General features: G+C 51.9%; 1 protein-coding gene across 5 annotated transcripts; it reads right to left on the bottom strand.

The window, feature by feature from the left end:
* Positions 1–16,849: 16,849 nt before the first annotated feature.
* Cxxc5 (CXXC finger protein 5) lies at positions 16,850–49,314 on the bottom strand. 5 transcript variants are annotated; one of them, XM_021150508.3, is made up of 3 exons: positions 49,106–49,314; positions 19,076–20,136; positions 16,850–17,889 (listed from the first exon to the last, which is right to left on the bottom strand). In XM_021150508.3, the coding sequence occupies exons 2-3, from the start codon at positions 19,979–19,981 to the stop codon at positions 17,845–17,847; spliced, it is 951 nt and encodes a 316-aa protein (XP_021006167.1). In that variant the 5' UTR covers positions 19,982–20,136; positions 49,106–49,314; the 3' UTR covers positions 16,850–17,844. The 5 variants fall into 5 exon arrangements, with proteins under 5 accessions (XP_021006167.1, XP_021006165.1, XP_021006164.1 ...); XM_021150506.2 differs by having other exon boundaries at positions 48,854–49,113; XM_021150505.2 differs by lacking the exon at positions 49,106–49,314 and adding an exon at positions 48,696–48,810.
* Positions 49,315–70,797: the final 21,483 nt, after the last annotated feature.

Raw genomic sequence — 70,797 nt, 5'->3', positions numbered from 1 at the left:
TTTCAGTTGTAAATGTATCAAGCGTGTATGGGGCAGGCTGTTCTCAGGATCAAACAGCTAAGTCTGGCCTGGGACTATGTAGCTTAAGCTGGCCTTGAATTCCTGATCACTCTACCCCTACCTCAAGTGCTAGGATTACAGGAACTCAGGACTCTGACTTGCTTCACTTATTCTTATGATGTGGGGGTTTTCACTGTTGCCCAGGCTGACTTTAAAAGACTGTGCTCAAGGGATCCTCTGCTTCAAGGAATCTTTTAGTAGCTTGGGTGGTAGACCTGCAACAAGAGGCCCAGCTAGAACATCTTCAAACAAGACCAGTAGTGCCAGCTCACAGGAGGCTGAGGGAGGAAGATCACGAGTTCAAGCCCAGCTTAAACTACATAGGAAGATCTTTTCTTAAAATATAGTAAAGGACAGGACACTAGAGGCAGGCACTAGTTTCAAAGATCTTACAGTTACAAAGAAGGTGGTTGAACAGGTAAAGATGCTTGCCCTGCCAAGCCTGACACCTTCAGTTTGATTCCCATGACTCAAAAGTGGAATGAAAGAACCAACTCCCCAAAGTGGTCCCCTGACCTCCACATGGACTAGAATGTGAGCCAAGACTGCCCAATGCCTACACCATACACCAAGCTTCCGACGACAGACCAGTGTCAATTGTGTTAGCTGTGGCACAGAGCACAGCCCACACCATTTAGGAATCTGGACTATGGGACTATGATGTAGAAGGCCCTCCAAAAGGGGACATTTATTTATTTATCTTGAGGACAGTGTCTTACTCTATTGGCCATTCTGCTCTGGAACGTGTACATGATCTTCTTAATTCTTCTGGGTGCTGGGACAGAAAGCAAAGTCAGCAACGTCGGCGTAGACATGGAGTGTCAGGCTTGTGTGAGACGTTCCAGGTGACTCTCTGAGAGTGTAGCCCAGAGAGAAGGAAGGAACAGAGGGCAGTGAGCTTCCTGGAGAAGGTCTGACAAGCTGCCCTCCCACACCCATGTCGGGCTGGTCAGGGTAGAATGAGAGAAAAGCAGTCCACTTCCAGGTAGAGATACATGGATAAAGTCTTAGAGGGAGAACTGGGCAAGGCCTGTACTATCTTGGCAGATTCTCAGACTGCAAATGCAGATCTCCAACACACATAGCTCGAACAAAATGCCAACCAACTGGGTTACTCCAAGACTCGATAATATTTCTTAAGGTACTGCAGATGCAATCCCTAAAGCCTTATGCAAGTGTGCTACCCACTGATCTACACCAGCCCAAGGTCAGCTTTCTTTGCTGGCTTGTTGGACAGCGCTCTTCCGAGGTGCTGATGGTGAATCCTGATGTGTTCTTCGTGCCCGCGATGGTAGAACGAGTTGGGCAGAGTCAAATGCATGAGTGTTTCAAGGACATCCTTGGCTGTATATCAAGTTTGAGGCCAGCCTGGGGTGTATGAAATCCTGTCTGGAAAAAAATAAAATAAAATAAATCAAGGCAGTGGTCCCCAAAATCCCCAACTGCTAGATCAGAGGAGTCCCTCAATTAAAGCCTTGGGATTCAGCCTGATTGGCTAGACCCAAGTCACATGTCTATTTCAGAACCAATCAATGTGGCCCAGGATCAGAGGTAGGAAGAACCCCCTTGAGCCCAAGGCAGCTGGAGTGAGGAAAGTCCCTTTTCTGGGACTTCCCTTCCAAAGTTCCAAAGTAGATTATAATTTCACATGAGATGAGCTGTGTTCTCCTCCCCCGAGAGTGATGGCATATGGAAGTGAGAGCTAGATATGGGCATGCCAGCAATCTCAGTACATATGGGTGTGTATGTAAGCCTATGTGTATATGCATGTATGCATGGGTGCATGTGTGTATGATATGTGCATGTATGATTACATACATATATGTGGAGGTACTCAGTACCTATCAGTGACAGCCTACCTCAGTCTCATGGCCAGACCCTGGACCTTGCAAGACTCTTGCACCAGCAAGCTAAGGACCACATACTACCTCTCAGAGCTCAGCTGTTAGACAACATCCAGAGCCTAGCTCTATATGGCGATGCTGTAGGAAGGCTCCCAAGTTACAAGGTGTGGTGAGGAGCCCTTGGATGTCTCCATGGGCCCACCTGATGCTGTCATCCACTTTCAGTCTTAGTTGAACTCTTTTCTCTCCATTTGGGCAATTTACAGCATTACCAGCCCTGACTGGAGCCCAAGAAGGCCAGTCTTCCAAGAGGAAGACCATGGCTAAGTGTACCCCACCTTTTAGCCAGGATTTAGGTATGGGTGTCAATTTTAGGAAGCAAAGCAATTGGGGCCAGCTCCAGGATATGGGACCAGCTGGCAGGCCCACCTAGAGCTAATGATGTTGAATTGGGCTCGCCAGGACAGCAGAGACCTTTCTGTGATTCTGCAGCTCCTTAGCATTTGGATCAAGTACCTAATAATAAGCCGGGCGTGGTGGCGCACGCCTTTAATCCCAGCACTCGGGAGGCAGAGGCAGGCGGATTTCTGAGTTCGAGGCCAGCCTGGTCTACAAAGTGAGTGCCAGGACAGTCAGGGCTACACAGAGAAAAACCAAAAAAAAAAAAAAAAAGTACCTAATAATAATTAAAAAAAAAAAAAAAAGACAGATATTTAAATTCTGCATTAGCTGGGTGGACTTAAGGTTTGCTTTCTCCAGTCTCAGCATTCTCATCTGTGAAATAGGGATAATGCAAGGAAGGCCAGCCAGACTTCAAAAAGTAGTGCCACAGAGATGAGATAGTGCACAGCAGGTGCTGGCTGTGCTCCTGAAGCAGCAGTTCCTTCGTAAAGAGGCAGTTGGTGTTAGGATCTTTCAAGCTCTCAGCCTGCAGTTCTAGGTGGCCCTTTATGGACCTCAGTTTCTCCATTTGTCCTTCCAGCTTTCACACTCACGAAGTGGGTGACTAAGATGATCTCACTGAAGGGAGGACCCCTCCCACATGGGTCAGTCCATGGGGGGGCAGGCGACAGTGCCCAACCAACATTTTCACCAGGCTGGGCAGGCAGCGCCAGGCAGGCGGGAGCTGGTCAGGTTTTTAATTGAACGCGATGCAAATGAAATGTAAATACCATGCAAATAAGCTCTTGCCAGGAGGTGCTGGGCTGAGAGCAGAGGGAGCAGGGAGGGGACTGCCAAGCAGGGATTCCTTCTTTGCGGGTGGGGTCTCTTTCCTTTGACCGTCCACCCTCCCACCTCCAGTGGTGAACACCCAGCCTGGTCATTTCAGAAGGCAACAGAAATAATTTGTCCCCCTACAGCTCTCTCCAGACTCACTCCCTAACCCTGCTTCTCTTGGTGATTGTAGGGCGCTCTAGGGAGAAGCAAAGGGCCTCGTGTGTAGGATAGGGCTGACACAGTCACACACAGTCATATGGAAAGACACACCAATAAAACAGAGACAAGTATGCGGAAACATTCCCTCCTCAGACCCTGCAACCCCGAGGCCCACTTGGACACCGACAGTCATACATAAATATACTCAAGTGCACATTTAGTCACATACACAGTGACAAACCCCGTCACAGAGGCAAGTATGTACGCACACATTGCTATGTCATGAGGACTGCAAACGGAAGTCCCTGTGCTGGCTGCAGGGAGCTGGGTGTGGGGGTGTAGGAGAGACACCCTGTGTGGTCAGAGCCTGGTGGCCTGAGGAAGGCCAGACAGCCAGTAGGGGGATTTTCAGGGTGGCCTGGGCTCTTTGCCCAGCCCCCATCCCAATACATGACCAAACCCCAGAACTCACAGTCCTGAGATCCCAGGTGCTAGATGTGGAGTCTCTCTATGGCCCCACAGCCCCTACTTCTGAGATAGCCATGTTTTAGGGAATGCTGGCCCAGGATGACAGAGTTACCTTCCCAAGGGCTAAGGGATGTGGTGTAGGGGAAGTGGGGTTTAGGGGTGGGGATTAGCAGTATGGCAAACGCTATTCACCCTTCACATCTGAGGGTGGTCCCATCCCCCTTTCCGAGGTGACTCACGCCCCACATTTAACTCTCATTAGCGCTTCTGAGCCCAGCTGGAGGGACAACCGCCAACTTCCCCCAGCAGACAGGGAGCTCTGGGTGGGCCGCCCTCGCAGCCTCAGTTTCCCCCTAGGGGCCTGGCCCAGGGACAAGAACTGCGTGGGAAGCAGTGCTCACAGTCCCTTTGGCCTTGGCAAGGGCTGTCCTCCAACCCAAGGAATGAGGCACTGGGTGTGGCCTCTTCCAGGAACCACCCTCCCCAGACCCTTCCGGATGCGTGCATTTCAGCTTCTTAACAGCCCTAGCCTAGAGCTTGGCCCAGAGGACAGGACGGGAAGAAGAGGAGGTGACGGCAGCGGCAGTCTCAGGGGGCGAAGTTACTGGGGATCTCGCCGCCAGTGCTTCTCCGACACCCCGCTGTGTGCAGGCCGAGAAAGGGTGGACTGAGACTGGCCAAGAATCCATGGGAGTCCCGGCCTCCGTGGCTCCCAGTGTGCCTGGCACCGTGCGAGAGCCCCGGCCACCTCGGGAGGCCCAGTTGCGCTCGCCTCGTCGCCGCCCTCCCCCTCCACGGTTCTGTGGGAAGGAGGCAGCTGGGGCGGGGGTGGCCGCGGGAGCGTCTTGCCCGTGTGATCGTGCCGAGCGGGGAACTCGGGGCCATGTGGGAAAGACATTAGTGCCGGCCGCCCTGCCAGCCAGGAATGCGCCCCCCGCTCCGCAGTCGCCGCCTGCCTGGCCCAGAAACGGTGACTCACACGCTCCGCGTTCCCACCCCCTCGGCGCGCACCCTGAACAGCCCACCAAGGGCCTGGCCAGTGCGTTCAGCCTCCCTGCTTCGGCTGCTTGCGGGCCCACAACCTCCCTCGCCCAGCTTCCACTGGGCCAGGGTCGAGGAATCGGGAAATCAGGAGCCACAAAGTTCCTCCAGGGCGTCCTGAGACGCACACACCTCCCCCCTCCACACAAGCTTGCCTGTTCTGGGCTTGCTCGGAATAGCCACCCCTCTGGGACTTATTACCCAGGGCTGCCTCTCTCACTGCGGAAACATTCACCTCGGGATCCCCATATTCAGCACAAGGCCAAGAACACAGGGAAGATTAATAATAACCAGGAGGCAGTGCAACATCTTGAGGCAGGAAACAGGACCTTTGTGTGGGAGGACTATCCCAGGACCACCTACCTCAGCCTCATAAAGCATGATGACTTGTGGACCCTTACTCCCTTGTTCTAGCCTAGCTTTGATCAACCCGAAGTAACCATTCCCTGTAGCTCTAACTGAAGCCTATCATAGAAGGCTTTGGTCCTCAGCTAGGAGTCAGCTGCTACTACAAGCAATCAAGGCTATTTAACAAACTATGTGGCCCTACTCCGGGCTAGCTCAAGACAAGTATGTATGTATGTATGTATGTATGTATGTATGTATGTATGTATGCATGCATAGAGAGAGAGAGAGAAAGAGAGAGAGAGAGAGAGAGAGAGAGAGAGAGAGAGAGAGAGAGAGAGAAATTCAGTGACTCTTGTAACCCAGACTAGCAGAGACTATCCTTGAATTACTTGATCTTTTTGCCTCCACCTTCGGAGTGCAGGGATTGCAGGGTAAGCTTGTATTCAATGCCCAGGACTCAATGCAGGGTTTCCCAGTCACTGCTAACCGGCACTCTCCCAACTGAGCCGCATCTCAGCAGGGCCATATAGTTTGTTTTCTTTTTCAGACGGGCTGGCTTGGAATTCCATGGCCCTCCCCAGTGTTCTGAGGACCACGTTGTTCTCTTCTCTTTCACAGATGAAGAAACACTGGAACTCTAGGAAGAGACAGACCCTTGGGTCTATGTTCAGGTCTGTGATCACCCATGCCTTCTCTCTGTAGACTGGATACAGGAGCATCCTGTTTCCCCACCTGCTGGACCTGTGAGACCAAACTGGGTTCTAGTAGACAGACAGCCCTTTGCCTCTGCTGTCCCCCTCAGAAGTCCTCTGCTAGCTGCCACCCAAGGCCACCTCTCGTAACTTTTAATAAGAGGTAATAGCACCGAGCAGCAGGCATCAGCTCCATTTTTAATTATCTAATTTACATGTAATCTTCCCCACCAATGTGATGCAGTTTATTAATGTTTCACCTAAGAGCACCCTTTCACGGTCTAAAAATGCATTCACGAAACTACTGGGCATTGGTTCCCTGGGAAGAATGATCTAGTTCAGAGCGGATTCCAGCTGGGGTCTCGGGCCACAGCATCCAACAACCAACAGTTCTTAACCCTAGAATAACTGATGAACAAATACCCCAGAATTCTTTCATAACAAGTCTCTTGCCCGCCAGCTGCCTCCAGAAATCTAAATTGCGCTGCCCTGTTTATGGGGCTTGAATCTTTGTACCTACTTCTTTTTCTTTCCTCCCCTCTTCCTCCTCCCCCCCCCTTCCTTTTTCTTTCCTCCCCATCTCCTTCCTCCTTCCCTCTCCCTCCTCCTCTTCCTCTTTTATTTATTTATTATTTTATTTTATTTTATTTGGTTTTTCGAGACAGGGTTTCTCTGTGTAGCCCTGGCTGTCCCGGAACTCACTCTGTAGACCAGGCTGGCCTCGAACTCAGAAATCCACCTGTCTCTGCCTCCCAAGTGCTGGGATTAAAGGCGTGAACCACCACTGCCCAGCCTCTTCTAATTTTTTAAGTCAGGGTTTTTACTATGTAGACCAGACTCACAGAGATCCCCCTGCCTCTGCTTCCTGCTTCCTGATGGTGAGGACTCCAGTAATCCTTCTTCCCAGTTCAGTATGCTAGGAAGGATGCTCTGACTGAGGGCACAGCCACTTATGGAGCATGGGAGCTTCCAAGGGCCTTAGAGATGATGGCCAAGGCCTTGACCTGCCACCCCTGAGCCTCTGCATTTCTATGCAGCTTCTCTATTTCATAAAAAGGGAAACTGAGGCTCAGAGAAGCCAAAAGACTGCTCCACGATCACACAGCCAATTGGGGTCAGAGGTGGAAACAGAATGGAGACTTTGGAAAGCTCAGACAGCTCTTTGTGGTTAAGTTCAGACAGCTCCGTGGAAGGTCCAGACTGGGTCTGGGTGAGTGCAAGTTGTGTGTGTGTGTGTGTGTGTGCGTGCGCGTGTATGTTGCTGGGAGTGAGGGGCGGGTGGATGCGGTGTCTAGGGAGCTGCAGCCGCCGCCTTCTTGGTATTTTTAGCCTTGAGAATGAGCTGAGCTCAGGGCTATGAGCTCTGGTTGGTGTTGACAGTGAGAGAAATAGGAAGGTCCTCACCAACCTTCCCTGTCACCACCAACCTAAAGCTGAGTCAAGAGAGGGCGAGTGAGCCTGGAAAAGTACAGGACTCCAGGGACCCTAAGCCCTGGCTGTCTCCACTGTGGCCCATCCCCGTTCAGATCTTTTTTTCTTTTTCTTCTTTTTCTTCCCCTTTGTGGTTTTTCCAGACAGGGTTTCTTTGTAGCCCTGGCTGTCCTAGAACTTGTTCTATAGACCAGGCTGGCCTTGAATTCACAAAGATCAACCTGCCTCTGTCTCCCCAGTACTGGGATTAAAGGCACATGCCACCACTGCCTGGCTCTCTCTTTTTTTCTAAAATTACATTTATTGATTGATTGATTGATTGATTGTGGGTGTGGGTGCATGCCATACAGCATCTATGTGGAGGTCAGGGAACTTGCCAGACTTGCCTCTCTCCCTCTAGGATTTGGGTCCTAGGGATCAAACTATTAGGCTTAGTGGCAGTCACCCTTATCTGTTGACCCATTTTCCTGGCTTAGGCCACCCATCTTTCTAATACCCTCTTCCCAAGAAGAAAGCCAAGCTGGTAGGAACAGGAACGCCGCTCCGGGACCATCAGCTTTCCTGGCTATGAGCTCTAGGCCTGCTTTTGCTTATGCTAGGTCAGAAGTGTAGGTAGGGTTCCCATGACAACAAATGATAGCGCTACAGACTGCTGGCCTCAAGGCCAGAGGTGAAAGGGGTATGGATAGCCCAGCAGAAGAAAGGTAGCCTACATGAGGAAGAGTGAAGGTTGAAGAACTCTAAATTTAAAGCCTACTCAAGCCTTGAACGCCCAGGAAATGCCTGGAGCCAAGACTGACTGCTGATAGACGAGACGGCCACATGATGAGGAGAGATGAGGAGAGATGGGCACAGGAAGGGCAGCAGACTGGCTATGCCTTTGTTTGAGATCATGAAGCAAGCTTGAGGTAGGGCTCAAATGGAAATCCTAGGCCCAGCTGTCCATCCTGCAGCTTCTGGGCTAGGATCTCTTGGGACACAGGTATTTCTTTACTTTTACCTCTGGAAAGAGACCGAAAGCTTTCCCAATTAGCCTGGTTGATCTATCACTGGGATTCTTCCTAAGAGGACAGGCCACTTCCTTAAGAAACCTTAACCTTCTAACATAGAATGGAGTGTTTTAGTTATCCCACAATATTGCTGAAGCTTGAGAGCCATCCCTGACTCCCACTGTCCCAAGGTAAACCTTGACATTAACCCTTGCCTGGGCTCCCATTAGCATGGTCTCACAACCCAAGGAATTCCTAAGGCTCTTATGAAAGTATGGCTGGGCATAGGGGTACATGCCTTTGATCCCAGCACTTGGGAGGCAAAGGCGGGTAGATTTCAAAGTTCAAGGCCAGCCTGATCATTCTATCTGAAAACGTCAAAATCCTAAGGAATGACAGCTGAGTTTGACCCTCCACATGAACACACATGCATATAAACACATATGTGTTCATATAAACACATATGCATGTGTGCATGCACATGCAAGTGTCATTCCCACACACAAAAAAGAAGCCGGATTCTTTGTTCATCTCTAGATAAGCCATCCTTGTTCTTGCCTCTTGCCTCTTCCTATCCACTCAAATCTCGTGCTCTATGGAGTGCGGGTGAGGGACAGTGCTCTCTCTGTCTCTGTTGCTCTGTCAACAGGGTCATGCTATGCTACAGCCCAACCTGACCTCAAACTTGCAGCAACCCCTTACTGGGTTTATGGGCATGCATCCTCACACACAGCTCAATCTAGTTTCTGGTCTAACCCGAGTCCCACCTGCTGCAATGTGTTGAAGATTAAAGTGGGGTGACTGGCCGAGGTTCCTTATCCTAGGGTGTTACCAACAGGTGCTTGCCTTGTTTCTAGCCAGGATGTCCCCTGCTCCCCATCTCTAGGTCATTCAGGGTGAGCAGGAAGGGCAGGCTGAGGAGCCTAACATCAGATCCCCATGTGAACAGGGCCTGGGGGTGCCTCACTCTGGATCTGCTTTGAAGGGTATTGCCTAGTCAGGGCTGCCTCCTCTCAGGGCTGCAGAGCTAGATTAAAACCAAAGAGGCCAGCCGGGCGTGGTGGCGCACGCCTTTAATCCCAGCACTCGGGAGGCAGAGGCAGGCGGATTTCTGAGTTCGAGGCCAGCCTGGTCTACAAAGTGAGTTCCAGGACAGCCAGGGCTATACAGAGAAACCCTGTCTCGAAAAACTAAAAAAAAAAAAAAAAAAAAAAAAAACCAAAGAGGCCACAGGATTGCTGCCTGGTCCTCAGGGTCCCTGAGGCCACCCGGAAGAAACCAGAAAAGGCGCTGTAGGGCCTTAGAAAGGCAGAGGCCCTCCTGGGGGCGTGGCACTGGTGGCGGTGGGGTGTTGAGAGCTGGGTGCCCTTGTGATGAGGCCAGCTGCAGGGTGATTAATCTTGTGAAGCTTGAACGTCAGCCCCCCCACCCAGTCCCCCCCAACTCCTACCCCCAGCCTCCCAGGGCCAACCCCACCCACACTGCCCCAGGAGTTAATCTCTGCTCCAGGGACTCCTCAGCAGTTCTCGCTGCTGCATTAATAATTCCGAGGAAGGCAGGAAGCAAAAACACAGTTGGGGGAGGGAGAGCGAGGATGGCCAGCCTCCCTGGGAAGGTTTTGTGACTAGTAGTCACCCCAAAAGATGGAGCTAGGGTCCCCTTCAAGGCCCAGCCCTTGAGGAAGGTATGGGACACCCAAAGCATCTCTTTCATATTATCAGAGCCTATGTACCACCTGGTCTGAATCATAGTCCACAAGCTCAACCCCAAATGCAGTTTGCAGTTTTGACAGCAGATGTCTCTGCTATTATGATTTATCAAAATGCTTAAGGTAAATAATGCACACATATTTATAGTAGAGGAGTGGGTAGTAGACTGGAAATAGCTAAATGGGGAAGGAGGCTTCGGTGGAGCACCCTGCCTGTCCTTGCTCTTCCTTAACAATGCCCAAAGGCTAACGGATCCAAGTCTGACTCTAGGAAAACAGGCTGGAGTGATAGATACTTCCAGCCACTAGCCCAGGCTGACTCCTGGGAGGGCAGGAGGAGACATAGCCTGTGGCTGGACCTGGCTTGCTGGGCCCCTGCCAGGCCTGGGAGGCAGCCACCTGGGGAAGCGGCTGAGCCAGCCTCACACTTCAGCCCCTGTTTCCATGGCTTCACTGTGTCCCTGCTCCCGAGGGCTCTGTCGCCTTATCAACGGCTGCAGAGCGGGCACTGCCCTTGCCCTCACCCTCACAGCGGCCACTCTTCTTCTGGGCCCCCAGCAGCTTGCATGTCAATCCTATTGTGGGGGGAGGGGCCGTGGGGAAGGATGAGAGCTGTGTGGGCTCAGGCTATGCCTGTTTCTAGCCTCCAGAATTTCTCCTCTTGCTGCTTGAAGGTTATGCTCTTATTCCCAATACGGTACTTTTATTTTCTTTCTAAACCTTTCTGGACTTATAAACATTTGGTTAAAGAGTTTTCTAGACTGTACATGCCTGTAATCCCAGCACTCAGAGGCTGAGGCAGGGGGATAGCGAAACAGAAACATCTCAAACAAACAAAACCCCTAGACTGGCTCCAGTGGGCAGTGACCTCTCAGGAGAGGTCAGCTTTGTTTCCTGACAAAGTCTGAAACAACATGATCAGGTGATTAAAAGATCAGCTGTGTGACTTTCTCCTCTCTCACTCTCTCTGTCTCTTTCCTTCTGCATCTAATTTTGTTATCTATAAAGTAGGGATAGTTGATCAGTGCCCTTCTCATGGTATTCTGGGCATATGTATGTAATGAGCTGGCCAAGTGCTTGGTTCTCTAGTCACAAGCTCAGTGCCCTGTGAGGCAGGAGGGTCTCATCACCATCAGTATTTCTTACTGAGGGCTATGGAAGCCGGGGACTGAACCCAGTGCGTTGTACACGCTTTTAAAGGCACTGAGCCACACTCTCTGCCCAAGGAAGCTCTTTTAAATAAATTTTCATTTATGGATAGTACCTCAATTATGATAAAAACTCACACAGAAAAAAAAAATGCCCAGGAAAGGAAGATGGTTTTTATTCAGCTCACAGGTTTGTTCTGAGACAGTGTCTTTGACAGGAAGCTCAGGTTGTCCTTGAACTCCTGATCCCCTTTCCTCCACCTTCCCAGTACTAATTATAGGCATGCTCCTCCACACATCTGGATCCACAGATGTTTCTTAGCACACTTCCATGTGCTAGGTGCCAACGATGCCCTTCATGAACTCAAGATCACAGCAGTGAAAGCATGTGATGTCACCCAGAGTGGCCACTACTGTGGCAGGGGAAACATGGACACCTGAGCCAGTGGGGGTTAGGAGAGAGAGACTCTGTGTGTGTGTGTGTGTGTGTGTGTGTGTGTGTGTGGTGTGTGCTGGGGAGGGTGAGCTAGGATCAGTCAGAAGGAACAGGAAACAGGTGTGTATCCTAGAGCCTGGCATCTGAGATGGGGTTAGTGTCCACCACCCTTAAATCAAATTCCCAGGGACCCAGACCTGAAGCCTGGGAGGACCTGGTCTACCTCTTCTTCGTGGCCCCCACTGCCTGGAATCTGAAGCCGGCTCTTGTTCTCTAGCAGAGGGGTAATTTAATGCTGCTGGAAGGTGGTGGGTCTCAAGCAGAGAAAACGTGTCTGCTTGGTACCCTGACCAGCAGTCTCAGGAGTACTTTCCATCCTTTCTCGAAAGCAGAGACCTCAGGCAGATGTGGACCCTTAGGGATAGGACACACCAGAGCTATGTGATTGTCGGGGGACAAGGGTCTCTGTACCTGGTCCCATCTGCAGGGTGGTGGAGTTGAGATCTATGTTTTACTATCGCCTGTTCCTTCTACAGCTCTGGCCTGTCAGGCAGGCAGCGGGGGTTGGAGTGGGGAGGTGGGGGTGGGGGGCCAGGGAGGGCTGTACAAATGACCTCCATCTGTGTATCTCTGGCACCTGGGAGCTGGAGCTGGTAGTGCAATCAGGTCAGACCCAAATGGCCTTGATACAACCGAGCCATGCAGATATCACGTCCTTCTTTGTAGCAGTGTGAGCTAGGTTGGCCTGGGAGTAGAGGCTGGGCCTCCAAGCTCAAATCTACCTCCAGGGTCACCAGTCTCATGTCCCTGCAGTGGGTCTTGGCACTAACTGTGAGGTGACCTTGTCAAGTGCCCTACTCTACAACCCCCAGCTCTGCTACCCTTCTTCTAAGAATACGGAACAGAGGCAAAGGTACTTGTTCAACCAACCAAGGTCATCCAACAGGAATACGCACAGCATGGTGTCTGTGACACATCATGACCAGTACATGGGGAGAAACCCATATGTCCAGACTCCCAGGCCCCCTGCCAACTCTTCTGGAGGCATCTGGTCCTCCTCCCAAGAGAGCAGAAGCCCGGGTGCTGACCGCCATCTTGCTTGTGGTGAGTCACACAATGTCCGTCATCTATAAAATAGGTCATAAGCCCAACCCTGATGGTTTACCTCAGCCAGAGACACATCGACCAACTCAGAACGGAAACCAGTCTGGACTGAAGGCTGAGCTTCCAACTTGGCCATGTGCCAAGAGGAAGTTGTGCCCTTCCAGAACCCAGGTGCTGCCCCACCATCACCCAGCACTGCCCCAGGAACTGGAACTGTTGTGGTTCCTCCTTCCTGCACACCACACTCACAGTTCAGGGCCAGTCTGTAGCCCTGTGTAGATAGTATAGAGCGTGGGACAGACTTGGAGAGCTGTGTGTGTGTTGTGTTGGAGGTTAGTGGTTTCAGTGGGGAGGGACTAGGTCATACCGAGCTGGCTGTCATGGGAGAAGGGTCGCCTGCCAGGCAGGCACTGGACATTCTAGGGTTGAAAAAGGAGGCCTTTGGCGGCCACAGAACAAAGGAGTCAGAGTTGCCAAGGTATTTGGTGGCGCTGAAGGCAGCAGTGAAAGGTTTGGGAGAGGGCCATTTCAGCTGTGGGAGAAGCCTCCCTCCTGTCCTCCCATCCCCTCATGCCAGCACCCAGTGCAGCCTGGGCTTCTGGACCCACACTGGCGAATAAAATGTCCCGAGGGCCTTGTGCTTTCTCTAGAGTTGTACAGCTGTCAGGGGTGAGGAGCAGGAAATGCTGTGGGAAAACACACATGAACGGGGCTGTACCCCTGGGACCCCATGGGCATACCGACACATGTATGTACAACACTGCACATCCACAGCGTTATGTAGGCAACATGCAGGGTTACAACATGGTCATCACATATGTCAGACACTCTCTCCGATGTCAGTCTCAGGGCCATGTGTATGAGTCATGGACACTTAGTATTGTGAAGTGCTGTCCCAGGGTCACGTAATATACAACAGTATTGTATATTCAGTACCACAGACTCAAAATCATCCAATGTTACATTCACTGTCCATCTTATCATCCTGGGTCTGCTACAGGACTGTACATGGTCACAGGAACACAAACAATATCACTGAACATCCCAATAAGATCATTCATGGCCGGGCGTGGTGGCGCATGCCTTTAATCCCAGCACTCGGGAGGCAGAGGCAGGCGGATTTCTGAGTTCGAGGCCAGCCTGGTCTACAAAGTGAGCTCCAGGACAGCCAGGGCTATACAGAGAAACCCTGTCTCGTAAAAACCAAAAAAAAAAAAAAAAAAAAAAAAAAAAATCATTCATACATGAATCCATGGACACACCGCGTCTTAAATGTCTTCCACATCATCTCAAGCCCACTTTCATGTCACATTCAATGGTACAGTCATGTTCCTGGACACAGCCTCATAAGATTTTTCTAGGCTTTAAATCAGCCTCAGTCTCCCTCTCCTCTTGTGTGGGCACGCACACACACACACACACACACACACACACACACACACACACGTTACTGGACTTGTCTCTAGGAGTGTGCCTAGCCCTTCCAACTCATGCCTTGCCACCCTCAAAGCTAGTTCTGACCATTAGATTGTTGTAGGTAGGGATCACCAGGAGTCTACACTTCCCATCCTGACAAGGGAGGGGATGAACCGTCCTCACTCCGCTAAGAGCATCCTTTGTCAGCAGAAGAGAGGTCTAAAACAGAGATAAAGGGATAGGAGACAGACTCTGAACACAACTCGGGGACTCAAAGGTGTGTAAAGACAGACTAGGTCTCAGGAGTTTGACACCTTTAAGCCACATAGCCAAAAAGTAGGGCAATGGGCTGGTTAGCAAGGGCCAGGACCATACTGTATAGGTGGGTTCTATGGCAGAGAAAGTCTTAGGGAGAATGCTAAGGTCAGGTCCACCCAGAAAGGCCTTTTGGAGAGGTCTGGTGAACATTTTAAAGAAATATTCAGTGTGGGGCTAGGGAAGGTAGCTCGGCAGTCACAAACACTGCTCTTCTAGAGGAGCAGAGTTCAATTTTCAATATCCATAAGATGACTTCCAACTGTCTGTGACTATGGTCTCAGAGCATCTGACACTCTTTGGCCTCTTACAGATATTGGGCCCCCATGTGGTGCAGACTACATTCAGGCCTAACACCCACATACATAAATATACAGTAAAGTTCAGTGGACATTCCCAAAGTGGGAGCGGGCTATTGAACTGGGAAAGCACACATTCAAAATTTTTTTGTTTTGAGACAAGGTCTTCCTACATAGCCATGGGTGTCCAGGAACTGTGTAGACCAGGCTGGCCTTGAACTCACAAGAGATCTATTTCCCTTTATCTTCTGAGCCCTGGAATTCAAGGCACACCCCACCACACAAGACTTTTTTTTTTTTCTTGAGCCAGTGCCTGATATAGCTCAGGATACCTCCACACTCACTAAAACTAAGGCTTTCCGGATTCCCGAAGTTCTGGCATCAGGGAAATGTAATCACCTTATTAGGATGTTTTATGTTTCAGACAGGGATATTCTCCTGTCTCAGCTTTCACAGCTGGGGTTACTGGTTTGTGCTACCAGAGCTGGCCCAAATATATATTTAACCTCTATGTATGTGTGTGCTTATGTGCTGGTGAATGAAGAGGCCAGAAGAGGGCGCTGGATCCCCCGGAGCTGGAGTTACAGGTGGTTGTGAGCATCACACGCTGGGAAACACACTCCAGTCCGTTGTGAGAGCACCAAGTACTCTTAGCAGCGACTCATCTCTTCAGCCTGGTGAATAGTTCCAAAGTACCAGTCGCCCTCGACCACTGCTCAGTATGCACCAAGCCTGGCCTTCATAATGGCGGTTCCTCCTTGACCATCCATCCACCTGGAGAGTATCACTTCCCAGGGCAAGGCTTGGCTTGGCAGCAACCTGTTCCCTTTGCTTCCCTCAGAAACAGTCTGGCTAGTGTCCACCTCACAGTGCCCTTGGGTACATCAAGAGGCAGGAACTCAAAAGTGAGGGGCTCTGGACCTTGGCTTTCTGCACTGTGGGGTGGGGGGCCGAGTCACAACATCCCCTTCCCATTAAGGCTGGCACCAGAGCCACCCACCCCACCCCTGGAGATGTGCCAGAGGGCTGGCCTAGGCCATCTGCAGTCTGTGTGCTGCCAGCAAAGGCCTCCAGCCCAGTGCCCCCTGCTGGCCAGGCTCCCCACTCCCTCTGAAGCCCTCCCTTCTCAAGGTGCTGGTTTGCCTTGTGCTGCAATGAGGGTGCCCCCAGCTGTAACACCCCCCACACTCCCTGCTGGACACCCCCCTTTTGCAGAGCCGCCTGGAGAGATCACAGGCAGCCACATGAAAGGGAATTTTCCCAGGCAGGGATGGAGTTGAAAGCTACCTCCCCCGCCCCTGCCTGCCCCTGCCTACCCCTGCTGTGCCAGGCCAGGCTGCTGAGCCCTTGGTGCTCCAAGGAAGCCTGTGACACAGGGAAAGGGTTGGGGTCAGGATCCCTCTTCCCTGCTCCCCCCTCCCTCTTCCAAGAACAATAGCAGACAGCCCATCTCTCCCACCTCACCACCCACTCAGCTCCAGAAGCCCCACCTTGCTTTGTTCTGAAAGCCTTCACCCACCTGAAACCTTGTCAGGAAGTCCTTCTGCAAGTCTAGCTTCCATCTCTGCCAGGCTCAGAGCAGATGAGGGGAAGGGGAAGAGCACTCCTCCAGTGGTTGGCAAGGTTCGGGGTTGGCCTCTAGGATGTGTGAAAAGCAGCATCCGAACCACACACCTGTCTGTTACAGTCACCCTGGCCTACACCATGGGCTCTGTAAGGATTTCCCCAGATGGCGGCTGGCTTCTGAGGTTCTAGAGCGCCCCTTACCAACCAACCCTCTGGAGGTTAGGCAGGCAGTGCACTTCTTAAAATCAGGCTGGAATGGAAGGGATCCAAGACCAGGCATGACAGAGGGCACAGCTGCATTCCAGAAACCCAGGGGGAAACTGTGTGGGTGGCTGGGTGTGTGGGAGATGGCTGCCCCACAGAAGGATCCAAGTAGTCCAGGCCCACTCCAATAGCACAGTCGGCCTGGCAATGGTCAGGTTAAAGAGCTAGGAGCTGGGACACACCAACCCTTCCATACACAAATGGTTCCATGCTGTTTCCAGGATGCATGCCTGTTTCAGCTCTCACCCTACCTCCTGGGTCCAAAGGCTACTCCTTCCCAAAACTCTAGCCAGCCCCAGCCCCAAGCCAGCCCCCCAAACCCAAGAGCAAGAAGCCAGTAGTGTTATCATGACACAAACATGCATTCAGTTTTATTCACAAAACAGCCTGGTCTCCTAAAACAATACAAACAGCATGTTCCTCAGCAGGGAGCTGGCCACGGGCAGGGGGCCCCCTGGGCACCCACCCCTACCAGCAGGGGACCACGCAGAGAAGCCCTTTCTTCTGCTGCTTCGAGCAAGGCTGAGAAAAGAGGGCTTATTTTCTCTAGGGGAAGTAGCCAGGATCAGAAATACTGAGATGTGGGCTCTCCAGATCTCAGTGGATCAACAAATGAATAGAATTTTCATCTCTCCAAAATCCATCACTGTTGGGGTAGGGGGATCCCAATCAGGGGACGATGGGGTGCAACATGGTCGGGCCTGGGTCAGGAACTCCCAGTCCCAGTGGGCTCTGGCCCCTCTGCACACATGGATGGATACAGAGGGGCTTCTATACGGTGCCACCACCAATTCCTTTATAAACGTGAGTGGATTCTCCAGGCAAACTATGCACTATTTCATGGTTGGAAAGAATCAAAGGAAGTTTAAAATGAGAGTGGAGTTAAAACTGTGCTAAATTACAGTAGTGCTTATTAGTAACTAGATTGCAAAAGGTTACAGAAAATTTACATTCTCTACACAAAAACAGCATCTCCCGCACAGACAACATTGACATTGACATTGACACAGGAAGGAGACTGATTGTCCATTCTTTGCCCAGGAAGTCTCGGTACTTTATAGATTCGTCTTTACCTCTCTTGTTGTTGTTGATGTTCTTCTGAAAAAGCAGTTAAATTTTTTTTCTTTTCTTTTTCTTTTTATACTAGGGACGTGGAGATGTTAAAACGACAACAAAAAATATATATATATAAAAACAGGAATGAAATCTGTGAGAGAATATTTTTGGTTCTAAAGACGGGTGCATCCGTTTGTCTTCGCCCGAATCCCTTGCCGGAGACCACGCGGGCAGTGACATTGCACGGAGAGGGCAGCTTTGGGTTCCCGGCCGTCACTGAAATCACTGAAACCACCGGAAGGCGGCTCCCGACGGAAGCATCACCTTCTGGCGGGGCGGGAGACAAAAACAAGGAGAGAGTTCAGTCAGGGTCCCGGTGGGCCTGGTGCAAGATGCTCCCCGTGGCCAGCTCAATGACGGAGGAACGGGCATGGAGAACGCACGGGCAGTTACCCCGAAGAGTTCCGGTCATCTCGGCCAGGCCAGGTTGGCCAAAGAAGGAGCTATGACCCAGCTGGGCTACCCAAAGGCCCAGAGCACCCAGAGGCCTCCTGAGCCACTCAGATGCCCAAAGGCACCTAGCACCAGGTGGCCATCGTTTACCTGGGGCCACAGCTGCGTTCTGGCAAGTGAGTGTGAGCACTGCTGTGTGCATGTGGCGGGGAAGCAGCCAAGTCTATGATGAGGTGGCCTAAAGGGCAGGAGTACACATGGGTGTCCACCCTGGAGTGGGGTGCCTTGGTGTGCTGGTAGGTAAGCAAGACACATGAAAGAGAGGCAGGCTGCGGTCAGAAAGGTGGCCAAAAGGCCACGACTAGGATGCCTTTCCAACCATTATGGAGTCAAGCCACCTTGCAAGGAGTGGAGACAAGTGGGCAGGGATGGGAAACTGCAAAGCTGCTCCTGAACTCGGGCTAGTTCACAGGATCTGGGACAGAGAGCCAGGCTCTGCTACACGGGTAAACAGATCCCTGCAGGTACACCAAGCTCAGTTATGAATGAGCTGCCTCTTCCTACCTGCAGGCAGGGCAGGCAGCACTGGGACTACTCTATCTTGGGGAGTGGGGGTTGGGGGTGGGGCTGGGTTGGGAGTTCAACAACACAGGACTCTTCTCAAGGCCACAGGGTCCATAGACAAAACCCCTCAGATAGGGCTAGGGACAGAACCAGTCTTAGGTTACAGACTAGATGCTTTAGGACATGTCTAGGAGATAGAAACTTGGTACCTATGTGGGAATATCTTGACACAGGCCCTAGGAGGGGCATCAGAGTCCCAGGGCCTCACTGGGAACGCCAGGCCCCTACCTGCAAACCATGGCTTGCTGGCATCTCAGGATGTGGCTCTGACTTTTAGGGCAGTGAACAGGTATCTTGCAGCCAGACCTCCAGGCCCTAGGGGCTTGGGTATCCCCCACACTTGCAGACAGGAAAGGTGGGCTCCAGGACTCAGGGGTAGGTATGGACCGCCAGACAGATGGGAGAGCCCGCACACCTCCCTCTACGGTGCTGTTACCTCCAGAGCAGCGGAAGGCTTCTTTTTGAGTTCTTCACACTTTCTGAATTTGCAAATCTGATGGCCAGTCTTTCGGTTCCTACAACTGCTGCACTGCTCGCAGTTGATGCGCCGCCGGCAGGGCGCACACATGCCGCAGCGTTTCCGCTTCTTCTTGCCTGAGCTGATGGCGGAAGCCAGCTCTCCCTGCATGGGGTACTCGGCCAGCCCAGCCATGTGCAGCGCACTCTCAGCCAGGAACACGCCAGCTGGGGTCATGATGAAGAGGCCCGGATTGATGGGGAAAGCGCCCAGATAGGGGAAGTCGGACTGGCCATTGAGGGCTTCGGCGCCGGCCACAGCCTCCATGTCAGGCAGGCCGGCACCGGCCTCGCTCATCAGTGGCAGGTGTTCCTGCACCACGCGCTTTAGCATCTCTGTGGACTGTGCGAACTGCTGCAGCGTCAGCTGTCCCTCCGCTGCCAGCTCTGTGGCCCGCTCTGCCTTGCTCAGCAGGCTGGCCACAGCACCACTTTTGTGCTTTGAGGTAGGGTTGCTTTTGTCCACTGCCATGGCCGCAGCCAGGTCATGACCATTGGCCAATAGGGAGGCTGCGGCTGCCGCTGTCTTGTCAGCAGACTCCACCCCCATCATGCTTCCGAGGCCACCACTGCTACCAAAGGAAGAGTAGTGGGAGAGTGGGCGGGAGCGCCGCAGGCTCTTGTTGAGGGGTTCACTGATGATACCGCTCTTGTTCCGACGCTCAGGGGGTGGGGCATCGTCTGCCACGGAGGTCGGCGCCGTGGCGGCCACCGCGGTACTTTTGTCTGTTCCTCCTGCCTTTTGGCCACTGCCACTGCTGCTATTGGTGTTACTGCTGCTGCTACTGCCACCGGCGTCCTGGGAGCCACCGCCGAGGCTCGACATGATGGGGCCGAGGCCCAGACCCCGCTGCTGGGAGCCTGCAAACTGTTGGGGGCTCAGAGTTGAGCGTGTAGCACGGCTACCCACAATAGAGATGCCTGGGGAGTCTCAGTCAGGGTAGGCACATGGTCAGGTGTCCACGTGGAAACGTCTTTACTCTGTTGGGAAAGGTGGGGAAAAGGTCAGTAAACCCTCCTCCTTCAGCATCATCACCCATATTGCCATGGTAACAACCAGACGTCTGATGAGGCATTACCAAACCTATCTTGGTGAAGAATTTATTTGTACTATCTCACTTAAGACCCCGAGGAACCTTAGGAACCAAGCAGTACATGGTAATCCAGGGAGGACAATGTTTCTTCTGAGTCACTAGCTCAGAGACGCATGGCTACTGAGGCACAGGAAGGTTTAGGCCACGTGGTCCCAGCCCAAATCTGCCCTGTGTAGATCTTGAAGACTTAACTAATGAGGGCAAGGGGCTGCTGCCCTTAGTGGGGTAGGAGATCTAGAGAACCTACCTAACCCCGTGGATTAACGACCTCTAGTCTGACCCATCTACGGAGTGGAGTAAAGATACAGGCAACACCAGAACTGCAGCCCCTGGCTGCTTGTTTGGAGATTGTGGGTAAAGGAATCAGGCTGCTTCATTTAATACAAACTCTGATGGAGTAGAGCACCCTCATGTTATGGAACATCTACCCTCTAAGAAAGCAAGCAGGGGCTCTCTGCCTGAAGTGCTTCTCCCGCACGCATGGGAAACATGCACACACTCCATACATACTTCCCTTGAAAACCACAGTCATCATCTCGGACCCTGCTCTGGCTTCAGATGGAAGGGGGGGGGGTGCAGGCCTGACAAGGGATGCAGAGGTCACAGTGACAATAGAGAGGGCTGGGATGGAGAGAGGGAGGCAAGCAAGAGCCTGTCTTCTGGCCACGTCTATAGTTCTGAGGCTTGGGGGTCTCTCCCAAGACAGGGGGCTTCTAAACGCAGGCATTAAGCAGGGCATGTGAATGGCCAGCCCCCTTCTCACAGGTCCAGATGGAGTGGAGTAGCAATTTCCTCTCAGCCTTCTCTGCAGGCCTGCTTCAGTCTAGCATCCCCAAGGAGAGGAGTGAGAGGGCGCAGCACAAGGCCCAACCCCTGAGCAGCTGGTGGCTCAAGGGGCAGCTGAACATCTGGTGGACCACGCCCTGCCTGGGCTTGAGTGTTAGGAACACATCAGATCTTTGTCCCTGGACAACCCCATCACACCCACCAGGCTGCTCTGGATACTCGGCCTGTACCAAAGGTCATGGAATCCAACTCTCTGCATTTACAAAGGGGAAAACCCATCACCCATTAGACCCTCTGCTCCAGGAAAGTGGTTAGTGTAGCCAACTGACATGCTCAGGGGGTGGGGTGGGCGGGGCCTCACTCTGCCTGTTCTCACCTCTCCACGGATCTGCACCCAGAGCACCTGGATGAAGAAGAACCAAGCAAGCCAGGTGTGGTGGTGCACGCCTTTAATCCCAGTACTTGGGAGACAGAGGCAGATGGATTTCTGAGTTCGAGGCCAGCCTGGTCTACAAAGTGAGTTCCAGGATAGCCAGGGCTAAAACAGAGAAACCCTGTCTCAAAAAACAAACAAACAAACAAACAAACAAAAAAACCCAAGCATGCTGGAAACCACTCGGACAGTCCCAGGAGGGCATGGCTGGGGGTCAGAGGTCAGGGCCATAACAGGATGGGGACCATTCTGTCTGTATCTCACCTCCAACAGGCTAGCCTAGACCACCTTTCCAGACCAGTGTGCTGAGAGACAAGGGTCAGAAAACACCAAGCACCCTTCTGGCTCCTGCTTTTTGAGCTCAACTTCCTTGCCCAGGGCCACAACCCAGCAGCCCCAACTACAGAGATAGGGAAGAAGGAAGAGGTCTACGGGCTGAAGCGACAGGAGCAAAAGCCCATGTGTCCCCCACCTCTAAGGCCTGCTGGCTGGTGGCAGAAATCGATAGCCGCATTAACGCCGCTCTTGCTTGCTCAAGCTCGCTCCCCCCCCTCCCCCCAGCTCCAGAAGCTGGCTCTGCGTGCAGGGCCGGCAGGTCAATTAGAAGTCAGCTCCCTTCCACACAGCAAGCAGCGTGGTTCAGGGCTGTGCTTACTTGCTCTGGCTGAGCCCCTGCTTTTGTCTCCATCCCAGTCTGTCTAGGTTGAGAACAGGCCTTGGGTTCTATTTATCTCTGGTCCCCTCCTAGAATCTGTCTCATCTCTCACGTCGGTCCTCCCAGGGAGGACGTGGTCTCAGTCCGAGTTCTACAGCACACTGAGCTTGGGACAGAGAACGTGATATGTCACTGAGCAGGTGCTGCAGGAAGAGCGCTGTGCTTTGCTAGCCCTGGAAGGTAAGGGAGGATACACAAGGGGACTGGCCACAGGGGTAACGGTCCTCAAACCCAGACAGCAGATATGCAAAACCAATCTTCATGAACTAGGCCTAGCTCTCAATCTTCTTCCAAACCTGCCTTTGTGGCTATGTCATCATCCCCTTCAGACCTAGGGAAAGGCTGATGCCCTCCCTGGTCCCTAACAACTACAGGTCCCATCTAACCTGTTCACAGAAGGAGAGAACAAAGAGGTGACATTTTCCTAGGCCCCCAGCCTTCTATGGCAGGGCACACAGCAACCCCTCCAAGGCCAAGAAGGGCCTGGCAATACCCAGGCAGCAGGGGAAGAGCTGGGCTGCGTTGAAGCGGAGCGGGAATGAGCGGGAGGGAAAGCTGGCGGGCAGGCAGGCGGCAGCGGCGGGCGCATCCATCATCAGCCCTGCCAGGAACGCATCCAGCCCCCAAAAAGAAATACTGCGCCTGAGGAGGGACAACAAAGGGCTCCGTTTCATCAGCAATGCGGAGCCAGCGCCCCGCCGCCCCGCCAGCCGCGGTCAGCCCACAAAGGACCCCTTTGTCCATGCAGGAGCCCGGCGGCCTGGAGCTGGGACCAGGGGCTGACGGGTGGGGACAGGGCCTAGGGATGAAGGAACTAGTCCCCAAGAGCTGGGGTGGGGTGGGGGCTGGGGTGTGTGTGTGAAGGAGAGACAGGTGTTAAGGACAGAGAATGTTGACACAGAACCTAGGAAGGGGTCAGAGACAACAGGACCTGGTAGGTAGGATGAAGCCGACTCACCGTCAGAGGTCAGAGGGGACATAGGGGACCAGGAATGGGAATGACAGAGCCCAAAGAAAGAAGCTGAAGATGCCCACAGAGGGAGGAGCTGAGAGTGAGAATCCCGTCTAACATAAACTTGGGGAGAATAGATGGACGGATAGGGATGCAGAGTTCTTGCCCCAGACCCTACCCTCAGAAGCCTACTGTGCTTGGGTCCCTGGCTGTTGGGAAGAAGGAAAGTCATGTGACCACCTGATAGCAGTGGGGGCTACTTCAGCCTCTACCCCCTGAAAGCAGACTCTGCTCCTTTCAAACCGGCACCTCAGCTAACAGTTAAGTAAGAACCCTTTCCTAGGGGCTCGCATTTGTTGAGCATCTATTCTGCTGTTGCATTCGTATGCTCCACATGTTCAGACAGTGGTACCCGAGAGACAGGAAGCTTTAACCAGCTTCAGAGATAAAGAAACAAAGGTTCACAAAAGTTCAAGCTGTCAGCCGTGGTAGAACTTGAACCCAGAGCTAAGTGCTGGTCACCTGCTCTATGGCTGCCTTTGTTCTACTTGGGCAACTGACAGAACAGCCCAAGGCAAAGTGACCCAGTTATCCTACTACCCTGCCACCAAATTGTTACCATGCCTGTCACTTCTTCCTGGTCAGGGGTCAGCTGTCACAGGCCCCCAGGGGAGTGCCCCACCTGGAGGCTTAGAGATACACACGCAGGAGGAACTCAGAATGCTAGGCCAGTGACAACATAATGCCAGCTGGCAATGAGGTCACCCGAGGTGGTGGTGATGGCCTCACCCCACCCTCTCAGCCCCAGAAGAGCGTGACTGCATAGGGGGTGGAGCTTACATCCTGGGAGGGGCTGGTGCTCTGTCCCTAGGAGGTCTACAGCTAGATCTAAATGTTTAGTGGTTCTCCCTTTCCTACCATTGCCCTGTGTTACTGTGGAGGGAGGGGCAAGTGGGATGGCCACACTGACCCTTCCCGCAGGAGTGCGGGAGAGCTGGGCTAGTGGAATCACCAGTGAGGCTAGAGGCCTTCTTGGAGGAAGAGGTTGGCAAAGGATAGGGAGACATGACCAGGACACACAGCTGAAAGCGGGTACCAGGTATGGATGACCTCTGCAGGGTCACAGCCAGTCTTGAAGCCAAGGACAGGACATTTACAGGACCATTCGATGCTTTTTCTTGGGTGTGTGTGTTTGGGAAGCGGGAGAGGCAACAACCCTAGCTCCTAAATACTGGAATTATGGATGTTAGTTACCATTCCTGGCCCTAGTTCCGTAAGTTTTTTTCTATTTTTTTAAAAATTAATTTTTTTAATTTTTTTAAAATTTTTTTCTTCTTTTTTTTTTTTTTTTTGGTTTTTCGAGACAGGGTTTCTCTGTGTAGTCCTGGCTGTCCTGGAACTCACTCTGTAGACCAGGCTGGCCTCGAACTCAGAAATCCGCCTGCCTCTGCCTCCCGAGTGCTGGGATTAAAGGCGTGCGCCACCACGCCCGGCTCTAAATTTTTTTTATTAGGTATATTCCTCGTTTACATTTTCAATGCTATCCCAAAAGTCCCCCCTACCCCCCCCAACCCCCTACCCACCCACTCCCCCTTTTTGGCCCTGGGGTTCCCCTGTACTGGGGCATATAAAGTTTGCAAGTCCAATGGGCCTCTCTTTGCAGTGATGGCCGACTAGGCCATCTTTTGATACATATGCAGCTAGAGACAAGAGCTCTGGGGTACTGGTTAGTTCATATTGTTGTTCCACCTATAGGGTTGCAGTTCCCTTTAGCTCCTTGGGTAATTTCTCTAGCTCCTCCATTGGGGGCCGTGTGATCCATCCAATAGCTGACTGTGAGCATCCACTTCTGTGTTTGCTAGGCCCTCAAAATTAATTTTTTAATGTATGTGAATACACTGTCACTCTCTTCAGACACACCAGAAGATGGAATCAGATCACATTACAGATGGTTGTGAGCCACTATGTAGTTGCTGGGAATTGAACTCAGGACTTCTGGGAGAGCAATCAAGTGGTCTTAACCACTGAGCCATCTCTCCAGCTATTTTTTTTTTTTTTTTTTTTTTTTTTTTTTTTTTTTGGTTTTTCGAGACAGGGTTTCTCTATGTAGCCCTGGCTGTCCTGGCGCTCACTCTGTAGACCAGGCTGGCCTCGAACTCAGAAATCCACCTGCCTCTGCCTCCCGAGTGCTGGGATTAAAGGCGTGCGCCACCAACGCCCGGCCTATTTTTTTTTTCAAGACAGAGTTTCTCTGTATAGCCCTTGCTGTCCTTGAACTCAGAAATCCTCCTGCCTCTGTCTCCCAGGTGCTGGGATTAAAGGCGTGTGTCACCACTGCCTGGCTATTTTTTTTTTTTTTTGGTGTTTTTTTTTTTTTTTTTTTTTTTTGAGACAGGATTTCCCTGTGTAGCCCTGGCTGTCCTGGAACTTGCTTTGTAGACCAGGCTGGTCTCAAACTCACAGAGAACCACCTGCCTCTGCCTCATGAGTGCTGAGATTGAAGGCATACGCCACCACACTTGGCCTGGTTCAATGATTCTTAAGTGCATTTTTAGAATTATGTCCAAGGACAGGTTTGCCCAGGGCATTACGCCTGCACTGGCTATAATAACCTTCTGTGTCTATCCTACCTGTGAAAGGTAGATTTCCTGAAGTAACTCCAATTACCAAGCAGAACAGCATGGCTAACTCTACAGAGGACCCTGGCTAGGAGTTTCTTGTATTTACTTATCTGGGGTATCGGGGGGAGCAGTGCTGATGAGTACTATAAGGAGGTTGGTCAGACAGACAGACAGACAGACAGTTGGCAGACAGCCCAGACCACAGGCTCCAGCGACTGAACTGAGCTGACCCACTGACGCTGAGGAGAGGGTTCTGTTTCGGATTCCCATAATATAACTTGGGAAGTCTCCAGGGTTGGGGAGCCCTGTTGGGCCCAAGAGATACACATGGGGTGCTGACCTTGGGGTCAGGAAGACACACAGACTGACAGGCCAGTATGGGGGGATAGACCAGTACAGCCATAGTAACCCCAAGCACTTAGTTAGCAATTGGTTGGGGTGAGACATGCCCTTGACACTACTGGGGGTCTTAACACTGCAAGACAGTAAATAGCAGAGAGGGGCAGGGTGTAGTCATGCGCCTCTTTAATCCCAGCACTTGGGACACAGAAGCAGATGGGTCTCTCTGAGTTTGGGGCAAGCCTGGCCTACAGAGAGTTTCAGGGCAGCCAAGGCTACATAGTAAGACTGTGATTCTCCACTGCAAACAAACTTAAAAACAAAACTCTGGGTCTGCTGCAGTCGTACTTAATCAGTCCACACCTCTGACTTAAACCTGTTTCAAACACAAAACTTTGAACCCAGGCCTCTGTTCTTCCTCAAACCATCTCCGAGGACCTTCCTGGACTGGCACAGAGTCCCCTGCTAGAGGTGTGCTTTCAACTGGATAGTGAGATGCAGAGCCTGCCACTCCGTTCAAGACTTACTCTATCAGCATCTCCCCTGAACTAGGTTCTTTCCACAAAGGCAGCAAATGCCCAGGAATGCCCTTCCTCGTTGTGACTTTGGCATCTGACCTTTTTTGTTTGTTTGGTTTTTCGAGACAGGGTTTCTCTGTGTAGCCCTGGCTGTCCTGGAACTCACTTTGTAGACCAGGCTGGCCTCGAACTCAGAAATCCGCCTGCCTCTGCCTCCCGAGTGCTGGGATTAAAGGCGTGCGCCACCACGCCTGGTTTAGCATATGACCTTTTGAGCTCTCTTCTGACATATAGGACCCTATGGATCACTAACACAGATAGGCTTTTTTCTGTATGCTTCAGCCTATATACTCCTTATAGACACCCTCTGGGTATGTCCTGTATTGTCCTACTGAGAATAGGCACAATGGTCTGTGGCTAGGATGGACAGACTGATGCTCTGGGTACCCCTGGACCCTTAACTAACTGCTTCCTCGAGTGATGCTGTCTAAGCAGACACCCACCTGAAATGATAGCTCGAGTCTCTGCTTAGCCTCTATCCTGATGGGTTTCATCACAGACAGGCAGCGAAAGCTAGCTCAGAGGACACTTGAGTCAAGGAGCTAGAGTAGGTAAACTTTGTCAAAAGAATAAAGCTAGCTAGTCACTGGAGTCGGTCTGTATCGTGGCTCTGTTCCCTCACCATGAACTTTGAACTAGCCCTCTCCCTGCATAGAGCATCAGTTTCCCATTTGTAAAATAGTAAATGCCCAAAGACTGTTTTATCATATGAGTACCTATCTAAGTATATACACTGTGTGCATTTTTGGTGACCAAGGAGATCAGTACACAGCATCACCTAGACCGGGAGTTACAGGGAGTTGTAAGCTGCCATGTATATACTGGGAACCAAACCTGGGTCCACTGCAAAAACAGCTAGTACTCTTCTTAATTACTGAGCCATCCCTCTAGCCCTGCTGACGGCTTCTTGACCCTTGTTCCAAACTGTAGGACTCCTGCTCCTAGGCTCCAAGAGGAAGAAGACACAGACACAGACACACACACAAAGTTTGGGAAAGCAACTCCCCATCTGGTTACCCAGAGTGGTAGAGACCTAGTGGCCTGACAGGAGGCCAGAGCGAGTCATAGGATTTGTAGGAGAGGAAGCCTCTAAGCAAGCCACAGATGGAATTTGGCTTACTGAGGGGCAGGGAGACATATGGTGTCCTCTAGCTCTGGTTGCCTAAGGGGGACGTGACAGCAAGCCAGGCACTGTGCAGAACATTTTCTTGTACTTTGTTTTTGTTGTAGCTGTTTTGAAACAGGGTCTCTCCTGGAGCTCAAACTATCTGCCTGCCTCTGCTTCCCAAGGGCTGGGATAAAAGGCATGAGCCACCACACCCAGGCCTTGTGGCTTATTATTGGACTGTCTCTATACCCTGTTAACTAAAAGATGTGAAACTATCTGCCTAAGGTCACCAGGTCAGTAGGTGACAGGGCCACAAGTTTGAACCCAGACCTGGCTTTCTAACCCTGGCTTAAGAGGAGAAGGCTCCTCCAAAGGATCTTTCTGGTGGCCTTCAGGCTTCTAGGGACATCACATCAAGCACAACTGCTAAAGAGTCTGCGGCTGTACCCCAAGCCCAGGGGAAGGGGCTACGGGTGGGCCGGACGGGCCTGGCCGGGCAAGAGCTCCGGGCATTCCGGCAGCCTCCGCAGGAAGCAGAAGGGGACGGAAACCGGCTCTTGCTGCCTCCCCCAGAATCCTGTGGGCAGCCCAGCCTGGCTGCACAGAGGCCTTCTTTGTGCCTGCCCCAACCCGCCACCCGGCTGGCCCAGGGTTTTGAGTTTCCTGGGGGGGGGGGCCGTCCAGCCACCACTAAGCCTCTAGCTTCTCCCCCTCCCAGTAACAACCACAGCAGTCCACAGCTGGAGGAGGAAGTGAGTGGATGGCTGTGGCTACCCCGGAGACTCTAGGGGATCTGCAACAGGCCCTCATCCCAATCCCCCATATATTTACATACCCTAACCAGAAACCGTGGCACCCAAGCTGTCATGACCCACCTGGAACCACCCCCATCCGACTCCACCAGGATGCTCTTGGGCCAGGTGGGTGGGGCAGCGCAACTGCCAAGCCACCCTTCCCCACACTCTGGACACAGGACGCACCAAGCAGATGTCTCTTCTCAGCATTTTAGGGGATAAAGGCCCCTTTGGGGGTGTTCACTAAGAAACTCGGGGTACCTGGGAAGAAGGGAGTAGGAAGCAGAACCATCTAGCTACCAGGGGGAGCACGTCAGACATTCAGGCTTGGAGCCTTTGTCTGGTGGGTATGGCCAGGTGCGGATGAAGTCCATGGCGCTAACCTTTGTGGTCGAGAGCGCCAGTGCAGTTCTGCACCAACACAGGTGGAGGCACTTGGGACATAAACGCCCAGTGTGCAAGGTGGAGGAGGGTGCTTCCCATACCTCAGGTCGTACACAGCCATCAGTGTTGTTTGCAAGTAGAGCATTAACTATGGTGGGTGAGTGTCTGTCTGCAGGTTCTTCTGCTGTTGTGCTAACCTGCCTTAGCTGTGAGACAGCAGTGTGTGTGCCCTGTGAGCCCTGGCGGGGCCCGAGTGTGACAGGCATGATGCAGTTGGGAACTGGTGCCAGCTGCTAAGGCTCTTATGGAAACAGGAAGCTGCCCACAGGTGTGCCTGCTGTGCAGTGCGGTGCGGTGGGGGCTGGGCTTCAGTTTGTCCCTCTTGAGAAACCAATTCACTGTTTTTGCTGAGAATCCCAGCCCCGAGCGAGGCACCTGTCTGCTGTTCAAGGTCTAACAGCTCTGGTCAGCATCTAGCCGCCTGCCTGGCAGCCGGGCCTTAGCGTGGTAAAAACTGGCAAACAAAAGCCCCTAGACCGCAGGCCCTCCCTGCAGAGGCGTGGGGGAGGCAGGCAAGACGCAGGAGACTGAAGGGGTGGGAGGGAGGGAGGGAGGTGTCGTCGCAACCCCGGAACACAAAAATAATGAGGCGAGAGGGGCCATGGGGCCAAGCTGGCTGGTTCCGGAGTCGCTATCTGACCTTGACAGATGCCACAGCTGGGCGCCTGGAGAGGAGCTACAGCCACCCGCTGCCTCTGTGCTCCAGCCTGCCGCCACCCCCCCCCCACTCCCCCCAGGCCAGGGTCGATTGAGGCTCTTACAGGCCAGCTACAGGCAGGCCCCCACCAGGGACGGGAAAGGAGAAGGCCCAGGGTGTGGAGGTGACTGGGAGGGGATCTAGCCACAGGGCCACCTGAGTACCCCAGCCCTCAGGTGTGACCAAATGTTAACATGGAGTTGGCTATTGTACTACAGCTTAGCTATGTGTCTGTGTGTGGAAGTGAGGCAAAGTCCAAGTCTGACAGGGACAAAGATAGTATGTTTATGTCCTCGGGGGTCATAGAAGCAGGACGGATGGACTAACATTCCTGCTGTTGATGTGGACATATTCTCGGGGATGGGTGCCGATCGCTACACAGCCGGCCAATGCAAGCAAGGTTGGGACTAGGACTGGAGTGGGAGACAAAGAGAAGCACGGCTGCTCCCCCCACCCCATGACTCTCTCTAGACCCTGCTCCCTCACTGTAGCAGTTGTCCCCCTCAGCATGCAATGATGGGTATATAGCTGGGTACTGCCCCTTGGGGGGTTGGCAGCAAGGGGCTGGGGTGTGAGCTGCAGCAGGGGACGCTGGGCTAGAGGTAGATTAGCAATTCCGAGCACTGGCTGCATAATTAAAAAATCATTACGGCAGGCAGGCGGGCAGAGCTGAGTGTGAGCTCACGCTGGAGCAGGCGGGGACACAGCCACAGCGCTCCCCCTCAAAGTGCTTCCCCGAGGAAAAATCCCACCTGCTAATATAATTATGGAAAAACACAAGCACGGAAATTCTGTTTCAGCAAACAGTGTGCCTGAGTGCCCAGGGCTTGCATGGCCCCCAGCACAGTTAGCAGGACTTAGGGCTGGCACCTCTGGTTCACTGCAGTGAGGCAGGTCCTGCTGGGGTTCAGATTCTGACCTCCACCTGCTGGAATCCCCAAATGCAAGAATCTGCATAAGGTCATCTCTTGTCAGTCATGGCAAGGCTGACAGGCACTGGGCGGTCCTGCTCACCAACGCAACACCCTCAGAAGCTCAACTGCCTGCCTCTCTCCTGTCCCCGGCTTGCCTTTCAAGTCTCTGCCCAGCCCTTCGGCTGGCTGTGTGGACCCCAGGCTCCAAGGACACAAGGCACCCTGGGCTTGTCTGGGTTAAGCCAGGCGGGCAGCCATTCAGCCTGGGAAAGGCGGCCAGCTTTGGGGCACATGCCCCAGAAGGGCAGGCTGAGCCGCCATCACCTCGGGCCTGGAGCGGGCAGCGCAGGAGGGAGCCGGGTCTAATTAGTCGGCCTGGGAGGACGGGGCGGGCGCCAGGCGGCTGCCCAGAGCAGTGCAGGCACGTCCGAGAGCGGCCAGGAGGTGGTGGCGCCCGGAGACGCACCCGAGACGCAGCGGGCAGGAAGCCTGGGAAGGAGGGCTGGGGCCAAGGAGACTCGGCAGCGAGCAGGACTGCCGCCCCTCACTCCTCCATGCCACCAGGCGCGGCAATTAGAGGCTTTCAAAGTTTGTCCTTAATTGGTTTCATTTTTGCCTCATAAATGATTCATGGCCCCAGAGGTCTGGGAGGCGGAGGGAGTGGCAGGGGAAATTTGGGGAGGCTTTTGCCTGGGGCCAGTCCCTCTCTACCTGAGACTGGGAGAGAACTCTGAACCCACTGCAGTGGAGGGACTGGGGGAAGCACTTGGCGGGTGGGACCCTGTAGCAAAATTTAAACACCCAGGCCGTCTCTTTGGAGTTTTAATTAGGAGCTGCAGCGTCTCTTCTGTGGACAAGGCTCAGGCTCTGAGTCTAGGCACAGCCACAGCAGCTGCTGGGACCCAGGAAGCATGAATAACGCCAAGATAACAACCTACAGCATCAATGGTAATAACCATGAACACTTAAGAACGCTTTTAACTGGAACCCGGCAGAGTCTCTTTTAACCACTCACTGCCCCAGCACCACAGGGTGAAGTACTGAAGATCACTGCTTTCAAAGAAACTGAAGCCCAGCAAGATTAAGACCCACCTTCTGAGTGCCCCCCCCCCCCCATGGTAGAAGCCCTCAGCTCCAAAGCTCTTAGGGCTCAAGAGATTTTGTCCTCGTGGGGCCTTGGCCTACCTGTAAAATGGGAACAGAGAAGCCCACAGTCCCTAATGGAGTGATAACTCTGTGCCAAGCCCAGTACTGAGAAATACAATGGACACCACCCTCTGGGAACTCCCGGTCTCAGAGACAGACAGACATGTAACAGTTCACCCAGAGAACATGTGAACACATCATAGCTAACATGGTGGGATAACAAGTCTTGAAGCAAGTGAGATAGATATATGGCCAGGATCTCCTTTCTTCTGGCTAACCGGCGAGCGCTACACTCAGCGAGAGGATGTGGCTCACTTAACCAAGCCCTGGGTCAGATCTCCCTAGAAATTTAGAACTACAAGTTACACCATTCTGACACTGAGATGCAAATTGCTATTAAATACACTGTTTTTTAAAAAATGCAGTCTCCAGGGTTGCTTGCCTCTGCCTCCCAAGTGCTGGGGTTAAAGACTACACCTGATGTGTCTTTTAACATTTTTAAAGTGTGTGTGTGTGTCAGTGCCTGTTTGAATCCCTTGGAACTGGGGTTATCTACTGGTGGTTGTTAGCTATCTGATGACCTGAGAATTGAACCCAGGTCCTCTGGAAGAACAGCAAAATGTGCCTACCACTGAGTCACCTCTCCATATTAAATTCACGGTAGGGCTGCTAGGCCCCTAGAAATTCTAGAGATGAAGGAAACTGACTGCCCCAGGTCCAGGCTTGCTGCTTGGTCTTGGATGCCTCACAACATCTCCTCTTGCACAGTGTGTACCAGGTATTCCTCCAAAGTCCTGCTGGGGCAGCAAGCTCCAAAGCAACCCGCTCTCCCAAATTGATCAGGCAGAGGAAACAGTGCAGGCTGGTTACAGCTGCCCAGACCCTTCCACAGCCTTCAGAATGTAACCACACATACTTCCCAGATGAAGAAAACGAGGCTTAGGGAAGAGAAGGTTCACAGGTCTAACAGGCTATGGAGCCCATGGCCCGTGAGCCCAGTGATGGGTCGGGGCAATGAGTATCCTTAACTCTCCCACGCCTAGAAACTTTTTGTCCCAGCCCTGATCACTCTTTAAAACCAAGAGCGCCCACATTTCCTCAGCCATTAGAACTCAGTCCAACTGAAGCATGTGATCAGCAGCCTCACAGGAGCCCTGAAGGTGGACAGAGATATTTCTACTACCGTGGTGTGCACAGGGCTCCCAGCCCTGTCTCGTTCAGCTAGGTCTTTTGACAAGAAGCTGGGATGGTTGAAGAGAGTAAAATGGTGCCCGCCAGGGGTGACAAGCTGGAGGGGGTGACTATGACCCACAGACGGCTTACCCTCACCTAGGACAGTAGGTGCCTGCAGGATCCCAGAGCTGAACTCATTCTCTGGGAGGAAGACTAAGTAAGCAAGCTATTCTCTACCCCATCTTGATGGAGTCACTAGCTTAACAACCTGGGTTGCTTAATGGCACAACCATGTCATTCTTGAAGGAAGTAGACACTCAAATGATCTGTTCTTTGAAGAACTGGACATTTGTGGCATTGAGATCAGTATACTATGGAAGCTGACAAAGGCCACTAATATACAGACAAGTAGCCAGTTCTCAGAGCCCCAAGTCCTACTCAGTAGACCTAGCTAACAAACCCTGATGCCCAGGTACTCACCGTGCCCCTTTGCTCCCATCTACCTATCCCAGAGCTGTACAGTGGGGTCACTGGGGCCCCTCTTCTCAGCTTGCCCAGGAAGCTGCATGTCTTCAGTGGGTCAGTACTGACGTCAGCAAGGCCAGCCGGGCGTGGAGCCTGCCACCTCCGGAACCGCCAATTAATTAACTTTTTCAAATTAATTTCCCAAGCAAAATTCCATAATTACATCTGTTTCCATCAGCCTCCTAGCTGGGCAAGCAAGAGGATGACCCCACATTGAGGTGGAACACAGTGAGAGATGAGTATTACAACCTGGGAGTTGAAAAGGACACAAGAGGTTTGGTTTCTCTCTAACCGAGAGTTTGCCTAGTGTCCTTATAGAAACCGTTTTGAGGGGGGACAAACTAAGACCAGAGAGAGCCCTTTGGCCCAAAAGTGAAGGGTTCTCAGAGATATCTGTGTCCTGTTGAGCTCACCTTGCTGCTGCTGCTGCTGCTGTTGGTACCCCACTAACACACCCCCCTCAGTGCCCCTAAACATAGCAGGTCTTGGCCCAGTAGCAGCACAGGCTCCAGGAGGCTGAGAACGCGGCTGCGGTCTAATTTCCCAAAGGGGCTGAGATTAATTAGCTCACACACAGGCACAGAGAGGGAGAGAGGAGAGTGGGAGCAGGGGCGGGTGGCGTCAGGCAAGGAGAAGCTGCTTGGCGCTCCCCGCCACCCGACCGGCAGGCAGGCAGTCAGGCGGCCTTGACAGCCTGGGTGCTCTGAAGGTCAGTGGTCAAGCCAGCTGAGCTAGCAGACTGGCACCATCTCCTTCCCAGAATGCCGACGACCAAAGCTGGAGGGACAGAAACCAGGAGGCCAGGGTTGGGGGAGGGGCTTGCTGTTACCATCATCTGTGGAAGTCTAGCTAGGTACTGTTCACACATGTCGTGTTTCATCTTCATAGCAGCCCAAAGACAAGGCAGCATGGTCCTCCTGCCTTTACAGATAAGGATGCTGAAGCCCAGACAAGGGCAGTGACCGGCCAAGGTCACTCACGCTTGGGCAACAAAGGTAAAGCTTTTATAAAGGTTGGCCAGTCCAACTCCACAGCCCACCCTGCTGCCCCATGACAGCACAGGGCATATGAAAGGATCTTGTGCTTACAAATGGGTAGGAGTCAGCCATTTCATGGAGGGACTTTGACCCAAAAGAGGAAGTGACCTGAGGTGGGGACCAACCTGCAGCCAAGACAACCTAACTTGGAGACGCTTTAGTGATCACCAGTGGCCACATGGAACGGAGGACTCTGATTGGTTAAGTGGCAAACCAACCAGGTGATGGGGGACAGGGGCGTGTTTTCATGTTGGCTGTTGGCCGCTGTGTACCCAAAGGGAAATGTTTACTTAAGGGACCTCCCAACCACTCTCTGAAGAAGTTTTCCAGAAAAAAGGGAGGCAGCCAGTCAGAACTGGGACGCTAAGACCCTCAGCAGGTACCTAGGTGGTTCAAGCCTGCTGCTGAAATTTCTCAGAGCTTGCCACACCCTTGTGGCATCCTTGTGGGTGCTAACCCTCCTTAGACCCAAAAGACCAGCAGCAGTCCACAGCAACCATTACCCATTCATTCCCTGTGACTCTGCAAGTAGGGACGCATACCTCCCCCGGGAGGCATATTAAGGTCCTGTCCCTGTCCTGCCTAGGAGATCTAGTCTAGGGGGATCCCAGACAAGCTGGGGAGGCTTGCTAAGCTCAAAGCCTAAGTAAGTCTGGATCATAGCAAGTAACAACCTCAACTCACTGGGTTCTGCAGCCCCTATACCTGAACCTCTCGAGATAGGGCTAGCTTGTTATCTTTACAGTCATCACTTGCTCGGGCCATGGATACTGGATGACCAAGGCCCTAGTCTCTCTGTGAGCCACCAACTCCCTTATTCATACGTTCTGCTCGCTCCATTCCCATACACAGCAGTCCCTGTCACCTACACTTATGGTGACCCTTTCCATGTCCACCCTGATGTGGCACTGCTGTGTCAGTAGCTCCGGAACTATTACAACTGGCTCTTTCCTTCCAGGATGTGAGGTGTCAATGTCCTCTATCCTGAATCTAACTGATCAACCCCCTTGTCTCCTGCCACTCAGCTGGGCTTCCTCACTTCTGCACACATCTGAGAAACAGCTCCAGACAGGGCCAAGTCCATGACAATCTAATTACGGATGCTTCTTGAAGATGCTGCCCCCAGGGGGGAAAAAATATAGCTTTGGTAGAGCAGACAGGGGCTCAGTACCAGCCCCCACGGGGCTCAATGGGGACTAAACCCAGAGGCTCACATATGCTGGGCATGAGCCCTGCTGGCGAGCCCCACCCTCAGCCCCCATCACTTACTTTCAGCAGTGTAACTGTAATACCAAGATGGCACTTGGTTCGTTTTATAGACAAAAATGATAGAAAACCTGGCAGGTAGGGGGTGGTGGCGTACATCTTTGATCCTGGTATCTGGGAGGCAGAAGTAGGCAGATCTCTATGAGTTTGGAGCCAACCTGGTCTACATACTTGAATTCCAAGCAGCCAAAGCTACACACATGGTGAGACTCTGTCTCAACAAAAACAAACCAAAATAAAACAAAGCTTTGGGCATGACACAGCAGGTAACAGCCAACATCAGGGTCCCCAGCTCAGGGACAAGTCTAGTTTTCTGAGTGTCTCAGCCTTTCTGGAACCTTCTCCTTCCCCCTTGACCATCTTACATAGGGAAGACCAGGAGGTGGGAGCCTGCTGCACCCCAGATGATCTATAACAGAGGTGCTGGACAGTGGTGTCAGTACCCCTCCTGGTTACAAGGCCATGCCCACCCAGCTCAATTCTCTCACTTCTTGTGTGGAAAACAGTCTGTCTTCTCCATTCTGTGTGGGAGGGCAGGCAAGCCCTGGCCCCAGTGGCGCTAAGGCTTAGACACCACTGCAGGCACCCTGCCAACCTCACAGCCCAGGCCCTCTTGTCAGACCAGCGCCATGCAGACTAAGAGGTGTGGCCAAATCCCAAGTCTCAGGGTGCTAGCTGGGGGAAAACAAGGGGACAGAGAAGAGTGAGTGCCAGGCTAAGCGGCACAAGACTCCTTGGACAGAAGAGGTGTCCTTCCTTCCCCAGCCCCCAGAATGCTCCCATCTCTCACAGCCCCCACCTTGAATGGGGAGAGGTGGCCACTTCTGGGAAGATGGATTTTCCACAGCGTTCCTCCACCAACCTCTCTTTCCTCCCAGCCTGTCTGCCTCTTTCCCTTGCCTATCCCTTGCCTACCCTTGAGTATCCTCTGCTTGAGCCATAGTCCCCTATGACAACACCAACTGGGTCCCCAAATGGGGCTGACAGTAGCCTAATGTCAGGGAAAGCCCTCTCCCACTCCCACCTAAGCATCAGAAGATGACTGAGGGGAGGCCTCTTTTGTGTAAGCCTCAACAGAGATAAGCAGTGTGACATGAGTGTTGTGTGGATGCAAGTGGATGCAACAGGCACCGCTGAGTGGGTGCTCAGGACCTCACACTGCAGGCAGCCTCCTAAAGGTGTGAGCAGGGGCCTACAGACCACTGCTTGAGCCTGGATGGGGAGGTATACAAGGTCTGTGAGGGCAAGGGTGGCTTCCTACCTATGCCTGATGGAGACTGGGCATGCCTGATTGCCGAATCTGTGCCAGCACGTACATGTACCAGGATCAGGTGTTTCTGAGGTCCCCACACATGCGTGAGTGGGTCTGGAGTATGCGGGCAGTGGGTTCCGCTCAGGCATGTGGAATTAGATGTGCTGAAGCCGGGTATACCCTCTATATCCCTGGCTGTGTTGAGAGTGGGACTGCGTTGAGTGTGTGCTCTGCCTGCTGCTAGGGATGGGGTGACTCACGCCTCCTGAGCTAATCTCGCCACCCGCCTGCCCGGCTCACCCTGCTCTGCTGGGCTCATGGCGGCCAGCACAAGAGGTGGGGAGGAGGAGAGCAGGCAGACACTCAGCGGGGAGGCTGGCTTGATAAATAACCTGCTGCTTCCCCAGGCCTCTGTGAAGGGGAGGCTGCATCAGCAAGGAGCAGGAGAGGGAGGCAAGAAAGGCATCCGTCCTTGGCCCCCCAGGCGCTGACTGCCCTGGCCCCCGTGGCCCAGTCTCCGGCTTCGGTTCCTGTTTCATAGAAACCTGATCTGGGAAAAGCCTATCGGGTCATCTTGCCTGTCCCGGCAGGCGACCCAGCAAGCTGCCCCTCAGGGAACAAGCCCACAGCCTGGCTGCCCAAGCAGTGGGTGGGTGGGTGGTAGGATATTTCTGTCCAGACTAAATGCAGCTTTAGGCCTCTGTCTGTGCACCAACAGCTGCTCCCAGAGGCCTCAGCTACGCAGTGATGACTAAATTTAGCCCCACCCCACCCCACCCCCCAGCAAACCCCAAAGCTCACCTCTTCATACTGGTTCCACACAGGGATAGAGGGAAGGATGGATAGTCTACAGTGTCACCTTGGGCCACTGAATGCCTCTCTGGGTCTTAGTTTTGTGTGTGTGTGTGTGTGTGTGTGTGTGTGTCAAGTATTACTCGGGTCTGGGCTCTGAACTGCCCTGCAGGATTTATTAAGGATAGTCTACAAAAGCAGCTAAGTCGGGGTCTTTGCCTAGTGGTTACTGAGCTGAGGTTCCTTTCCCACAGTATCAACTTCAGCTTATAAACACTGACTTCCTCCGTTCTGCCTTTCCCTCGATGATCAGACGGGGCAATACCAAGCTTCTCCAATCTACCAAACCAGACTCTGGCCAGGAGACAAGTTGTGCCAGGCTGGGAGTGTGTGTGTGTGTGTGTGTGTGTGCACACGTTGACAGCTGATATTTCCTGGAGGCTACAGTTGGGTAGGGCCAGAATTCCTGTCTGGACCCTAACTTCAGCAGAGGATCCTCTTCCAGTTTGCATCCTGGAGAAGATCAGTACCATTTCCAAACCCACACTGCTGTGGTACAGACGGGGTGGGGGTTGGGGGGGGTCAGTCATCTCTACGGGGTTCAGCAGGCCGGGGAGGGAGGCAGCCACAGTTCCCCTCCTGCCCACCCGCTGCTTCCCCCAGCCCCACATGCACCGAATTCCCCACGTGCCTGTCTGTCTCTGACAGCTCGTGCAAAATACTTGGCTGAGCAGGCGCCCGCTGTTCTGAGCCTGCTGTGCCTCCTCCCCATCTTCCCAGGGGGTTCTGTAGACAGAGCCAGGGATGGGAAGGGACCGGAGCCCAGGGCCTGGTGGACAGTTGGGGGAAAGAAAGGGCCAGAGAGACCAGTTTCAATTCACACGACTCTATCCCCAGTTCCTGGCCCTGAGCATGGAGGACAGGGGAGGCTACTGTGTGTGAGCCAGTCTTGTCTGGGTGGCAGCTGCCTATATCCCTTCTGCTCTCTCACCCTCTCAGGAGGCCTTGCCAGGGGTTTCCCATTCTCCTGGACAAATGAAACCACACCTGCCGCTCTGTGTCGCTCCACTATGCCCCTCTTCCCAGGTAGTAACTCAGGACAGAGCTGAAGGCTTGGAAATCTGGATAAGGGCCCAACCCCTCTTGGCAGTCAAAGCCCCCCTTCCCAGAGCATGGGGGGGGGGTGTTCCAGCTCTCCTGCAGTGAGGGGCACACCCACCCAGCTGCCAGGCTAAGATGACTCCATGTAGGCCTGAGGGGGGCCAAGTCTGCTCCTTCCTGTCCAGCTTGTCAGGTCTTCCCAGGAGAGCAGCTGGGATTTTCCTCTAACCACTGCCTAGCTGCCAAGCTCCTTCTCTGAATCACCCCTGTGACCCAATCAGATCCCCCACCCCATTTCTGCAGCCAAGGATTCCCCTCTCCCTGGGAGATGTGCCACTTGACTTGAATCCCTAGCCCAGATCCCGTTATAGACACTGGCTTGTGGGTTCCATTTTACAGATGGGCACACTGAAGTCATGAAGGAGTTCCCTGGAGAGGAGGGGTAGGCTTCCTCTCCTGTCTTATCTTGAAACTGATTGATTCTCTTTCTTATCTACTCCATAAACCTACATCTATCTTTGGCTCAGGAATCCAGCTACCCCTTTGCCCAGACTAATGGGGAGAAGAGAGGAGAGGACTCAGTGGCTGGCGGAAGGCCAGTGTCCCAGGCTCTTCTGGACCATCCTGTCATTCTCCACAGCCTAACAGTGGTCCCAGGAAGACTCCTAGCCTTGCTGTTGCAGTGAGCCCCACACTGTGGGACAAAGCCTCCTCTCCCCATTGCACAGATGGGGTTGCTGAGGACCCCAGGGGAGGGGAGCTGCAGGCAGCCATGAGTCAGAGGGGGAGCTGGGAAGCCGCCCGGCCCTGCCTGCTGTCGCTGGAAGCAACAGCCTGCATTTCCTCCTCACACTGGTGTCTCGGGAAGCGTGGGCAGCAGGCGGCAGGCTGCCACAGGGAGGACCCCTCCTGTGTCTGCAGGCCAGCCACAGCCCCTTGCTGCCTGACTGGGCCCAGAGCCCACCCTCTCCACGTAGAACTGGCCTTTCAGTCCCTGGAATAGGTCCTTGTCCCTGGAGGTCTCCTGGCTCTGCAGCCTCAGGAGAGCCCCAAGCCCAGCCCCATTCCAGCCCCACTCTCCCGTGTTCTCTAGCGTCAAACAAGGCGACTGAAGCGTGGCCATGCATGCTTCCTCCCCGCAGGAAAACCTACTCTTGGTGACTGTAGAATCCCAACGTGACAAGAATGCCAACTTAAAACATCTTTTCATTGCAAACAGTCTATGATTCTAGACTCCTGTCACTAAGATTCTAGACTGCCAAAATCCTACGGCTCTGGGAAGGGGCCACTGGGCCCACCCACCTCCACCTCCGACCAATCTCTCACCAAAGCTTTTGGGAAGAGGGCTGGGCTGGAGAGGGTCAACAGGAAATGACATAAAGCTGGGGTATACTATGGGCTGGGGGAGGAACCAGTCTAACCCCAGGGGAGAGGCCACCTCCTCCTGGCACACAGGGCCACTAACTGCACAGATGTCAGGAAATGAGCTTGCGCTGGAGCAAGAGTTGGTAGCTGGAGGGTTGTGAGCCTGTGCTCGGCCCCCAAAGCGCGGGCCAAGCCCACATCAGGTCAGTACTGGTCTCCATGCTTCTCAGGTTCCAAGCCAGGCTCTTGGCTTTATCTTCCTGTCTTCACCACCCACTGCTTCCTGCTTCCCACCACAGTCCCTTCACCTCCCAGGCTGGCCCCAGTCTAGGCCAGCTGGTAGCCAGCCAAAAAAACCCTCCAAATTGGGGCCCAGTTGACAGATAGAAACACTGAGGTCCAAGGAGAAGGTATGATTTGCCCACCAGGTTTGTCCACATCTCTCAGTCGTGGCTGCTCAGCCCTTCACTTCCCACTATGCTTCACTGAGTCAGTAGGTGTCCACATGCCTGCCCTCTACCCACCGGCACCCCAGTGTACTTTGAGAAAGTTCACTCACACGGCCAGCTCATTCATTCATTCACTCAACCAGTCAAACAGCCTTCTTCCCTGCCTCAAACCAGGTTCCTTGCTGGGATGATGGAGTCAGGGTGGTGGAGAGGACGCAGGCCCATGTTTGGTAAACACTTGGGCAGAATGGAAGATGCAAAACACACACACACACACACTGACCAACTCCAGCTGCACTGAGGGTACTCACAGCCTGGCATACACTGAACCAGGACCCCACCTCACTTGCTTCATTTGTGCACAGCTAGGCATACCCAACACCCAACTCCCAAGTGTGTGGTGGGGATAACAGCAGAGAAAGGGCATAAAGAGGTTGGCATAGTAGCATCACTTAGGGGCTTAGGGTGGGCTGGGCTTTCTCATATCTATGTGAGGACAGAGCCTGATGAATGCAATAGCTAAAATCTTCCAAACACATGGTGCCAGGCACTGGGTACACAATGAAGCCACTGCCACATCCCATTTGCAAGGCTGGCACCTAGTGGGGCTCAAAACCCTTGTAAGCATCTGATGAACGAAGGAGCTAACGACAGGAAGTACGGCACTGCCTCGAAGGAAGCACAACCTGGTGGTGCTTGTGAGTAAGCAGGTCTCAGCACTCATGGGCATGTGTATACCCACGCAGGTGTGTGCACACGGGGCCTTGGTCAGGACACTGAGGGATCTAGTTACTCTGGCTCCGGCCTAGCTAGGTTAGGCCCCTGGGTGGGAGATAGGGTGGCTGTTGGTAGGTACCAGGCCTCCAGTACCCCCATGTTGGCTCATTCCAGCATGGCAAACAAGTCCTCCTGCTGGCCAGGCAGGAGAGGCAGAGGAGGAGGTCAGAGGAGGTCAGAGGCAAGGGGGGGATTGGTCCCCCCAAAAGCCACGTGGGGTCTGCCAGACAGGACAGAGTAAGTCCAAGGCTCCCCAGGGGCCACTGGGCAGGCCTGGCTCTGCCCTGTTGAGCCCAGCAGCTGGAGGGAGGTAAATCCAGCGCAGGGCGTCCCAGCCACATTCCTGGGAGGCCAGCAGGGCTGCCTGCCCACTGCTCTAAGCGGAGCGCAGCAGCCAGGCCTAGGGCTGCCACTGCCCTCTTCCCAAACAAACAGAAAAATAAATAAAACCGGCTCTCACGCCAGCCAGCCAGCCAGCCAGCCCGACCGGCCAGCCAGAGGAGGGGGCAGGAAGGGGCGGAGGGCGCAAGGACAGGCAGGCAGACCAGTTGCCACGGTTTCTGTTCCACTGGGAAGGGGAGCCCAACAAAAGAGGAAAATGGAGGAAAAGCAGATGAGACAGTCAGAGATGTCAGGGAGATATCAGATAGGGTGTGTGTGTGTGTGTGTCTGTCTGTCCAGTGGAGGTGTAGAGTAGGAGGGTCAAGAAAGACAAGGAAGGCAACAGTGGCAGTCACAGTGCCAGAAGGTAGAGACAGCCTCTGGGTCAGTAACTCAATGACAGAGATGGGGGGGGGGCAGACAAAGGGGGCCCTGTGGGCTGGGGCAAGGGGGTCGACTTGAAGGGCTATGAAATATTAAAGAGCCTAGGCCAGCGAGTGACAGAGGTCACAGAATTCAGAAGACTAGCCAGTAAACGATAGGGGGCCTGAGGCGGAAGGCAGCCCCCACCTCTGCCACCGTCTATCCGAGGGCAGGCGGGGCTATGGGGACTGGTGATAGGAAGGAGAACTTTATAGTTCCCTCTCCCCTCAGGCTGAGCTGGGCACAGCCAGCCTTCCAGAGCTTCCAGCCACTCCAGTATTAAAGCCAGGAGGCCTGTCAGCTCAGTGGCTGTCATGGGTGCTTCCTGGGGGAGGAGGGGGTGGACTCCCCTTCCCAGAGAAAAAAACAAAACAAAACAAAACAAAACAAAACAAAACAAAACAAAAAACAGCCAAGCTACCACTTTTCAGTGACTAGCGGGGAGGGAAGGCTGTGCCTCACAGCTCCGCTGAGCCAGCAGACCATTCCCTGGCCCCATTACCAGCCTCATGACCTTGGCCAGCCCCTTGCCCTCTGTGTCTGTATAGTTCTACCCACAGCAGGCTTAATGAGAGGAAAGAAAAGAGAGAGCAAATAGCATGTGGGAACCCCGTGGGGCTGAGCACCCTACAGGTCCTGCCCTACAGGCCTTTGGGTGCTCGGAGGCTGGTTCCTTCCGTCCACTTTGCAGATGGGGAAGATAAACTCCAGTGTGGAGAGAGTAAGGCAGCCAAGGGCACAGACCTGGTTCTTAGATACAGGTTGTCCTCCCCGGCCCAATTCATTGGAAATAGTTCTTAACACTATAAAAGTCAGCTTCTAAGCCTTCCATCCCAGCAGAGGCAGAAAGACTCAGTGAGTTTGAGGCCAGCCTTGTCTACATAGCAACTTCCAGGACAGCCAAGGCTATGTAGAAAGACCCTGTCCTAAGGATACAACAAACAAACAAACAAACAAACAAACAAACAAACAAACAAATCAGGCCCACCTCTGTTGATTGCTGAGTGGACACATCTAGGCCCTCTCTCTCCTCATGCTTAATCCTTGCATTCAATCTAAAACTGGTCACATGAGTTAGTTAGCTATTTACTGACCCATCTCAGAGATAAAGGAAACAGGTAGGTAGAGAGAAAACTTGCCTGTATGGTATACAGTCAGCCATATAGTGGTCAGGATTCACAGTCAGGTGTGAAGACCTCTCTTGAGTCCTGCATGTGCACTGTATGGAGTTCAGGGATGGTTCTTAGGCGGAGCCAGGAGAAGGCCTCGGTGGGCCCACAGGCCCCTAAAAGAACTATGGCTGGGAAATCAGGAAAAGGTGAAAAGGGAGGCTATTGCTGAAGTGCTGGACATGCTTGTAAGTCCCTGTACTTGGGAAGGCAGAGATAGAAGGGTCTCTGCAAGTGTAAGGCTGGCCTGAGCCACACAGTGCTCAGTAAGTACTAACTGCTGTGGGAGCAGGTGGTGAGCACAGTCAGTCTACGGAGGGCATGGCCAAGGGACAGCCTAGGAACCTGGCTAAAGGGATCTGCCTATTCCACAGGTAGCCCTGTACCAGCTACAAGAGATCCTGTTTCTTGACAGAGGGATTCTGTAGTTGGCGCAAAAGGGCTAGTGGAACCCTGTCTTGCTGGTCCTCAGGGTTCTGACTTCAGCTCTAGGGTTGGTGTACCAAGAACTAATCACCCTCCTAGATTCCCTAGGGCTAGTAGAAGGGAAGTTGGGATTGCCCACCACCCCCAATCCCTGCAAACCCAGAGGGAGGCCAGCATCAAGAGGCAGGAAATGAAGAAGAATTTGCAATCTAATTGAGCTGGCGGGGGATTAGGCCACAGAATGCAATTACAGAGGCTGGAGCTGGTCCAGGGGCAGGCAGTGACACCCCAAAATGTGGCCTTGTCCAGGTGACTGGGCCCAGCTAGTCTCAAAGCCAGGATTCAACTAGAGGAGAGGAAATTAAGAAAGCAAGACTTGAGGCTAGACCACTCTCCCTTAGAAGACAGTCAAGAGTTCCAGCTCTGTGGGATGCCCAAGCAGCGGGAAGTTTAACTGGGAATCACTCTCCAGCCCCTTGAGAATCCAGGACAAGCCCATGGACTGTCACAAGTTCTGCTCATGCATGTCCATGTGTGATTCTGCTCTCAGGTAAGGTGTGCGCGCGCGCGCACACACACACACACACACACACACACACACACACACACGCACACACAATCACACATTGATGTTCACCCGCACAGGGGCATACCCCAACCTGCAGACACACTGCTGTGGACCTCTGCTGCCAGGGGAGAAATAGAAGAAACACCCATGACCTTAAAACCCTTTTATTCTTATAATCACAGGCTGCCATCGCGGTGGATATGCGCTGTCACCCCGGCCCCAGCCTGTCTCCCTCCACGGCTTCCAAAACTCCCAGCGGCAGGCAGACCAGGAGGCTGCCCTGTTACTAAGGCTAGTGGGAGGGAGGACACAGCTAAGTGGAAAAGGTTTTCAGTCTCTCGGCTTCACAAACAGGGAAGAAAGGACTTAGAAAGTCAGAATGGCAAACAGATTAAGAAAGAGACAAGAAACACAAAGCCACTAGCCACTGACAACTGCCCACTCAGCTCAAATATGTCTACTTCCAGGTTTACTCAAAAACTCACAATCCAGACATGTACCTCTAAAGGAGTGGACACTCTCCCGTGTGTCTCTGTGTGTGTGTGTGTGTGTGTGTGTGTGTGTGTGTGTGTGTGTGTATCTCAAGTACATACTAGGAGCCAAGTGTGGTAGGGCACATCTTTAATCCCAGAATTTGGGAGGCAGAGGCAGACTGGTATCTGTGAGTTCAAAGCTAACCTGGTTTATATAATAAGTTCCAGGTCAGCCAGGGTTATACAGTATGACACTGTCTCAAATCAGACACATACAAATCACAAACCTTACAAAATTCCAAGTACTGGAAACATACAGTGTATGTTATATAGGGACATGGCCAACCAACAGACATACAATTTCAGACTTAAGTGCATGAGATGTATATGTAGTATGATAATATGTAATATATAATGCAGATACATAACCATTCATTTGTATAAAATCATACATCTTAGACTTCCACATCTTCAGACATACACATTCTAAACACAGACTTGCAGACAAGAGATATACCATCCAGGCTGTCACACAGATCAACAGACACAGTGTCACACAACCCCATCTTTGCCAGCTGATTTTACGGGCAGATGAAGGGTTGGAGCTTTCTGGGTCTCTGAGGGGGCAGTCCTTTCTCCCTGCCAGCAGCCTGGGAAGGTGGGCTCAGCACTGAGGAGAGCAGACAGAGCAAGAGGGAAGGAAGAGACTGCAGAAAAAAACTTTAGTGGGATATTCTTGTTGGGCAGTAGCGCGTGAGTAACGGGGGAGGCTTTTTTTGTGGTCTGGTGAGTTCCAGCTATGAGTGAGAGTTTAACTATTAATATACTTAATCAAGGACACCACACACACACACACACACACACACACACACACAATCTCTAGGATGGTAAAGGGTAAGAGAGCAGGCACTCTACACTGGGGGACCCTTCACCCTCCTGCCCCTCCAGACCCGAGGCAGAATGTGCACACCAGAACAGCAAGGAACTCAGCACCCACCAGAGGCTGAATAAATGAATTACTTAAAATGACAGTAGGTAAGCCCACTCCATCCATGACCACCGAAGGCAAGCGCTGGAGAATTTCCTGTGACTGAGTGATTCCCGCATCCCACAGAATCAAGAGCGCGATCAGGTCTAGTCCAAGTCTCAAGTCCTCCATTTTTTTCTACCTCACCACAAACCCTATGGACTCAGCTGGCTTTAGCTCAGTCCAAAGCTCTCTCCTCTTCTTGGAAAGAAGCACTGAATGCTCCCATGAGTAACTAGGTAGGGACCTAAAGAAGGGCGGACTTAACCTACGGAAACAAGCATGGCCCCACATTCACATGAGCCTCAATTTCACAGTCGCCAAATGGGTATGAGAAAAGAAACAACAAAACTGAAGGGTCACCGGGGAGCCCTTGGGCACATAAGCCTGTGAGGGGCTTGAGCCCTGGATTCAGAGCCCTCCCCCCTTCCCTTCCCCCACGCAGCCCAGCTCAGCCCAGCCGCCGGGTGGACATTCCAGGCCTCACGTGATAAAGGGGAGGCCATTGGCCCTCCGGTAAGTCAACAGGAGAGATAGGAGGCCAGGGTTACCTGCTGAGCTGGGAAACCGGGCTCAAACACACACACATAAATAAGGCACTAACAAGCCAGCTAGCCAAGGGCCTAGCTTCTGCAGCCCATTTAGCTAGGTGCTTCCCCTAGAGAATCCAGCTCCTGCCAGGATGAAGGGGAGGCACCTATAGTGCTTACCAGGACTACAGAGTAACCCAGAGGCCAACCTCCGTCAGCTGTTCCCAACCCTCCCCGGGGCAAAAAAAAAAAAAAAAAAAAAAAAAATCAAACTGTCACCCCTCCCTCCTCCCTAAGGAGGACAATTTCCGTTCTGGGGGGGGCGACAGCTGCAGAGCGCGTCGCTACCCGCCCCCCCCCAACAACAAGCTCCAGCTTGACTCTCATCTAAGGAACTGCTAAATCAACACCATGCAGTCACAGTCGAAGTAGGTGAGGACAGTCTCCTCATACTACTCTCAAAAAGGAGATGGGAAGGGTTTCCACCAACAACTCAAGGCACCGTAGCCTTTCAGGAGAGGGTCAGGTCAAGCTTAGGCCAATAGGTGCCCCCCACCCATCTCATTTAAACAGTCTCCACTGCTAGGACCGTACACCCGAACCCCCCGGTGGGGGCAATTGAGGTGGCGCTGGGCGTTTAAACCGCGCTCCAAACAAGTCCGCAGCGACCGCGCTCGCAGCCCCCGCCAGGCGGCCCCAGCGGAAAACTTGAAAGGGACTCTGTTTGCCGGCGGCCCTGGGGCTGCTCCGGGGGCGGGGGCGAGAGCCAGCGATCACACGCCCCCTTCCCTAGTGCTTCCTGGGCAAACCAGCGCGACGGGGGCGGGGTGGGCTGGGAGGGGGACGCACTACAAAACCGAGGGCTCCAAACAGCATGGGGGCACAAGGGAAGGCGAGGATCAAGGGCCTAATCCGCATCTCGTTTTGGGTACTCCCATTTGGATGACCCAACTCTCAGACCACCCAGGGTCCCGGGGAGCATAGTAGGGTGCGGCTGCCAAACCTTCATTCCCCCCACTTTTCTGGAGACCAGGGGAGCAAGTCTTTCCAGATGAGTCACTACAAATCCCCCAAAATCTAATGGTACCTCCTTGCAACCCATGGCACCAACCCAACTCTGCGCACCCCTTACGATTCCCCAGGGAGAAAAAAAAAAGGAAATTTTGCTTGCTTTTTCCGGTGCGCCCCAGCACTTGTGACAGGTCCCCTAATTTAAAAACGGGGTCCCTCACTTTCGGTCCAACCTATTCATAAACAAAGCCAGGCGCACCCCGCTCTCCCCGCCGGAAAACAGCCCATTCCGGGCGAGGACAACTTCCCCCAGTAAGAAAATTAACACATTCCTCTCGCGGCAGTTCAGCCCTGGCTCCAGGGATGCGAAAGGGAGGGGGCTCGGGCGGGACTTCGAGGGTAAATTCGGGGCCAGAGCAGCGTGGCAGGAGCCTGGGATGCCCGCCCCCTGCAGACCTGCAGCCGAGGAACAACCGCCCGCCCCCCCCCCCCCCCGCGTCCCCGGCTTTGCACGCAGCTAGGCACAAACGGAAAGGCAGTCCGAGACTCCCCAAGGCCGTAAAGGACAGAAGAGAGACCGCCTAGCCGGCGGAGGTGGAGGTGATATACTTTGACGGGAAAAAAAAAAAAAAAGGTCAAACTTGATCAGCCCTCCAGGCACCCTGCAGGCAGCGGGGGCGAGCAGCCCGAGGGGAAAAAACAGAAGTAGCCGCCGCCTCTTCCAAGTCTAAGAGGAGGCAAGGCCACGCGTGGTCCGAGGCGCTCGGGGCAGTTAAGAACGTCCCTGAATACAGGGCAGCGAGTGGGGTCTGAGTGTGCGCCGCAGACCTGCAAGCAGCCACCCCCGCAGGCGCAGCACCCGCCCAGCACTGCGAGGTGAGGACCCCCGGCGCCCGCAAGCTACAATGATTGGGAAGGAAGCGTCCCCCGCAGGGAGAACCCCAGCCCCGCTCCTCCGCTCCCAGCCCGCCGTCCTCGACCCTAAAACCCCTCTTTTTGTCTGAACTCAGTGATCTGCGACCGAGCATACTGCGGCTTGGGAAGGCTTCGATATAGGAGCGGCCACCGAGCGATCACCGGAGCTAGGTCTCCCAGGCCCCGCGGCTCAGGCTGCGGGCGTCCCCCGCCCCTCCCAAACACCGACCCCTCCTTCCCCATCCCTGGCTCTCCGCACCTGAACTTCGGGGGAACCCGCGCCGCCAAACTTTCCGCGGACTTGCGGCGAACTCCGGCCCCGGCCGCGCACGGAGCCCCGGGGGAGGAGAGGGAGGGAGGCGGGGAAGGGGAGGGGGTTGGCCTCCCGGGGGGGGCGGAGGAGGGCCCGACACCTACCGGCTCCGCGAGTCGTCCGAGCCGCCACGGTCGCCGCGAGGCCGAGGGGGAGGGGCGGGGCGGGGAGCTGCGCTCCGCTCTGGGCACCGCCGCGGTGCGCTCCGCTCCAGTCGCCCGCCGCGCCCGGGGCCAGAGCCGGAGTCGCGCCGCCGCGGCTGGCCCAAGGCGGGGAGGGGGGGGAGCCTGCAGCACCTGCCCCTCCTCCCCCTCCCCGCGGCCCAAATTAAAAAACAACAAAAAGCAACTAATCACCCCGGAGCGCAGCGCCTCGCGGCGCGGCGGGCGAAGGACTCGGCGTGCGGCGCCCGGACTCAGCAGGCGGTGCGCATGGCTAGGCGCTGGCTGGGACGCGGGGCTGGGCTGTCGGGGGTGAGGCTCTCCTCTTCTGGCTCTGCTCGGACGCCTGCTCTCGCCGCCGCCTCTACATCCCAGCTCAGGCTCCGCCGCCTCTGCCGCCGCGCCGCGCGCCCGCCCGGGCAGGAGCTCCGAACGCTGCCCGGGGGCTGCCGGCAAAACCCGGACCGGACTAGCGGCTCCCTCACCCCCCCTCTCCACCTCGGATTCCCTCCCTCCTCCGCGGCCTCCCTCCCAGATCAGCTTTGGCCACTTGGACGCCGCAGGCTCTGAAGCTGGAGTCGCAGCCGCTGCGCCTCAAGATCCCCGCGTCCTGGCGAGGTCCTCCCAGGCTGAGCTCCCCCGCGCGTCAAGCTTCACCTTTTTTCCATGCAACTTTACAAATACATAAGTAAATAAATAAATACCACACGACCCCTTTGTAGGAGATGCCTGGGCTTGGAGACGCACCTTCCGTGGAAAATCCGCAGACCTTCTGCTCTCTGCTCAACTGTTCAGGGGGGGCAACAAGCTACAGGGATTGAGAAGGAAGGTTTGGCAGCTCAGCCCCCACCCCCACCCCCCAGCTCAGGTGCTGCTCGGTCTGCCAGTCTCTTAGTTCAAAGACCGCACCCTTCCCAAATACACTTGCCTGCATTCAGTAGACCCTAATTCCAACGGAAGAAAAAAGGAGGCAGAGTCCTGCTCCCATTTCACAGATGAAGAAACTAATCAGAAAGAGGACATTTTGAGTTTTTTAGGAGGCAGGCTCCTACCCAACTACAATCCTGGGGCAAGGCATGTACACTGGTGCCCTAGAGCTGTGGCTTATGAACAGGGAGCCTGTAATAGTACCTGGAACCAAGCAACATTCTGTAGATAACTAGCTAAGAACTAAATCTCAACCCTGCGCCTGGTGGAAACAGCAGTTTTGAGACAGCACCTATTCCATCTGTACCTCTGTCCTTTGACCATGTCCCCTCCCTCATCTGCCCAGCTTGGGCTAATCCTACCTACATCTGATGTCTTCTCAGAGAACCATAGAATGAGCCCTGGACTCCTATCGTCCTGGAGTGATAGTTCTGAAGTCTTGAGGGATTTGAGTGGAAGGTCAGGGTTGCAGTAATCAGACCTTCAAGCCAGAGAAAACACAGCCTCCAGACCCATGGGGAATTCCGGAGCAGTGAGGTTGGGAGCATCAGCTTGGTGGTAAGTATTATCATCTAATACCAATTGAAGTCCAGATAACAGAGGGTTAACTGCACTGGCCCTGGTGCCGCCAGCCACAGACTCTGGCCTCTATGGGAGAAGTGAAATCACCTCCCACAGCTGCTTCCTCTCTGGTTGTGGGTCTCCCTAGAGCTGCCCTCCAAGCATCTGTGTATGGACTGATGGGGCAGATGGAGTGGGGTGGTGGCATGTCAAGGACAAAGCTCACCTGGGTTGTTACCTGTCTCCCACTCTGACATCCCAGACCACAAGGTGACTCTGACCAGCCCTAGGAACACCCCCTTGCCAGTTCCTACCTACTGTCAAAGAATGGTCTCCTGGAGGAGGTGTTTAGCTCCCCCTTAACCTCTAGCTGATTTCTTCATAGTCACCCCAAAAGAAACCTGTCAGCTAAGTAAAAAGGCGCTTGCACTGTAAATAGTTCTTCTGTTTGTCTCCTTCTTGTTGTGACAGGGCCTCACAATGTAGTCCTGGCTGGTCTGAAACTCAGTACACAGCAAGGCGGGCCATGAATTCAGAGAGATCCACCTGCCTCCTAAGTGCTGGGACAGGACGAAAAGTGGATGTCACCACACCCTGTATGGAAACAGTTCTAAGACAGTGGACACACTGCTATTCTGCTTAGAGATTCTGGTCCTAACCTTGCCAGGTGCTATTTGGCACAAACCCTACAAGGAAAAGGGAGGCAGAATCCTGGGTCTGTATGTTCTAGGATGTTCCAACACTTACCCCTCCTCACTCACTGTATCTGGAGAAGCCAGGATGCTGACTGTGCGGAGGGACCTGCTCCCTGGGGATGAGCAACAATCATGAGATCCTGACCCAGGAAGTAAAGGACCTGTCTACCTTGAAGCCTAGAGCCAGTACAGATCAAGTCCTACACACTGGGAAAAGGCTCTGTGCTAGGTGGTCTCGGGCAGAGGGTCTGGCTCACTCAGTAAATAAAAGTGCTTTCCTTGCCAGTGGGGAGACTTGAGTTTGAGTCCCTGAACCTGGGATGGTAAACCTAACAGTGAAGAGGCAGAGACAGAAGACTCCCTACAGCTTACAAGCCAGCCATCCTAATTAGTGAGCTCCAGTGAGAAAGTGGGCAGCATTCCGTGACCCCTGAGGTTGTCCAACAGTTCACCACACTGCTGTGCGCCCCAGCCTCCCACCTCACGCATGCATCCATATGCATTTAAAAGAAAAAAACAAAACTCTAAACCAGATTCTCTCTGGTCCCCAACTTGCCAGGCACTATTTGGCACAGGAAGTTGCTATTTAAGCATTTTTCTTTGAGACTCCCTACCTCTCAGCAAACTCAAGAAGCCCAAGGCTAAGGGGTCTGTAGTGGAGAGAGCCAGGTGCCCCAGTGGGCTTGACTTCCTCAGGGAGGAAATGATACCAATACTGTGCCTGGCCTCCTTTGATCTCAGAGTCTTCCCATTTTATACCTCAGCAACTGGGAGATGCAGAGCCTCACCTGTCCAATCTACTTGGGAGCCAGAGAGAATATTGTTCCCACGGAAAATACAACATGAACAGGGACTGTCACAAGCAAGCCATCTACGTGCAACACTATCCTATGAGTGTGTGCTTAAGAAGAGAACGTGGAGGCAGGGCGGCGGGGCAGGAAAGACCACCCACTCTGAAGAGGGAGGGATGCCACCTTGGTTCTACCCCTCCAAAAATATTTTTGCTTACATTGTTTATTGAAGTTTCAACCGAGTTTTCAACCAACCAACCAACCAGCCTTCAAGTCTCCAGCACCTGTGTGAAGGACAGCCCCCACCCCAATACCCACCTGACCTGCCTTCCAGACGGGAATGTAGCAGTCTAGGAACCTAGATTACTGTGTCCCTGTCCACCCTCACTGCTCCCTGTGTCTGTGACTCTCCTTTCCATCACTCTCCTCCTCCTCCTCCTCCTCTTCCTCCTCCTCCTCTCCCCCCTCCTCCTCCTCCTTGCAGACCTCACAGCTACTCCAGCCTGGTCACCACACCTGCCCTCTTGAATCCCACTCTGAAGCCCTTGCCTATCTTTTTTTTTTTCTCTCTTGATATCATCCCCATTTCTCAGATGAAGGGACTGAATGGTTGGTGCCAAAGTTGTTCTCTAACCCGAGTTTTGATGTCCTGGGGCTTCTTCCATGCAGACTCATTATGGGGTGCCTGTGCTTCCAGATCCTGCAGTGGTTCTGTACAGTCATGGGATCCACGCAATCCAGGACTTTACATCTACTGTTCTGTGTAGAAGGCTTGATTCAAGCTTATCATAGAAGGTCCTGCTTTAGATGCGGTGCAACTCCACTGAGAAGCCTGTGTAGGGGTAGCTCTGAGCCTGAGTTTGGGCCATACCTACACAGCCAGCAGTAGTGTTGGTGATACTTGCAAAAGGTGTCCCTTGGAGTCTGTTCAGATTGTATTAAGTGCTCACGCTTGTGCTAAACACACACACCTCTCTCTTCCCCTTCCCTCCCTCTCCTGCCTCTCTCTCTTTTGTTTTTTTTTAACATTTATTATTATTATAGCTAAGTACACTGTAGCTGTCTTCAGATGCACCAGGAAAGGGCATCAGATCTCATTACGGATGGTTGTGAGCCACCATGTGCTTGCTGGGATTTGAACTCAGGACCTCAGTCAGTACTCTTAACCACTGAGCCATCTCTCCAGCCCCTTGTTTTTGTTTTTGTTTTGTTTTGTTTTTCGAGACAGGATTTCTCTGTATAGCCCTGGCTGTCCTGGAACTCACTCTGTAGACCAGGCTGGCCTCAAACTCAGAAATCTGCCTGCCTCTGCCTCCTGAGTACTGGGATTAAATGCAGGTGCCACCATGCCCGGCTTCCTGCCTCTCTTATTTAACCTTTACCTTAAAATTTTTATTTTAGCTGGGCATCGGTGGTATATACCTAATCCTAGCACTTAGGAGGCAGAGGCAGACAGATCATGTTCCAACAACCAGGGCTACACAGATAATTCATATTTCAAAGAAAAAAATTATTTTATAAGGCTGGAGAGATTGTTCAGTGGTTAAGAGCACTGACCGCTCTTCCAGAGGTCCTGAGATCAATTCCCAGCAACCACATGGTGGCTCAAAACCATCTGTAATGGGATCCAATGCCCTCCTCTGGTGTGCCTGAAGACAGCTACAGTGTATCCATATAAATAAAATTTTTAAAAACTCTTTTATATCTATGGATGTTTTATCGGTATGTATGTTTATATAACATGTTTATATACCATGTGCATGGGAGGCCAGAAGAGGATGTCAGAGTCTTTGGGACTGGAGTTAAGGCTGGATGGTTGTAAGCCACCATTTTAGTGCTGGGAACCTGATTCACATTCCCTGGTAGAACACTTAGTCCTTTTAGCCTCTGGGTCACCTGCCCAGCCCCTTAACCACTATCTTTATTTTATGTGTCTGGGTGTTTCCCTAAAAGTAAGTCTGTGTACTGAGTGCACGAAGTACAGTGGTGGCCAGGAGAGGGCATCTGATCCTCTGGGACTGGAGTTACAGGCAGTTGTGAGCTGCCATGTGGTTGCTGGGAATTGAACTCCGGGACCTCTGGAAGAGCAACCAGTGCTCTTAACTGCTGAGCCATCTCTCCAGCCCCACTAGGTACCTTTTTCGAGATGTATGTACTATATACCCACAGCATGGCCTGACTTTTGTGTAGGTCATCTCTCCTCTCATAAGGCAGTTGAGATCATATCACACACAAGTGGGTTTTTTCTCTTTTGGCTGGACTGGGGATGAGATTTGCTTGTATTAAGCAAGTATTCAACCACTGAGTTGCGTCCCCAGTCCCAGAAATGGATTTATTTATTCATCCACCAGCCGTGAAAAGTCTTTGAAGGTAAGAGAGTGGCTCCCACCTCCCCTACCCCTAAAGTCTACATCTTTCTAAGTGAGAACTTACTATAAATTAGGCACCAAGCTAACTGCTTTCTGTGCATATTGAATCCACAGGTTCTGAAGGACACTTGCCCAAGTTGACAAAGCAGCCAACCAAGTTCTCAGCCCAGTCTTTTCTGAGGCATTCCCACAACTGCACACGCCTGTCATTAACCCAATAGCTAGAAGCTGGAAATGCCTGGACAGAGGAGTGTAGGAATGAGTCTCCAATGAAGATGTTCCACTCAAACTGTGCCTAGGGTCAACCCCTCTAGGACCTAAGTCCTTTACCAGTGTCACAAAGGATGGGAGTAAGGGTGTTTGTGAGCTTGACTACTAGGGTAGAATACGTCTTAATGGAGGTCACTCTGGATTCTGATTGCAGCCGAAATCCCAATGTGGTGCAGAAGAAGGGAAGAGTTTAAAAGCCATTTGTGGCTAGGCAGTGGTGGCACACGCCTTTAATCCCAACACTTGGGAGGCAGAGGCAGGTGGATCTCTGAGTTCGAGGACAGCCTGGTCTACAGAGTGAGTTCCAGGACAGCCAGGGCTACGCAGAGAAACCCTGTCTCAGGAAAAAAAAAAAAAAAAAAAAAAAAAGGCCATTTGTGGACTCAGGCTTTTGGGGTCTCAACCATCACATTGACCACTGGTCTGTGTCATCTCTGTCACCCTTACCCTATGACAACCTACAATAAGAGAGCTATAAAACCAAAGGAAAATGTCAAACAAGACAGCCCTGTCTCCCACGTGACCTGGGCTTACTCCTTTAAAATTAGTCTGGTGTCTCACCCTGGTTTTGGTCTGGAAAAACAGGAGAAGAAGAGAGTTGGGGGGGGGGGCACGGGGGAGGGACGACTCCAGCCCTAGAACAAAACAGCTCTGGAGACAGACTAGCCAGTCCCCCACAGCCAAGCACAGCAAACAGTTACGCACATGTGTAAATACACACAGACACAGTTCTACACCCCTACCAGGAACTAGGAGTTGAGACTCTATATGTGTGTGTGTGTGTGTGTGTGTAGTGGGGGAGGGAGACCGGAAGGTCTGATGCCTATCATGCTCCTGACAGCAAGTATCCCTGTACAGTCATGGGTCAACTATCTGTCCGGTAGGAATAAGACCGAGTGCTCAAAGAGGCCAAACTGTTTCCTGGGCTCCCGGGTCAGGAAGGAGTAATGAAGGAGAGGCCTAGGGGGGTGGAGGAGGGCAGAGTCCTGTGTTGGGGGTGGGGTGGGGGGGATGCCCTGGGCAGTGAGAAGCCAGTCTGGCCTGTAAGTGTTCTGCCTAAGGCCTGGAGGCTAGGGTGGAGTAGAAAGGGGAGACCTGCAGCAGGAGATGGGGTGGGACTTCTCTCTGACAGGGCCCCAGAGGTTAAAGCAGGGCGTTGGCTGTGTTCCATGAGGAGGATTCTGAAAACTACCGGGTCTCTCAAAGGGGCTCAAAGACCCCATCTACCATCCCCTGCACTGTTTTCCTCTTCAGACCCCAGAGAATGGGGTGCTCGGTTTGTTCCTGGGGTGGGGTCTGGATGAACTGCTCTTTGAACTGGTGGGACTGGTTTTGTGTCTAGCCACCTGGGCAGTCACGGGTTGCCTGCTGGGCCAAGGAGAGAGGCCTCGGAAAGGGGCCTCTTGTAAATCGTTAACTCCCAGAGCCTCCGCTGGGTCCCTTGGGCCCCACCCCCCAGTCCTGACTCTGGCCCTGAGCGCTCACCCAAGGGCCAGAAGTCAGAGGTCAGAGCTAGAGGTCACAGCACCTAGGCAAGTCCTTCCCCCAGGTCTCAGTGGGAGGGGGTGTTTCTGCAGGGATATCCCTTCCCTCTAAATTCTGAGAGCTGTCTCTCTGTTTTGCCCTCTAGTCTTCCTGTTGCGGCCCAGACCTTTGTCTCTGAGGAACTCTTGGGTGGGCCTCAAGACAACCCCTGGGCAAGTCCCACCAGCCCCAGATAATTATTCCAGTCCCACCTACTCAAAGGCGTGTCCAAGGCTAGATAATGAATGGGAAGAGGAAAAGCAGCCGATAGAGCTCTCTGCTCTGAACGCTCTGAATTGAGATAAGCCTCTAAGCATCATTCCAGTCCCAACGAGAACAATAATGGCTGCCTTTTGGGGGCATTAAAGGAAACTTAACCTGCTTAGTAGGTTTTATTTGTTTGTTTGTTTGTTTGTTTATTGAGGCAGAGTTTGGCTGGGATGAAACTCACACGGAACTCAGAGAGAGCCACCTGCCTCTGCATCCAGCGTGCTGGGATTAAAGATGGGAGGTAGGAGCTGGTGAGATGGCTCAGCGGGTAAGAGCACCCAACTGCTCTTCCGAAGGGTGGCTCACAACCATCGGTAAGGAGATCTGACTCCCTCTTCTGGAGTGTCTGAAGACAGCTACAGTGTACTTTCATATAATAAATAAATAAATCTTTAAAGATGGGAGGTAATCTTTTAGCATGTGCCACTAGACCCAGCATAATTTATTATTTTTTAAGATTTTTCATATATATGAATGTTCTGTATGTCTGTGCACCATGTGTGCACCCGAATCCTACAGAGGTCAGACTTTGGATCCCCTAAGACTGGAGTTATGGTTGGTTGTGACTGAACCTAGGTCCTCTGCAAGAGCAGGTGTGCTTAAGTTCTGAGCCATCTCTCCAATTCTTATTATTTATTTATGTGTGTGTCTAAATATGCCAGTGCCTGCAGAGGCCAGAAGAGGGCATCAGATCCTCTAGAGCTGGATGACAGGTGGCCAATGCAGTCTCTTAGTGTGGGTGTAGAAACTGAAGAGGGCCTTTGAAGGAACCGGAAGCAAGCACCTTTAATCTCTCTCTCCAGCCTCACAAAACATGGATTTTGACCATAGACGGTGATCTACGTCATTTCATATTCTGAAGCTCTAGATGAGACGATATAATACGCCCTGTATCTCAGTAATAATGCTGTTGGGAGTTTCTGATGTGGGGATAAATAGGGCACACACATATCTAGGCAAAACTCCATCCACATCCTCCACAGTTCTGGGAGCCCCTCCCGTAGCACGTCCTCCAGCGCTACCTCCATCCCCATGAAACCTTTTCCAGACAAGCCAATGAGGGAGGATTAATGGTGTTGCCACCCCTTTCGACAGGGAGATGTCTTAGAAGCTAAGGAGATAGGAAAAAAAAAAAAAGCCAACATCAACTTTTAATCGAGATTGCAGATTCAGAAAAGATTCATAACTGAAATGATTCCCTAAGGAAATATAAAAAGTTACTTACGGCATGGCTAAATTGGGCACACTTCAATCAGGGGCTGTTGAGAAGCCATTAAAATACACACAATGATCTACATGACTCTGTCAGAAAGGCTGGCCACTACTCCAACTAGAGAGAGCATCTGTTTCTGGGCGGCCTTGGCTCCAATCCAGAGCTAGGGAGAGAAAGAACCCCTACCTGATTGGCACCAAAGACCATTGCCCAGGGAGCCAGAAATTCTAGCAAGAGAAAGTAAAACAGGAAATAGACCATTTTATTGTTGGAGACTGTTTTCTCTCCAGCAGTGTAATAGGAAGCTGCAGGGTAACTGCTTTTCTTGTCAAACACTGAAGAAGGCCTCAGTGTGGTGGCACACACCTTTAATCCCAGCATTCAGGAGACTGAGGCAGGCAGATTTCTGCGTTCCTTGCCAGCCAAGGTTATATAGTGAGACCCTATCTCAAAAACCAAAACAAAGGGCTGGAGAGATGGCTCAGCAGTTAAGAGCACTGGCTTGCTCTTCCAGAGGGCCTGAGTTCAATTTTCAGTAACCACATGACAGTTCACAACCATCTGTAATGGGGTTCGATGCCCTCTTCTGGTGTGTCTGAAGACAATAACAGTGTATTCATATACATAAAATAAATCTTTAAAAGAAAAGAAAAAAAAAAGATTACCAGCACTCACATGGTGACTCACAACTTTCTATAACACCAGTTCCAGGAGATCTGACATTCTCTTCTGGTTTTCATGGACAGACACACACAGAGCCTTTAATCCCTGCACTCAGGAAGCAGAGGCAGTAAGATCTCTGAGTTTGTGGCCAGCCTGGCTCACATAACAAGTTCTAGCCCACTAAGGATTACACTGCGGAACCCTGCTTCAAAAATAAACAACCAAAACAACCTAAAGAGGGGTCTACTTTTTATGACCCTTTTCCTATTTCTCAGGTCAGCCTAAGGAAGTGGGAAGATTACTAAAGTTATTTTTGTAAAGGCTAACTTAGGGGCTGGATGAGATGCCTTAGCTGTTAAGAGCACTGGCTGCTCTTCCAGAGGACCCAGGTTCAATTCCCAACACCCACATGACAGCTCACAACTGTCTGTAACTCCAGTTGCAGGCGATCTGACATTCTCGTACATACATACATGCAGGCAAAACACCAATGCACATGAAATAAAAGTAAATAGCTTGTTTATGTATATATGTGGGCCTAGTATATGTCTATGCATATGTTGTGTGCATTCAGATACCTACAGAAGCCAGAGGAAGTGGTACAGGTGAGTGTTGGCAATCGAACCTGGGACCTCTGCAAGAGTAGAAAATGCTCTTAACCACTGAACCATCTCTCCGGCCCCACTCCCATTCTATTGGTTTTGAAAGACAAGGTCTCCTTATCTAGCTATGGTGACCTGGAACTTTCTATGTAGACCAGGCTGGTCTCAAATTCACAAAGTTCTGCCAGCCTCTCCCTCTCCAGCTCTGGGACTAAATGTGCACACCACCACACCTGGCTCCAAATACAGTCCTGAAGTTGCACCTGAGCTCTAGGCCTGGACAGTGAGACTGGGGGGGGGGGGATCATTGGCTTTGTTCTCCTCCAGGACAAACAGGATGCGAACCTTCTTGGGGAAGCTCTGAGACAGATTGCTTTTGAGAGCGCTCCTCTACCACTGCTCTCCCCTTTGGACTCTCAAGTGCTAGCTAGCTAGGGTTCTTGGGGTCTCTTCTGCAGTCTGTGAGGGTGTTTCTGGTCCTTACTTTCTCTAGAGGACTGACAGCAGGCGTCACACACCTCCATCTCTGCCCAGGGTCTGGCCTCCAGTTGATGCTAATGTTTCTTAGAGGAGGAATGGCCCTGGTTATGGCTGATAAAATACAGCTATCTCAGGTCCTGACAGGGGATTGCAGTGGTACTTGCCTGGCCCCCTTTCCTAAGGCCCAACTGCCTTCTTCACTGCCTAATCCTCAGGAAAGGCGAGAAACCTTAGCTAGATTAGACAGTAGTGGCTGTGCTTGTCTTGTGGGTGACCTGGACTCCACCCAGGCCATGCAGAGGCACTGTTTTAGAACCCAGCCTCAAGCTGCCTGCTGCCTTAGCCTTACTGGGCCCATCTCTGATTACAAAGCTATTGCCCACTCTTCCTTACTCTGAGACCCTGTATAACATGATCTCTGGATTTTTTTTTTCTTTATGTGTATACCTGGTACCTGAGGAAGCTAAAAGACACATCAACTCTCTTAGAACTTGAGTTGTAGATTGTTGCCAGCTGTCATGTGGGTGTTGGGAATCTGACCTAGAACAACAACCAGTGCTCCTAACCACTGAGGCATCTCTCGAGTGCAGGCCCTGGACTTTTTATTAAAGGCCTATTTTATTATTCATTTATGTGTATGTGTCTCTAAATGCAGGTGTCTGTAGAGGCCAGAAGAGGGCTCCAGATACTCTGGTGCTGGAGTTCCTGGTCGTTGGGCAGATATGAATTGTGTCTTGTTTTTTTTTTTTTTTTTTTTTGGTTTTTCGAGACAGGGTTTCTCTGTGTAGCCCTGGCTGTTCTGGAACTCACTCTGTAGACCAGGCTGGCCTTGAACTCAGAAATCCTCCTGCCTCTGCCTCTCAAGTGCTGGGATTAAAGGTGTGCGCCACCACCGCCCAGCTGATTTTTTTTAAATGTTGTTTTTACTGTTATTTATGAATTCTCCAGAGAAAACGACTCCTTTATGACTTGCCCAGACATCCAGTCCTAATTGCCTTTGACTGCCTAGATGGCCTCCTTTCTAGCAACGGTGCCACATAAGGGATGCTCTTCTTGTTGCTTTCATGGTAGACATTGTTGAGAGGATTGCCTACATTTGTCTGTCTTCTTTCCAGCACCCTTAAATCGTGTTCTGGAGGCCCACTGGCTCTTTCTGCCATGTGTCCCCTCTAGGAACCTTGCTTCTTCAGGGTTCCTGACCAATGGTGGTACAGTTTCTCTTCCATTCTATTAGCTAAAACAAAGTCAGGAAACTTCCCCTGAGAACCGTTTCAGAGGGTTACAGTCCATAACCATCATGGCAAGGAGCATAGCAGGCAGGCAGGCAGGCAAGGCATGGCGCTGGAGCTGGAGCTGAGAGAGCACATCTTCATCCATACACACAAGGCACAACTATTTTTCTTCTACTTTTTTTCTTTGGCTTTTTTGAAGACAGGGTTTCTCTGTAGATCCCTGGCTATCCTGGAACTCACTGTGTAGATCAGGCTGGCCTCGAACTCAGAAATCCACCTGCCTCTGCCTCCCAAGTACTGGGATTAAAGGCATGTGCCTTTAACTATGTGTATATGTGTGTTTGGTCTTGGATTCCCCTCCGCTGGAGTTCCAGGTAGTTAGTTATGAGCCATCTGACCTGGGGGTTAGAAACTGCAGTACCTACAGAAGTCAGAAGAAGGCATCAGATCCTATTACGCTGGATGCCATGAGCTACCATCTGAGTGTAGGGAGTCAAACGCAGGTCCTCAAGCAAGTGTTCCTAACCACTGAGCCATCTCTTCACCCCAAACTGTCTTAATCTCTTGTCAATGCCAATTTCAGTAACAGCCTTGATGACTCAGGCAGTCTTACCCCTCCAGCCAGAGGCACCTGTTGACCTGTGTCCTGATAATTTCCCCCTCAGAAGAGCTCTCTTCCCTAGGAATAAGGACACAACTCATCCAGAGAACAGAATTCTGGGTACTGTCTCTGCTGGGGGACAGAATGCAGGCCACAATAGGAATGATTTAGGAAGTAAATGGACAAGGTGGAATCAGGGACTTCCCAGGAGTAAGACAGCACTAAGCTGTCTCCGCTCTGTCTGCCTGTGTGAGAGGTGACTTGAGGAGGCGTCCCCGTCTCAGTTCTCTGCTTTAAAGGCTGGGGATTGGTGCTGTTTAATCTGCACTGCCTTCTTCCTGTCTGCCTTCTGGAACGGCTCAGTGTTCAGGTGGCCCAGCTGTCAGCTGTCTGGGCCCACTGGACCTGTGCTCACAATCTCTCTGACATCCCCAGCAATAGAGCGCTGAGTTCTGCCAGCACCACCCCTAGCCAACAATGACCTTGGGGGAAGCAGCCAGGACACATGGGAAGGGGGCTGATCATCAATGCTGGAGCTTCCATACTGAACTGGCTAGACAGGTCACTAAGTCACCTCAAGCGGCCCCATGACCCCATTTATTCCCTGCCTCCATAACTGGTAGCCTCGGCAGTACAGTGAGGTATTGGTACCAAGCCTGAGAAGGATAAGCAAGGACGCCAGAAACCCTGCCAGCTCAAGCAGTTTATTGCAAGGTAGGAGTGGGAGGTACGGCAGAGGGGACATTTCCGGTGATTCTGGACCTGAGAGAGCTGGGGACAGGGCTGTTTGGGGAGATCACATTTTCATTGCTGCAGATCTCTGGCATCCCATGGTATTCTATTACCTCCAGGTGTTTGGGGTTGAGCTTAGATTATGGCTATTTGGCAATTCCTGGGGACCTACTCCCACCTTACCTCCTAGTGCTGGGCAAGTGCTCTAGCACCAAGCTGTATCTCTTGTCCTTGCAGACTTTTCATTGTTAGTGTTTTGAGGCAGGGTCTAGCCTCACTCTAGCCCTGGCTGACCTAAAACAGGCTATGTAGACCAGGCTGGCTCTCAACCTCATGGTGTGATCCTTCTGCTTCTGCCTTCCAGGTGTTGGGACTACAGGTGAATGGTCCCATATCTAGCCCCTGACCACACTTTTGTCTACATTGTTGCTATTGGCATCTAATAAGTAGAGATCATTCATTGATAAGGATTAAAAAATTAGGACCTAAGTCCTAGAATATCAGTAGTGTTGAGGGTGTGAGAAAGCCAGGGAGGATTTCCCCTGACTGATCCCAAAGCCTGAGGAGGCAAGGGGTATTTTCCAGCCCCTACCACTACATGCATAGGGGCTACAGTTCATCCTTTCACCAGTTCTGGCAGAGAATGCTTTCAAGCCCGCTTCAAAGCCCCATTGTGGCCTTAGGGATGTGAATCGGCTGCCTGCTCACCTACCCACACACCAATCTCCAATGCCCAGGAAAAGATTCACCCATTCCAATGCCAGGCAATCCCTATGCTGCTTGACCCAAAGAAGATTCTGGGCCTAAAGAAAAGGCTGGATGAGCTGGAAGGTAGACAAACCACTGCCCTGCCCCTCCAAACCCATTTCTTTTAAGAGTTACTGGAGTCTGTGGCTGGCAGGAAGCTCTGCCCCCCCCCCCCCTTCTATTTAGGAGGCGGCCATGGTGGCTTAGCTCTTGTCTCCGGTTTCCTAGGGAGCTGTGGAGAAACAGCTCAGCCTCCGTGGGTCCATCTGTCAGGGAGGCTGTTCCGCCCCATCGATTGCTGTTCCCAAGGGGCTGTGTTGCTCGAGGGACCCAATGTGGCCGCCAGATAGGAGGGAACCACCCGAAGAGGCAAGGAGGGGGGGCAGCTTGGCAGCAGGAAGAGCCAAGAGAGGCTGACACTGCAGAGAGAAGGGACAAGCATGAGAAATGTAGACAGTCAGGGGCAGTGCGGCATCAGGCTGGCTGCAATGATCTCTGAAGCCAGCTGGCACCCTTAGGACTCAGTTTTGCCTTTGGACACACCAAGTTCCCACTTGTAAAGACAACAACAACAGCTAGCATTTATTGAGCAGGAACAATGTGCCTGGCATTAGGATGGGACTTCACACACCCCTGGTTTCACTTGAAGAACTGCCCGTGCAATGCAGGTGTACTTTATTCTCGAGCAAGAGAGAAGGAAATCAGAGAGGCTGCGGCTCTGTCAGTCACACACAGGAACTGGAGCAGTCTCTGACTGCAAGTCAGCTAAGCTCAGTGGTTGAGCCCAGCTCCAGACAGACAGAGCCAGGTCGAAGGGGGAGGAGGTAGTCTTGCCTGGCCAGAAGCCCTGCCCGCCCTCCCAGGGAGCCGCCTCCTCCCCTGGGCTGCGTGACATCTGCCCCGCTTCCCGGCCCCAGACAGCTGCCCAGAGCCACGTCAGCACTTCCACCAGGGAGTCTGGAAACTGGCTCTGGCCCCTGAGAAGGAAGGAGGAGGAGGGTTGCGGCCCCCCCCCCCCCGGAAGAATGACTTTTCAAAGGGGTGACCCCACTCAGCTGAGCAGGAATGGGGGTATATGACCTGGTCTTTTACAATACATAGTTTCCCCTGCTTAGGTGGATATGCAGTGGGGGTCCTTTGGCAAGGATACTAGTAGCATCCAAAGTGGATACAGCATATATTCCCACGCAGACCATAGTTTCAGGGACAGCCGGACAGCCTGCAACCCTCCCGACCTATTTGGGGCCTAATGGTCATCTGGTGGGGATCCCGGAGATGGGAAAGCAGAGTATGGAAGTGTATGGATGGTCCAGCTCTGCAACTGGCCGGCTGGGGCCAGAGATAACCAGCGCCTCCCAGAAAATCATTAGCATCTGTTTGGGCCAGCAAAGCTGGCCTGCTGGCGCCTCTGCCTACAGGAACCGGAGGCTACAGCCCAGCCCTATGGGTACACAAGCCCACCTGGATCTAACTCAAGTTTGTCCACCCACCTTGAGAGATGGGTGTCACAGCCAGAAAGCAGGAAACAAGTGCTTGTGTTGTTAGGGGTGGGGGCTTCCTTTGCGAAGCAGGCGGTTCACTCCACACTCTGGGCAATCCAGGCCGGTTCTTGGAGATGCCCTTGCTGGCGGCAGCCCAGGGAGTGTGTGGAAATGACACCGCCAGGGCGGCGGAGATCCCCCCCCTCCTGACATTGGCTGGAAAGTGGAGCAGCTCGTCAGGGACAATCAATGGCGATCGATCGCTGCGCGGCGCAGGCGGCCAGCGCGCACGCGGGGGAGGGGTGGGGAGGGGCAGCGTGGCCAGCAGGGGTAGGGGCACCCGTGGCTGAGGTAAAAAAAAAAAAACTCACAGACTGCAAAAGGGCATAGTTGGGTCGCCTGATACACAACTGTACATTAAGGCATTACAAAAAAGGCAAACTCACCACACTAGTCTCTGACACAAGTCACAACACCACAGGGTTAAATGTTTGGTCTGCAAGGACACACGATGGAATCAGTCACATGTAAACTGCACCATGATATAGCATATCACACTACCACACAACCAGATCCACCACACACAGGGCCCACAGCAACACAACGGATGCCCTACCCCTACACTCACCCACCACTTGCCAGGATATAAAATTACACTAGACAAAAATGGGGGGAGTTATTAAGTCTGGCTGCACAAGGCAAAAAGTCAGATGGTCATATTTTATGCCACACAACCTCAAAAAATACTGTTAAGTTGTGTCTACTGGCTACCACAATGGACCCTAGAGCCCAAGTGGAATACAACTGGGCCACCCATTTCTTCATAGCTTCTACCATGAATACTTTTCATCATGTGGCATGCCCCACCCCTACCACACCAGAGACAGGCAAACTAGCTTTCTCTAGAAGCTCTGAAAGGACTACCAAGTGAAAGGCCAGGCAGCAGGTAAACTTAACAAAGGAGGCCTGGGTCACTATGAATGGCCATGTGCTAGACAGCAGTTCTCAGCCTGTGGGTCAAGAAATGCCTTTAGGGGTCGAACTACCCTTTTACAGGGATCACCTAAGACCAGTGGGAAAGATAGTTTCATGTTATGGTTCATAACAGCAATATTAGTTAGGAAATAGCAACAAAAATTTTATTTTGGAGGTCACAACATGAAGAACTGTACTAAAAGGTCACAGCATTAGGAGGGTTGAGAGCCACTATGCTAGTAAGTTATAGTTATACAATGGCTGCTTACTTAGCATATCACTCTAAACTTTAAGCTTCCTCTCTGGGAACCTGACTCACCTTAGCAGCAAAACTACTTCTGTCATTACATCTGGGAAACGCTACTCAAATGTCACAAACTCAACTCCCATGGTTGTTTTCACCCATAAAGAAGCCACATTCTTCCCCCGACCTAGCTGGCCATGTCCTAGCAGCAGAGTGAGCCCAAGTAGCTATCATATCACTCTGGCCATGGGACCTTGGTGGGGAAACCACCCCCAACCTCTTACCAGATGAAACTCAAATACAGCTGCTGATCTTATTTCCTGTTACCTCCCTCCACAAGCTTTAGAAGACAAAACAGTTCTTCCCCAAGTTACCCATCCAGAGTCTCCCAAATCCCCTAAGGACTATCCCTACTTAAACACTCTCTCTATCCCTTTATTTTATCCAAGAGAAATAGAAGTACTGGTTAAAGCCCTAGAAAGTCAGGTGTGGGTGCACACAACTTTCTGGAGGCAGAGGCAGGTAAATCATTGAAGCCAGCATGACTTAAGAGTGAGTTCCTGGAGAGATAACCAGAGCTATACAGAAAAACCCTGTCTCCAAAAACAGCAACATAGAATCCCCAGAAAGATTCTCTCCAGCAAAACAAGGCTGGCCATAGATCTTAGCAGTATCCCGACTCCTGTCCCAAGGAAGCATGTTCTTGAGAGCAGGACCAAGATCTTCAGTCCTACAGAACACCCTATGCTGTGAGTCAAAGTAGGTCAGCTGGGGTGCAGTCGTAACTTCATGTGCCTGAACCTAAATCTGAGCCTTTACAAAAGAGAAGATCTAAGTTTGAAATCATATGCTTTTTGGTTGTATAATTTAGGCCCACCCAGGGACTTCCAGGGATCTCTGCTAGCAAGAGAGCTCCCCCTAAAGGTTATGCCTAGAGTGACTCCCAACACTCTCCGTGTTTTACCTGTGTTTGGTTCTCTAACTTTGTGACTCTCAAGTCTCATGCACTGACTCAAGATCACAGAGACCTTCCTCGACTACATTCCCATGTAGACTGTTTTTGTGCTCTAGGATGAGGACAGCAAGGATCCAGCCATAGTGGGTGCCACAACCACCCATTCACCAGTTTTTTTCCCTTCCCTTTCTAGCACAATGGGGAAACCCGTGGAGGAAGAGATCTGCTCTGCTCTGACCATGTCTCACCCCCAGCCGAAGGCAAATTCTCCTATCACTGTACCTTTCCCTCCAGGCTTTAGACCCACCAGTCACAGGTGGTTGGCAAGATGGGTACACCTAATCCATGTGCCTACCACACTCATGGGCCTTGCTTAAGAGGTATGCAAGCCCAGGCAGTTATACCAGGTACCTGGTGCCCCAAATACTGGCCTTACTCAAAAGGTTTGCCATTAAAAAATAAAACAAACAAACCAGGGCATCTGTACAACTGTCCATAGCTACTTCCTTGAGCCTGGCTCACAATTCTTTTGTTTTTGTTTTTTGGGACAGGGTTTCTCTGTATAGCCCTGGCTGTCCTGGAACTCAGAAATCCACCTGCCTCTGCCTCCCAAGTGCTGGGATTAAAGGCATGCACCACCACGCCCAGCTGAGACCTCACAATTCTTTAAGATTGGTAAGATCATTTTCCATCAAGTCTTACTTACAGGCTGTTAGAGACCAAGTGTTCATTTTCTATATGAGAAAATTCAAAGAACATATAAATCATTTGTCCTAAATTATACAACCAAAAAGCATATGATTTCAAACTTAGATCTTCTCTTTTGTAAAGGCTCAGATTTAGGTTCACACCCATATGCATAAACACTAAGGATGTCCATGCTCACAAACTTCTCAAACGTTCCTAACAACATGGACATCCCCCTGCACACACACAAGCTGGCCTATGCTCTCCCTTGTCTGGAGTCTGTCAGCCACATTCTCCATGGCTCTGTTCTTTCCAACAGGGACAGGGCAGACAGGAAGTCTACAGACTCCCTGATCCTGACCGGCCTAACGCACGCACCCCCACCCCGGCCCCCTGGGGATAGGAAGGAGACCTGGAGGAGCACCAGGCATTCTGGGGATCAGTCTGCTAGCCCTTCTGGGGCTGCCTAAGATCCAGTTCTATTGCCTGTGTTAATATCAAGTCAGCCTTTCCTTCAGGAAAGTCATGTCCTGATAGAATCAAGGCATCCTCTTTATTAAAAGAGTCTTTCCTAGGTCCAAAGTTTGCCTTAGATGCAAAATCCTTCACATGGTCAGGAGCTAAAGTAGAACTCAGGGAGTCCTCTAGACTTCTCTCTATAGAGGTTTACAACCAAAAGCCCAACTTCCAGGCACTAACAGCCCCTAGATGCTTTCCTAATCTGGGGATAGTATTGGTTCTCATAGCTCTGCCTGGGTTGTAACTACTTGGTGACTTCAGCAAATCTAAAGTTATTTGCATACCCAGATGGCCAAGCCTACAATTTCAAAGAATCCCCAATGAAGAGGCAGCTGGCTTCCGGATGGTGGCCCTGGAGGCCCACAGCTGTTGCACTAGAAAGCCTAGGGCCCCAAATCACAAGATAGATTGAAAAGGACAGTATTTCCCACACCTTACTACCAGTGCTCTCTCTTTTTCTGAACCTCCATCTTTGGGCATTAAAAAACCATGTTATGGCTGCCCAGCTGACATAGGCAAACAAGTGAGACTGGATTTTAACTACCTGCTTTTGAAAAGTCAACAGTGGGTGCCAGAAATGTAAAACAATGAACACAACTAAGTGGGTAAAGCTGGTGTTAAAGTTGTTTATGTAATACAGCGATGACTGACTACAAGAGCACCAGGTAAAGGCAACCCAGCACTTTGGAACAGAATGTAAGTCACTATACCCTGTTCTCTTACAGGAAACCTTTCTGAGTATCTGACTGAACTAAGCACTGGTCCATCTGTTTCTAAATACACCGACAAAAAGCCAACCCCAAAAGAAGTCTTACTCAAAACAAAAGCTCCTCTTAGGTTCTGTCCACGCACATTCACTGACCTCACACACCTTCTAGTTTTAAAAGCTACAGGTCATCATTGCCCTCTGCTGGCTACAGAGAGACTAGCACCCACACAGAACCTCCTTTACCAAGTAGACACTGAAAATGTAGTTTGTTTGCTAGCTGTTGAATCATGAGTTAACATTGGCCAGAATACATAAAAACTAAGCTAGTGTTGGGGCAATTTTGTCTGTCTCCCACCCCAAATATAAACAATGAACTCACTGCAGCTCGGAAGTTGCACCCGCTCACATTTCTTGGCCAACTCAACAATCCACCACCAGGTCCTCCTTCCATCTTGTCTCATGTCCTTGCCCTATCTGCTTCAAAGGCTAAGCGAAAAGACCTAGAGCCATACTTCCCTTTTTCTTCCCACAACCCCTTTTGCCACTCCACAGCAAGTGTCTGGAAGCTCACAATGTCCTCTGGGGCTGGTAAGATGGCTCAGCAGTTAAGAGCACTGACTACTCTTCCAAAGGTCCCGAGTTCAAATCCCAGCAACCACATTGTGGCTCACAACCATTCGAAACGAGATCTCTTCTGATATGTCTGAAGACAACCACAGTGTACTTACATATAATAAGTAAATAAATCTTAAAAAAAAAAAAAAAAGACTAGATCCTTTAGCAATTGGCACAATATTCTGTGAGCTGGCTACAACTTCAAAGATGGCTGTAACTCCAGCTTGGAGGACTGGGGTGTCCTGATGAGTAAAACCTTATTAGTAAGGGAAAGCTCTAGACCTTAGGGTCGGTCACAAAGTAACCAACCAATTACTTCAAGCATAGAACCAACCATTCTGTTCTAAGCTAGTGCTGGCTTTAAAGCCTAGATGCTAGATTATCCTTTGGGAAGCCTCCAGAAACTTCAATCGCAATTTTTAGGGAGACCAAACCTGAAAAAAACTGGCAATTTATGGGAAGATGGCTCTCCTCTTCACCTACTATGAAAATTTAAGATTCAACACCTAAGGAAACAATACTCTCCAAGCCTGACAACTTAATTCAACCTTTGGAACTGGCATGGTGGAAGGAAAGCCATCTCTAGGACCTTCTTCTCTAACCACATGTGTGTTGAGGCATGCTCAAAACCACATACAGATTCCTATTTAATGCTACTGCACTTACATGTTACCCTACAACTACCAGTACTCAACTTTCAGGGACTCTGGTGAGTTCTAGGATATCTGGTGCCCTTGACATGTGCATGTGGTGCACATGTATTCATGCAGGCTCACCATACATACACATTAAGAAAAAAAAATCTTTAAGGCAAGAATAGTATTGAATACCTTTTAATCTTAGCACTTGGGAAGCAGGGGAAGGTAGATCTTTGCAATTCTGAGGCCAGCCTGATCCACAGAGTGAGTTTTAGGATAGCCCAGCTACAAAGTCTGTCTTGAAAAAAAACAAACAACAAAAATGAAATGGAGGCTAAGGATATTTATAGCTGGTGGAGTGCCTGCTTGTCTAGCATGCATGACGGACGTCCTGGCTCAGTTCCCTGCATTTCGTAACTGTGTGAGAGCTGCATGGGGCCTATTATTCCAGCACTCAGGAGGCAGAATGACTGGAATCTTAAGGACATCTGCAGCTCCACAAGTTTGAAGCCAGTCTGGGCTACATGAAAACATGTCTCAAAAACAGAAATATTTTCACAATTGAACTGGGTGTAGTGTCCTATGCTTGAAGTCCCGGCTCCTAGGAAATGGAAACAGAAGAATTCAGCTCACAAGTTCAAACACAGCATATATAACAAAAGTAAAACTAAATGTCAAAAAGAAAAAAGTTCAAGGTTTAAATACTTCAGTAAGAAATTCAAGCCAGAGAATTTTAATAGTAGATATGGGAGATGGTTATGTACCTAAGGAAGCTGTAGCAGGCATCCCCCATACTCTCACAAGGTTGAAGGGGAACTCAATACATTTATCAGGGCTCCTGCTCTTTCTCTCTCTACCACATCTTAAGAGCCTAGTTGGAGCCAGGCGTGGTGGCGCACGCCTTTAATCCCAGCACTCGGGAGGCAGAGGCAGGTGGATTTCTGAGTTCGAGGCCAGCCTGGTCTACAAAGTGAGTGCCAGGACAGCCAGGGCTACACAGAGAAACCCTGTCTCAAAAAACCAAAAAAAAAAAAAAAAAAAGAGCCTAGTTGGGTATTTAGTGGCTTCTTGCTTTCTTTCCTACAAGTGATGAACCATTTGCTTTCAATATAGGAAATTCTACAAACAACAACTTACATAGGTTAATATCAAACCATGAAAAAACGGAATCAAAGACTGCTAAGCTGCTGTACTGGTATCAAGGTATTCTTTTAGGTGTGAAATAATAGGGATTAATCCAATCCCTTGTGCATTCTACAGAAGCACACAGTTACATTTGCATCTGATGAAAGGTAACGCTATGAATAATTCAAAGATGAAAAGTGATCCCTAGCCACTACTCCAAATGTCTTACTTTGCCTCACCTAGCTAAAATGCAGTCACTGAG

Source organism: Mus caroli, unplaced genomic scaffold (genome assembly GCF_978045245.1).
Source record: "Mus caroli unplaced genomic scaffold, Mus_caroli_1 scaffold_19, whole genome shotgun sequence".
In the NCBI taxonomy this organism is placed as follows: domain Eukaryota; kingdom Metazoa; phylum Chordata; class Mammalia; order Rodentia; family Muridae; genus Mus; species Mus caroli.
This window is presented reverse-complemented; position numbering and strand designations above follow the sequence as displayed.

Excerpts from the sequence above, each read along its gene's own strand:
- Cxxc5 (XM_021150508.3), bottom strand. The coding sequence starts at position 19,981 with ATGTCGAGCCTCGGCGGTGGCTCCCAGGACGCCGGTGGCAGTAGCAGC. Across the intron at positions 17,890-19,075 it reads AGCCTTCCGCTGCTCTGGAG|AAGGTGATGCTTCCGTCGGG; the intron begins GTAACAGCACCG and ends CCGCCCCGCCAG.